Below are 70,257 nucleotides of genomic sequence, written 5' to 3'. Positions count from 1 at the left end.
CGCCGCCGCTGTAATCGCGTCGGACCGACGACGGGCCTCGCCGTCACTCTCTCTCCATCTGATTGGATCATCATCCGCAATGCAATTATTTTTTGCAGATTTGGTTGCGATGTGGATCGCGGGTGATCAGCAGCAGTCGCGGGATGAGATGTTACGTGGCTTACGTCACATGCAATGCAAACAAATCTCACGGCGGCGAACGCGGGTGCGCGCGGAGTTCGGACAATTAGTCTGGCAGTAAATGAATTTTAACGCGCGTGCCAATATTGTCAAGTCACTTTCTATTACTTTGTCAAGCGCTCATGCTAATTGTGTAATAGGCTTGTATATTTCCTTGCTGTCGACTCTCATTTACATATTCGGACCCATTTTAATGAGGAAGCGTCGATGAAAACAGAGGAGCTGGCCGACACGGACCCCTCCCTTGATATCAGCGATTGATTTATTCTCTTCAAATCGGATTGATGCGCATTCCTAGCCAGTGATTGGGAACGCTTTGGATCGAATGGCATATTTGAGTTAAACGGACGCGGAGGAGTTCTTCTGCTGAGACATTTTCATTTATTCTGTGGAAGGGAGCAAGACGCGTTTTTGAGGCGAGTGAGGCCGCGAGGTTATTTCTTCTGTGGGCTCTCTGCAACGATGCAGAATAATGAAAATAAGTGTGTCCATTCGACACGCTAATTTGATTTGCTCGATGTTTTCATCCCACACTGAGGATCCCTTGTTCTTTTGCTCTTTTTATAAGTATTCCGGAGGGTCTCCCACCCGCACACATGCACACACAATCACGTTTTCATTGCTTCAAGGGGACATTTCAGTGATTCACATCAATTTCCTCGGGACTTACCCAAACCGTAATCGTTGAAAGCGTACTGATTGTTCGCAAACAACAGCGTATGTGCCGCATCCACCAAGCGCGTGAACGAGAGCGCCCCCGCTCCATTCACGGCGACACTTTATCTGAAAATAAAAGCCGCTGTATTTTTACTTTATTTTTTACAAACTGGAATTACCCGTTATGTTAGACACATGTACACAAACAAGAAAACGTGCACAATTTGAGTTTTCTTGGAGGCACAGCGCTTTCTCTCTCTCTCGCTCTCTCTCTCTCTCATTCTCTCTCTCTCACACACACACACACACACACACACACCCGCAGAGAGATGCATCCCCACTGTTCTCTTGCTCCATTCACCCCTCCCTCTTTTCACAAACTCCTCACACACAGGACTCCTCTCAAAAAGAGCAAAATTTACAAGAGGAGCACAGTGGATGAGTAGCACTGTTGTGTGCCGCTGAACAGCACCCTTTTGACTGCAAAACCAAAGGTCAGGGCACAGCTCCCAAAGCCTGCAGGCCTCTTTGGTGCTTGTGTGTGTATATCCCAGAGTGTTTGTGCATGTATTTGCGTTCCTTCGCAGTGTATGTTTGGGGGAGCGCATAAAGCTGCGCCTTGTTAAAATTGCGGCTAATTCGCTGCCATATTGTGTTTGATTTGGACTCAACTGTTTTTGTGGCACATGACAGTCTCATGACAAAACAGCATGTGGCCAAGTCTGTTCATAACCATTGCAAACAATCACATTTGGCTCGACGGCGTCAACCATGCTTGCACCAGGGTGAACACTCGACCGGTGTATGGCGATTGAGATGTTCCTATGGTGGTGCGTTGTCATTACACGCTATCCCATGAGCCTCTTTGTCCAGTTCCATTAGCAAAAGATGGGTTCAGGGTGAGGCTGGAGGGGCGGACTCGGTAAAATTAGACCAGTCATTTCGAGCATTCATTATTTTCTCAAATCAGAAGAAGCGCTCTTCATCGAGAGTGTCAACTTCTCTCAGCTCATCGGTACGCCATCGCTCGTGTTAAGCTATCGGAGGTATGCTAATCTATGTGGTCCTTTTAAATACACGAGGTGTAAATTTCCTTTTAATTCAGATGCCATATTAAACCACTGGCCTCAGTAATAAATAATTGCTCAGCGAAAATGGTTTCTTCGAGACATTCGGGAGTCTTTCCGAGACTCTTAATCCAATAGAGAGAGCACATTTTTCAAGTTAACGTCTCCAGTTAAGACTCATCGGCATCTATCAATCCCAGTTAAATGTGTCTTACCTTGACGCTTAAAAGAAGAGGGAAAAGGGAGCAACGCGGTACCCGTATCTGCCGTTTTCAAAACACAAATATATTTCTTGGAACCGTAGCGATGCAATTTAAGAGAAATGAGCCGAAAGAGGTGGTGACCAGGATGTGAAGGGTCAGATGAGATTTTGCCCGCCCTTGTTTTTGGTTCACGTGTTTAGTTTCAACACCTGTATTTGATCTCATTAGATCGCGTTGGTGGCAAGTAGGTGTTGACGCACGACAGACATGCAAGATGCCGCCCACCGTGAAGACTCTGGAGGGCCTCATAATAACCTTTCAGCATCCGCATGGCCTCCTGAGTGATAGATCCATACAAGGCGGGACATAACATTTAGGATGCGCTTCTATAAAAAGTCAATTGGATGAAAGGGCATTAAAGAGGCTCCGATGGCTTCCACGATACAGAAAGTGACAATTGATGCTGCGCTGTGAAGTACTGAGGGAAGAAATGAGCATCTAGGTCACGGGAGACTGTGAAAGCACATCGTCGCACTGTTCACTACCAAATAAATCCAGACACATTTTGGTGAGTGACAACGCACTTTCGGGCTCGGGGCGGAACATCAAAACGTCATTTGCGGCCCTGGCGAGGAGGAGGAGTTGAGGGCGGCGAGAAGGGAGTGCGCAAGTGTTTCATCGTCAGTCTCCAAAAGGTGCAAGTCGGTAATGGGTGCTATACGCCTTCAAACGTTTCCATCATCACGACACATGGCAACCCCCCCCCCCCCCCCCTCCGCCTCCCACCCCACTAGCTCGCGGTAGCAAGGTAATAACATTTTCATGACCAGGCCGGCCAGTGCTAAAGGCAGAGAAGCCTGGGAGGTCAAAGTTCAGCCTCTAAGGGACCTGAAATCATGTCAGGATGCACTTATACTCCCCGTTCCAAACAGATGTGCGTGCATCTCCTTTATTTATTGATTGATGTGTTTATTGTTGCGCTTGATACCTTTTTGAATGTGGTGTTCAGGAACATTTCCGTGATGTATACGGCCAGTGGCAAGGTGAGAGTCCTTGTGCCTTCTTAATTCAGTCCGCCCGGCCTGAGTGCACTGGCACGAGAGCGGTGATGGATGACGCAAGGCTCATTAGGAAAAGACAACAAAATCAATAGAGTAGCCATAGAGGTGTCAGCGCTTCACACACACACACCCACACACACATATACCAGTCAGGGGGAAAAAACACACCACTGATTGTCTTTTCACTGACAGAAGCTTGTGTGAAATTTGGGCATTCGAGTGTGTGGCCGTTTCGGTGCGAGTGACTGCTGCTGATGGACGCCTCATGGATAATGGATAGAATGTCATATGCGACGGGGGCGCCTCTCCTTGTTTGTGCCAGACACAGAAAGGATAACCGACGACATTCAAAGGAACTGGGGCAGACGCCGGGTTTTGCTTCAAGTGTGACCGCTTTCTCAAAAGCGTGATATTGGCGGGGGGGCGGGCATATAGAAAAGTCATTGTTGCAAGATTGCTGATGTGCCGATACATCAACTTTATTGTTTTTGTGAACACAGACTTCCTTTTTGCACCGAGATACTGGTTGGGAATGCCCAAGTGCAATTTAATGCCAAAATCAGATTTGGGGCTTTTTTTTGTTTTGTTTTGTTTTGTTTTTTGTAACTGTTTGCATGTCCATTCCGAGTAAGAAGAGGTTTGTCCGAAAAGTTTCAGGACTCTTCTCAACAAAGATATAACGTTGTCGGTGTAATTCGATCATGTCGACCTTGCGTTGGCGTCTCTCCGATCTCTGCGATGATGCTGTAGTCTCATTGGCGGATACGCATCAGATTCCGATCGGCGGATATCCGGTTTTTCTTTTCTTCTCTTTAAGCTGTCATGATGTAGAGTATATCAGAATGATATCATTTACGTTTATATATACACATACTACATTTGTTTGGTCTTTTTTTTAATGAGTTACTTTGTTGTGACTAGTTACTTCCTGTTTGTAACCAATCAGCATTTTCTTCAATTAGTGTACACAATATAAGCTTGCTAGTCACACACTATCCAGTAAGGCCCCGAAACGAGTTATTGTGACGATTTGACCGTCTTTTTGCCGCGTTGTGTTTTATGCATGACAGCAAAGGCTCCCAGTTGCTCCAACTTTGATTGTGGAGAACTGCAAAATCATTCCAAACTTTTGGACGCGTCACATTTTGGAAATATTCATCTTCGACACAGTTTAAAAATACATCGATTTTTTTTCAGTGGATTTGAGGCGATAAAGTGCACATGCTTATCTGCAGGATGGAGGTGGCAATTTTATGAGGCTGCGAGCTGCGGTAGGCGACGGGGGTAAAGATATTGCTTCGCAGTTTGCTGTTTGCGGGCTGCTACGCCGCGCATATCTTCCCGTGCGAGCCTCTGCACTTTGCTGTTGATTTCCCAGTTTGACTACAAGCGCCTCAGCAGCGGCCAGCAGACTGTTACACTTCCCCACTTCATTCCCGGCAAAAAAACTATATCTATATTTCATATGGTCCCCGCTCTTTCTGCTCCCATATTCTCATCCAGAATATGGGAGCGGGCCTAATGGAATTCCAGCGTCAAGTTCATTCAAGTGATCTCCACTCCGCTCCACTAACAGTGCAGTAATTGAATTGAAATCAAACCTAATTGGATTGCCGAAGGAATGCCAGTGAACACTTTGCGTCTTCCTGGGAAGGAGATGTACAGCGCAGGTCATCGCGTCTTTTGTGAGCCGCGCTGGAAATGGAGATGAGGTGACACTGGGTGGCCGTGAATTAGATTACGCTAATCATTTTCACCATGAGGGCCGCACGAGGAGCGAACTTTGGATTCAACAGATGTGAGTGCAGCGCACGGGACCCAATAAAGTTTGTCGGACTTTCAAATATCTTGAGACGGCAAGAAACTCATTGCAATCAAACTGAATGGAATCGTTCCACTTTAAAAAGGATGTTTTTGAATCTAGCCTGGCCACCGTATTGGAGATGTGCGTCGAATCGTCTTTTATTGGAGAGATGCGCACCCCTGAGTGGTTTTGCGTGTTGTTTGAGTATGCGAAAGACACAACGTTCTAATGCATTTTCATGGACGGCTTCGGTCCAACGCTTTTCCCAATCAGAAAGTTTGACTTGCAATCTCATTATTTCCACTGGCCAATTTTCATCCGACTGAAGAGGTTGCGGCTCTCCCGCGGGTCCACGCTGCACACGTGTGTACTTCATTTTGGAGGAGATAAGTAACTTCTTTTCTCCCTGAAGCCTTTTTTTTTTACTTTCAGAAGTTGTTTCGGACTTCGTTTTAGCTGTAGGCTCCGACAGGACTCCAATTAGATGGACGATAGAATTAATGAAATCTGTCTGTCTTCTCCTCCTTCTCTTGCTCTATTTATCCCAGTGCTCAGGGGGACACTCGGTCTGGATTCAGTCAGCGCGGTGGCTTATCTTCTTCTTACTAAATTAAATATGTGTAATTGGTGCTTTCACAAACACGGCTAACCTTGCCGGCGGCAATCGGGAGCTGCCACAGAGGACTTCCCGGCGAATATGTGCTGTATATTGTTACAAAAGGCTCCATATACACCTGAAAGCTTCTTCTCCACTTGGTGTTAGGCGGAGGGGGGGAAAAAACGAAAAGTACGGCTGCAACTGCTTTTTTTTTCCCTCCCTACATCAATTCTCCTGCCAGTAGGCGGTGTTGTTTGTTATAAGTTGGCACTGACAAGAAGTTCTCTTCCTCTCCTGTGCCTTTGTTGTCTTTTCGTGCAACGCTCTCTGCGAAGACGCTTCGGCAATTGGAACGCAATGCATCACATTTGAGGCGGTCGCCCGAAAAGCAGAGTTCCGCAATCATCGAATAATCATAAACGCGGAGAAAGACTCCCCTTTAAATACCGGCGGCGGTGAATCATTCTGCCATTTTGAACTCGACTGCCGTTCGAACGCGTGCGCAGCAGCAGCAACACGTACGCAATACGACAATACTCGCAGGCGTGTACTTTTTACAACTGGAAATTCAAACCCATAAAAATGACGCGGGGATAGCTGTCAATCATTTGTGTTTTTGGTGGGGCCGCCTTGTCGGAACCATCGGAGTTTCTTCCCGTAGTGGGGTTTTCACCAGGTTCTCCAGCCCCCCCACCCCCACCCAATTTCCATCAAAAATGTAACGCCAAGCTTATTTATTTCTCATTTATGTGAGTAGGACGGCTTGTTTGTCGTCTGGACGCGTCCCTTAAACTGGCTGTGGCAACTCTTGCTCCAAGTCAGCTGAAATCGACTCTGGCTCACCTGTGACCTTAACGAGGACAAAGGCAAGAGAAAGTCGATCGCCGGTCATACTTCATGGCCGTTTAACCCAAAATTAAATAAATAAATCAAGCGGTCAACAGGCTCTCTTTTGTGCCAGACTGCGTGAGACAAGGGCATCACTTCGGATGGGCCTCAATAGAATGAATGTGTAAATTATAAAAATAACAATAAAAAAATAAAAGCTGATCCCCGTTTTCTCCTGCAGTGCTGCGATCGATAACACACACATACAGTATCCATTTGTGTGAAAGAGTCTAGTATGGGTTAAACACACCCCCTCGCGTTGAAACAAACCACCACCGGGGACTGGTTATCCCAGACTCCCCCGGGGTGGGAACACACACCGCTTGCTAGTCCACATACTGCACTGCCGGGACTCAATTCTTTGAGCTTAGAGATGAGGGACGAGATGCAACACACGCTTCAAGAGGCCTGACTCGCTTCCGCCTCTGCTGATGCGGGTTGGGCGATTGAAAGGAATGAATCAGATGGAGCGATGCAAAAAAAAATGGACCGGCACAGGCTCCGACTTTGAGTAATGCGAGTAATTGGAGGGAAAAGCGATTGGAATGCAGTGCGGTGAAAACACAAACGCACACACACACATACACGCTCGTCGGTGCATTACTTCCAGTGTCGTCATGCAAACCCCCCGAATTTCTGATGCGTCGGGTTTAGCCTAAAAGGGCGCCGCTTTGTTGACCTCCTCCTGGTGCGCTGTCAATTTATCAAGCGAGAGTGAAGCCGATTCCTTCTGTTAGCGTCTTACGATCCTTATAGCCCCGGCCCTGATTTATCGGCTGTCTGGCCGCAGCATTCTCCCCCGTGTGTTTAGGTGCTAATTAGAGAACAACACACAAACGCGCATAAACACACGCACATGCGGTGTGACCACGGGCTCACAGGTGATAGGGGGTGGAGGGGGGGTCGGGTGCTTTATCACAAGAGAAAAGTGGGTGCGGCGCCAAAAGAGGGCATTAAATTACTCGCGGCACCTCAAAGCTCACACACTCATAACCACACACACACATCCATGCATACTGTGTGTACGCTTCCCTGTCAAAATATTAGAATGGATTGGCATTCAGAGACGTTTGATTTTTCCAAAAATGTGAAGAAGCCGTTGGTGTCCCGCATCATTTCTGTCATGTCAAAACAATAATGGAGGAAATGACTGCTTTTTTTCCCCCTCTTCAACCTCTCAACCATCCAACTCTTTCTATTTGACTGACCGATTTCCTACATCTTACACCCCCCCCCCCCACACCTTCCACCCCTGCCCGCCCCCCCCCCCCCTGTAATCTGGAATGCCTAAGAGGGAGAAGTGCAGCGCATCACTCCATAAATGTATGAGTGTCCAAAATGCAGAGGCACTGAGAAATGTGTGGGCAGCGGACTGGGAAGCATAGCCAAGCTTACTAACAGGATTGGAGGGGGGGTGCGGAGAGGGGGGGGTGAGACGGGGAGTGAGGGAGGTGGCTTGAGAGGCTCCAGTTTAGAGGAGGAATTGTTGAGGTGCCGTGGAGAGGTTCATGTCGAATTTCAGAAAAAGTTACACATTTGCTGGTTTTATCTCTTTTGTGATGATAGATGCTGAATTTCATACTTTGCTGGTCTGAATTTTACCCCCCCCCCCCCCCAAAAAAAAAAAATCTATTAAATATTCCCTTGACATTTGGCTTTTTTCTTATCTTAGTTTGTGCTTTGTGCAAAGAAGACTTGTTGAGTCCCAGAAGGGCAGCGGAGAGAGCCATGAGGGTTTAGAATATTTAATGAAAGGCTTTTCTCTCTCTCTCTCTTTCTCTATTCTCCATCTCTCTATTCATCCATCCTTTCTGGAATGACGTACACCCCCCTCCCCATCTCCCCCAATCCTTCAATGACTTGAAATGACGGCGGAGAAAGTTATGCGGAGTTCAGGTGGAGTTCAGACGCAGACCTGCTCGCCCCTTCTTCTCAGTCCGCCTCTCCGTAAACCGACACGTGAGAATCTCCCTCGGGTTCCTCTTGACATGAGATCACCAGCCCCCCCCCCCCAACCCCCAATAAATGGCAATCGCCGTTCAGTCCCCGCGGAAACTCGTAGACTCCGTTTATTAGCTTGCAGAAATGAGCAGAAGCCAATTTGCATTTATTTATTCAATCAGTTAATCGGCTCCATCTCGTTCCTCAGAGGGCCGTGTTAGCTGTGGAGTTAGCGCGGCAGGCTAACTAGTCAAATTGTCAGCGTCTCAGGTATGAACGACTATGAATCCATGAAATGGAACAAATGAAGCTTGTTTTATTGTTCCGCTTTCACGGAGGGGGGGGGGGGGGGGGGGGTGGCGAATGAATCCATTTTACATGAAGTTGGCTCAGCGTCCACTTTTGCTTGCGCGTTTAATAACGTGAAGACAGATGTCTCGGAGCTTTCCTTCTTGCCTTTGTCCTCATTTGACGTCCCTTCACACTTTAAATTGAACGTTGCTTCTGGAATTCTATCTTTACAACACTAACTTTTGAACAACCCACAATAAGGTTCGTTAAAGATTAAGCGTTTGATGCAGGCCACATTAACCGCGTCGTGATACGCGGTTAAAAGCAGCTAGTCCCACCGCCGTACCGTATTATGATCAGATCAGGGTTTTTAAAACTACCACAAAATGTGCACAATCTGATTAGTTGCAACAACATAAGCATCAGAGCTGAAGCCATGTGTGGAATTGCACAGCTTGATGTTTTTCAGGGACATCTTTCATGTGGCTCGCCCTTGCCCCCTAGTGGACACGAGCTTAGTTGCACTGCTATAAAGCGCATCTGTGTGGGTCAACGTTGGGTGTGACGCTGCCACAGACCTGTCTGACATATCCAAGACCCCCCCCCCCAACACCCTCTCCCCGCACCCCCGCCCATCACACCCCACCGCCTGCCCAACTGTAACGTCCTTATTAGGCGGCCTGTGATGAGTGAGTTTTTGATCAAATCTCACGCCATCGTGGTGATATTTGACAGCTGAGCGAGATGTCGTTTCAGCACGTTCTGCAGACACGCCCTCGGTGATTGAGTGTGAACAGATTGATTGATTGATTGATTTTTGTCCCAAAGCCATTTTGAAGCCTCGTTTGATCTCCTTGGCCATTTTTGGGTCATTGTTCAACACTCTTATCCGTGGTGTGTCAAATTTACAAGGCTTATGTATTATTGACGTAAATCCAATGAATCGGTATGTCAACTATTACCATAGCTGCCCCCCCCCCCGAACCCTACATCAACTACAAGAACTTCTGCTTCAGTACACAGCGTGCGCATTTTTTCCACATCTGGTTGATGTCGGGATGTCACAACCATCAACTGTCAATTTTATCTCTGAGACTCTCCCCAAGTTCCACATCACAACTTTGATCATTTTATTTCGAGTCAGGCTTTTAATTTGACAACATTCCCCCTCATCCACATCTTCCCCATTCCGTGCTCGTTTGTCGGCCCTCTCCATCATATCACACGGCGTTCCCCAACCAATAAGCGGAGGCGCTCTGCTGGAGAAATGTATTTATCTTTCACATAAACTGCATCCCGGCGCCACTGGTCTCTCTCCAGTAGTTCTCCCTGGCACTTAATTTCTATTAATGGTTCTGCGAGTGGCGCTCAAATCCAATACACCCCCGTTGAGGGAGCGCACATCGGGGAAATATGCATAGACAATTATCCCCAGTAATGCGCGCAGTCCAAAACCGTGCATCCGGGAAACACTGTTGGCCACGTGCATGCATGTGTGAAAGGAGGGAAACACGATGGGGGGGTGCGGAGGAGGGAAAGCCGACGTTCCTGCAACAGATCACATGAGTCCACATGGCTTTTTTTTTTTTAAATGAGGAAAAATGGTGGATCTGCCAACAACTTAGAAGGTTACATAGGTGCTTAACCCTTATATTATGTTAAGGGTCAATTTGACCCGTTTCAGTTTTTGTGGTGACCAAAGCAGTGGATATCCTTTCTTTTACTTCATGAAATGTAGTGACTTTTCCTCATCTAGGGTCATGAACTGGTGTGTAAAAATCTGGACACTCTGATGTGTAGTGGGATGTCTGTGCACAGTTTGCATACAAATATGATGTTGGGGTCATTTTGACCCAGACACTTTAAAAAAAACGTGTTGAAATGACTCATCGATAATAAATTACACAAGCCAGTGGTGATTTCATGCTTGACTTCTTAACTTCTCCCTTTTCTGCCCTGCTCCGCTCCTTCTCTGTCTCATTTACCTCCGCTTTTAACCCAACGTGGATCTTATCTGATTAAACCCGCCCCCCCCACCCCAAAAAAAAAAAAAAAAGAGAAGTGAACCACGCATCCGTGTGGCATGAATATTTCATCCGTGTTTGCATGAGCGTTTTCTCCCCAGATTCATTGTTTTTATGTATAATACATGCAGCGTGGCACCCCTGCGCCGGGGGTCGCGGCCCTTGCGCCCCCTAATCGCGGGCAGAGCGGGCCTTCACCTATGCTAGTGTGTGTGTGCGCGTCGCTCCGCGTAGGTGGATGCCAGCCATGTGAGTATATGTTGATCGACCTGTGTTTTACGTGTGTGTGTGTGTGAGTGTGTGTGTGTGTGTGTGTGGAGCCAGGGGTTAGAGCGAGGCTAACACCGGCTCATCCTTCCTCACTCGCTTGCGCACACACACGCCTCTGCCCTCGGGCTGGATTAGAAGATGAGGTGGGAAGACGGAGTGAGATTGGAAAGGAGAGAGAAAAATGTGTTGCTAGGAAAGACGCGATTAGGAGTCAATCTATATGAAAGTCTGTTCCCTTTTGGAGACGTGGGGTTGGGGGCCGGGGGGGGGGGGGGATAGAATAGAATAGTCTTCTTATTTTGATGAGCCGCAGCGTTCCCCGGTCTGACGGCTCACTTTCGCCTCCCATTTTATCACTGAAACGAGCGGTGAATATCGAAGCGGGCCCCGGCCGACTGGCCGACTATCAATAGGCCACTCAGCAGGTGTGTGTGTGTGTGTGTGTGATGGTGGCGCAAAATGGCCGCGTGAGTTATTCCGACCCAAACTCCCTATATCACTTCTGAAGCCTCGGAAAATGGGCTCTTTTAAATGTATAGTTTCTCCAAAATTTCCATAAGAGTCATTTAAACCGGTGAGGCGCAGACAGGCGGATCAAATATGAACGGGCTTGAGACCCCAGTGGCTCTGAAAATGCTCATTTAACCTCAACACTGCGCGCTTGTGTGTGTGTGTGTGTGTGTGTGTGCCAGAGCAGTTAAGCGACGGTCAAACGCACGGCGTGCCGATTAAAATGATTTTTCAAAATGATTCGGTCCAGAATAAAAAATAAAATGCTCTCGCTCAACGTGGAGGGCATTTTAAGTTGTCGGTGCGATTGATCGTTTTCGCAAGTTTGCACTCACATTCACAAGTTGAAGGGAAATTCCATCTTCCGTGATTGATTGACAGCCACTCCGGTCAATGTTTCGGTAAAGGCGCTTTTTTTTTCGCAATATTGCATAGGGAAGGGGGTGTCAAAATCTGCCTAGCTGAAAAGACCTTGGTGGTAGAGTCTGCAGTGGTTTTCATTTATTTTAGTCTTAATAGGCAGCAGTGGCGGGCGGCCCGGTAGTCCAGTGGTTAGCACGTCGGCTTCACAGTGCAGTGGTACCGGGTTCAATTCCAGCTCTGGCCTCCCTGTGTGGAGTTTGCACGTTCTCCCCGGGCCTGCGTGGGTTTTCTCCGGGTGCTCCGGTTTCCTCCCACATTCCAAAAACATGCATGGTAGGCTGATTGAACACTCTAAATTGTCCCTAGGTGTGAGTGTGAGCGCGAATGGTTGTTCGTCTCTGTGTGCCCTGCGATTGGCTGGCAACCGATTCAGGGTATCCCCCGCCTACTGCCCGGAGACAGCTGGGATAGGCTCCAGCACCCCCCGCGACCCTAGTGAGGATCAAGCGGTTCGGAAGATGAATGAATGAATGAATGCAGCGGTGGCCTTCTTTACATTTGTATGGAAATGATGGATGTTATCGTCTCACTCCGTATATGTTGTATATTTCTTATATTTTATTGCATTGTCAACTAGAGGATTAATGGTCCATTTGGAAAAAAAAAAAAAAAAAGAAAGGGGCCGTGGCTCTAAAAGGTTGAAGTGTTCCATCAGTCAAGTGAGAATTAGGAAGGAAAAAAAAAAGAAATAAAAAAAGCAGTTTACCCGCTTGAAAGCTGTTTCTCTCTCACACTTTGGCTGCGATCTCACATCGAGCCCCCCGCCGGTTCTCTCACATTGCATGGGAATCGAGTATTCGGCGCACCTGATTGCATATTAATTGTCCCGTGGATTGAAACGCGTCTTCCTTTTTTGCATTCGCATCCCGTTTTTTAATTTGGCAAAGATGACAAAACGCCGATTGGAGCTGTCACGCCGCCGTTGAACAAACAGCAATTTCCTGCCCGCACTTTTCTGTTTGACCAATTTCTTTGCCGCAAAAGTGATTTCGCCACGTGACATTTAGACGCTCTCGCTACCAAAGCAGGTGCCCCCCCCGCCCCCCGCACCGCTTCCCCACCCCCTGCCTCTCTCAGACATAATTATATATATGTATATATATATATACATATATGTATATATATATACATATATGTATATATATATATATATATATATATATATATATATATATATATATGTATGTATGTATATATATGTATGTATGTGCTCAAATATTTATGAGAAAGCTCCACTATAGTCTAAAAGCGTGACATGGGTGTAGACTGAATATGACACGCACGCACTGTTCATCTATGGCCTTATTGATTGGCAGCGGCAGGGCTAGAGTGAGGGAGAGCGATGGGGCCAAGTGGAAGATTATTCCGAATATAACGTATATGTCTCGGTGGGAGTCCCGCGCAAAGTGAGTGACGGCATCTGAGCTAAATTGTGATGAAATGATTGCTTGACTCGATGGCGAAGGCGCCTCCGTACTCGGCCTTCTTCTCCTCGCACATGTATGATTCATACATGAGATGCGCGGAGAATTCCTTCAAAGCTCTATCATGTTTATGAGTCCAGAACATCTGACGTGTTGGTGTTGGTGTTGATGCTCCCGAGCCACATTTGACATTTTCTAGATGGGATAAATCATTAATGATGACCTCAATAGGGGCTCACATCTTTGGCCCGCAGATCAATAAAGTGGTTTCGGAGAGTAGGTCAGAGGGTCCCCCGGTGGTTGCCTGTCACCATGCTCCATGTGTGCGTCTTTCTCGTCTTTCTCTGCGGCCTCCAAACAGTCCCGAGCAGCGCGCGACTGTCAAACATCGCCGCTAATTGGCGGTCAAACGCGACAGCGGCAGAATTTCAGCCTCTTTACCAAAAATTCCCCCCCCCCCCCCCTCCTGCTCCAAGCCATCCCCGGGCGCAAAGCGGTGGGAGTTCCATCCATTATTGATTCGATCCAAAAATGAAAGCAGAAACGCTCAGTGTCCCCACTGAGCGTTTTTTTGCCCCGTGCAGCGAAAAAAACAAAAAACACCAACTGGATGTGAAAAAAGACCTTTTGCACTCCTTTGACACTTCATTAGGTCCACCTGTATACTAACTGGAAGAACACGAGCCTATGATTTACTATAGTGACGTGACATCACACAGTCCCCCTCAATCCTGTTTTGAGAATTGGTCTATCTCATGCGCACATGATGACACGGTGCCGTGTCGTCGCTTGCCAGGCTTGGCAGCATCTCATCTCAGCGCTGCTCAATGATTCAGCTGTGCAACATTGACCTCCACCTCACCTTGGCAAAAACTCCCCAACCAAATGGACACTTGGCAGCCAGCACACACTCTGGATATAGAAGCGTGTGTGCCCGCCAGTGATAACACACTTGCGGACTTGCAGATGCACACACACACACACACGCACACACACAGATGCACGCAGTCTCTGGCAGCGGTTGCAATGCCGTGTGAAACAAAGGGGCAGATGGTTGTCAAGCGAGCGCGCCAACGCTTGCAAGGTGGTTAAAATATGCATCGGTGTTTGCGTGTAAGCAAGGCAAACGTATTTGTGTAGCACATTTGGAAAACAAGGTGATTGAAAGTACTTGACATGAAACATCAATGAGCCAATACTGTAGGTCCTGGTGGATGTCTCTGAGGTGGTTTTAACCAGGATAATGCACACGCACAAGCAGCAAGCGTGGACTCTCCCAAGGCTCGTCGGTATTTGTTTTGGCTTGTCGGTGCGGCGCTTTGCCACAAGTGAGAATAAGAAACCGAACCCGTCTTGAACAGCGCTCTCGGTACACTTCCTGGACGCTTTATTAGGTACAACTGCACATTCTGATGAGATCCAATAGGAGGGCTCGAGCTAACACGCTGCTATTAGAATGCTAATACAGGTTCATTCATTCATTCATTCATCTTCCCAACCGCTTGATCCTCACTAGGGTCGCGGGGGGTGCTGGAGCCTATCCCAGCTGTCTCCGGGCAGTAGGCGGGGGACACCCTGAATCGGTCGCCAGCCAATCGCAGGGCACACAGAGGCGAACAACCATTCGCACTCACACTCGCACCTAGGGACAATTTAGAGTGTTCAATCAGCCCGCCACGCATGTTTTTGGAATGTGGGAGGAAACCGGAGCACCCGGAGAAAACCCACGCAGGCCCGGGGAGAACATGCAAACTCCACACAGGGAGGCCGGAGCTGGAATCGAACCCGGTACCTCTGCACTGTGAAGCCGACGTGCTAACCACTGGGCTACCGGGCCGCGCTAATACAGGTTGATTTTTTTTTTTTATCCACCTCATCTGGCTCCTCTCGATGCAGAGGAGAAGCGGCTCTACTCCGAGCCCCTCCCGGATGACCGAGCTTCTCGCCTTATCTCTAAGGGAGAGCCCGGACACCCTGCGGAGAAAACTCATTTCGGCCGCTTCTCGTTCACGAGCCGCAGCTCGTGACCATAGTTGAGGGTTGGGACGTAGATCGACAAAAATAAAAAAGAAATCAAAACTATCTGTAATGAAAATTCTCCAGCCAGATGGCAACATATTTTCTTTGTTTGTTCCCGTGAATCTGTTAAGTCGATGGAGGTCGTGGAATGGGAGGGGGGCTATTGTGTTCACATGTGATGAATAGCTCAATGAGGCGGCGTTAAGCCAATAACTGTCGTCACGCAAGTCATTCGGAAACTTCTGGAGAGAACAGGCGCGCTGGTCTTCGATCCAAGCTTGCACGCATGAAGTAAAACAATTTGACTCGCAACGTCTCCTACGTTTTTGGCGCCTCCACCAAACGTGGAGTCAAAACGCTTTACCTCATAAATCTGGAGGGTGTTGATATGGCGCTGCGGTAAAAGCTTGAGAATGGTATGCCAGTGTCGTGTCTGCTGATGGTTTTCACAAGTGGCAAAAAATGCAAGTTAAAAGTACAGTCCGTCCTCCCCCCACCCCCCCACCCCCACACACACACACACACACACACGATTAAAGAAGTAATAGGTAATCATTTGACCGTCATGTTGATTCTCGATCTGTTCTCGTCTAGAAACTAAAGCGTCTTAAGAGTCACATGTCTCGAGTGCCCCCCTCGAATTTGATTGGCCGGCTCACCCCTGCCCTCCATCCGCCGCACGTTACATGAATGAGAACTGCCCATCCATGTCGTCGAGCCATCCACTGCAATCGATCTCAAGTCGTTAGCCTCTTCCGCCAGGCTCATCATCATCTGCTAGCCAAAGAGCGAGAATGAGACGGTGAAATATTCATGTCTCACCGCAGCGTAATATCCTCCTCGATAATGTTTGAACCTTTTGACCCGAGCTAGTCGGCGCTAATCGCGCGGTCACGCTTTCAAGTGATCAAGCCGAGGCGTCGCTGGGCCGAAGAGCTTGATGAGATTTTGACGAGCGGGCCGCGCGGGCCTCAGACAAAAACACAAACCCGAGGTTGTTTCCGTTCATCCGGAAGGTACCGTGACACGGGAAGCCAACATTCCTGGAAACCGACATCATTCATTTCCCCGGAGGCACTTCGCTCTGACATCACTCGATTAATAGGGGAACAATTAATTATGACCTATTTGGGCGGGCGAATTAGATTAGGTGGAGCGAAAGAATATATCCGCGTGATAATATTACACCGGGATACGTTAATGTATTCTGGGATGAGACACAGTCAGCTATCTAATTACAGCCATGATGAATGCCGTTTCTCATATGATAATGCGTCTGTACCTCAACAAGGCCGTTCTCTACATTGCGGTAATTTGATGACATGGAAAGACTGTTCCAAGCGCAGCGTGTGAGAATCTGACATAAGGCAATGTGACAGAATGTGGCGCCTTTCAATGAAAGTTTCACATCGACGGGACACTTAGCCGCATGCAGTCTTTGATAGCGCTTTATGGGGGACGGCTAATACATAAACACGCTCTATGATATTGTTTTGAAGTATGGATGCGGTTGTTGCTTCAAAGCAAAGACGCCTGGAACGATAAATATGACAACGGAACGTTAAGATGTAGTAGTATCCATAAGAAGAGTGCATTTCAAATGAACTGACGAATGTTTAAATGAAAGTGTAGAATGTACAGATGTCCATTGTCAGGAAAATAGAGACACAAGCACCTGAAAAATGAGGTGCCGTAACAAAGTGCTATATTTGTACTTTACGTCGCACCACTGCTGCATGTGGTGTTACTTGCTTATTTATAGTTTCGATTCCGCCGTGTTGCATTCGCTTCGAGGAGAATCATCAACATTTCTGACGTTTTCACATCAGAAAAAGCACCGCAAACGTTGCTTTCCCACTGTGAGGACCGGCTTTGCCGCAAACAAAGGCGCTCGGACTGATGACGCACTCGCTCACCCCTCGCTGCATTTTACTGACATCTAGCGTCAGAAAAAAGAAGTGCACTTACAGTAACCATGCGTGTGTGAGTGTGCAAGTGGCAAGTGGGGAGCTTGTGTGTGTGTGTGTGTGTGTGCGTGAGTGTGCGCGCGCGTGCGTGCGTGCGTGTGTGACCCTGGGCAGGTCAGCGCGTGCGCACACACACACACACACACACACACACACAAAAGCTCCCCACTTGCCAATACATCAGTGTATCGATCCGCTCACTACGACCTTGAACGATCAGACAAGTGGAAGCGCCTCGTCGGCCCTGTAGCCACCCATTGCCCCCCCCCCCAACTACTCGTAGCCTCCGTAATGACTCGAGGGGGAGACGGTTGGGGGAAAAAGAGCCCGCTGAGAAGGACCTCTGAACCAGTGGGCTCTGCAGCAGCCTTATGTTGCGGCTTGCCTCCCCTCTAGGCAACAGTCTGTTGCCGGTAAAGGAACAGAACTGGGTCAGCCTGTCTGAGATGCGAGTGACGAGTCGTGTGCGGCAGCCATGCTGGAAAATGGAAGTATCCATCCAGAAAAATGGAGCCTCGTGCTTAGCAGGATTACGTCAGGCATGTGTACAGTATGCCGTTCCCAGGATAGGCAGATACAGTACATCTGAATAGCAAATTCAGGAAGTTGAAATGCTAATCAGCAGGTGAATGATGAAATGTGTCCTCTTGCAGGCTGGGGGGGGGGTGGAATGGAGTCATGCCTGGGGGGGTCTTCATGAAAGCAGGTTTTAGCGAGCGTGTTTGAGTATCTAACACGTGGAACGGGATGTGCTTCCCTGCGGCAGAAACTCTGTTTAAACAGAATATCATGAGGATATGATCTTAATGTGATGGCAGAGTGACGTGCGCAGCTGGGAATCAGATTTGTGTTCAAATGTTTTTTGTTTTGTTTTTTTTTAATAGTGAAAATTATTATTGTTCCCGAAAAGTGGGAAGTCTCTTGGACCAATGTTAATAGCCCAAAATGACAGGTCACAACTGTACCAATTTGAAGATGGCACAGTAATATTGATCAAAACCACAAAATAAAATCTTTTTTTTTGCTGTTGGAGTTTCACTCAAATGTATTGATGAGATTGTCGCACGAGGCCTTTCAGTGAACCTTCATGGCGGCTTTACTTTGGGGACTTTTTCAATGCAATGCCTTGCAGGGTACTTCTCTATGGTAATGATCAATAGGAGTGACAGTGAAACACTTTTCACTGCTATTAATACTTTAACCGTCCACAACTTGAAAAGTCGTCTGATGACAGCTTCCTTTTTTTTATATATAAATATAAAACCCCTGCAGACAAACACCCATCTGGAAATCTAATTATAGTGACCATTACAATGTTCTCCAAAATAGACCCTCCTGACAGGTAAAGAGGCACATGGACATTAATTTAATTGAATTTTTATTTTATTTTTTTAAGAAAAGCCTTCCCAGCCCATCATGCGCAATAACGAAGCGCCCAGCACATCAGTCGGTTTCAACGTATGCGCGCTCTTCATCATAAGATGTGACACCCGACGGCCCATTAGTTCCCAAAGTGCTATTTTATTCGACGAATTCCTCTCCTTATAGAATATTCCGACTCTGTGCGTTTCGCTGAGCTTGTCAACACGCCATGCATTATTCACGCCAGCGCCCCATTATCTGACGCTCGGCGTGACGCCGCGCACCCGGCGACGGCTCCGGCGACCCCCGTGAACCCCAGACGCCGCCTTTGGCGTTGCCTGCGGCGGCCGCATTCGAAGCAGACGTTTTAAGTGTTAAAATGCAACGGCGGAGCGCGGGCCAGCGCCTGCCTTTAAGAAGGACCAAAGCCAGCTTTGAATTGGGACGTTTAAAAAAAGTGTTTGTGAGCCATTTAAGAGCATTAAAGATAAACTGGGAACACGATGGGCTGTTTGCTGATATTCGCGCATCCGCATTTGTGCGGAGAAGGAATTTATGTTGGAGTGAAAAACTGAATCACGTTTTTAAAAAATCTTTTTAATATAAACAACCTCGATTCAAGTGCCAGCTTGTCAAAAGTGCATGCTGGGATCGCCGCCAGTCTTTCTTCCTGTCCTGAAAAGGATTAGACTGGAAGGGAGGGGTGGGGGGGTGATGTGGGGAGAGAAACATTTCGTCTCCTCAGTCATCAAACCTATTGTGGCCGTGGTGGACGCTTGACGAGCCAATAAATAAAAGGCTTTTCACAGCTAATTAAAATGATGCTCGCAAGTTATTGACGGCGGCTTTATGGGCGGCTGTGACTTGATGCACAGGTTATTTTTGAAGATACCAGATGAGCACAATGCATAATTTATCACCGCGTGCAATAAGTCTCCCGAGCTGCCGAATAAAGGAAGTAATAGGCGGCTGAAATGATTGGGCTTCGCAATGGGGGGGAGATGGAGGGGTAGGGGGGATCCAGTTTGCACGTTCTCTTAAAAGGCAAGTGCAATTATCTGACAGCCAATCAAAGTTCCTGTATCTGACCTTGCTGGACTTGTAACCATGGAAATGCTTTTTTTTTTTTTCAATTTTATTCGATTAGAGCACAGCTGGTGATTCAAAGACGTGTGGATGTGTGAGGTTTTGTTTTGCCCTCCTCTCACCGGGGGCATCTTGGAAACAGCCTCCTGCCGCCTTTTGTGGCTTACAAGTAATACGTCGCGTGCCACTGACAAATATGCAGTGAACAACTGTAGCTACAACACATGCGCAGCAATTAGAATATTATAATTCTGCCCGTCCGTGTTTCGATTTGCACTTGGTGTTGTCTTTTCATTTGGCGTCGATGACAGTCTGCATATTTCATGCCTTTTTCGGTGAGCGCTCAAATATTTACAAAGCGTTTGTTGACACGATGTGACGCTGAAGCGTGTGCGGAGCTACGTGAGCGAATCGGGCTATCAGAAAACGCCGTCAGTGCAGTTCGACAACGACTCTAAACTGAGCGTGAGCGTCTTTTCGCCACCTTTATTTTCGATGATGCGAAACTCGAGTCAATATTGAGGAAAATGCGAGTTCAGCAGATCTGCTGACACACACACACATATCAATTTGAGCTTAGATGTATATTGTAACGGCGTATTTGTGTTTTGATTGCAAGTACGAGGCGTATGGTGGCGCTCATATCCGGGCACCTCCGAGTCTGACGTAGAAGACCTTAAGAATAACTACAACTTACCAAATGTCTTGTCGCCAAGCTGGCGAATATTTCGGCTGACATCATGTAGAATCTGCAGTGGGCTCGCATTCATGCCATGGTGTACCCCACTGCTCATCTAACGAGGACAAATGGTTTGAAAAATGGCCGTGATGGCAGGAGCTCGCTTTTGGGATGATTTTTGGTGGGAGGCGGAGCCTCGTTTTATGAGCGCGGCCATTTTGGAAATGGGAGTTGGTCTGGCTGTTGCATGAATGAACTACGAAGAGCGCTGAGTGCAACAATGTGTTTGTGGTTGCTGTGGCCAGGTATTGGGCACTCTTTCTCCAATTTTACGAGAGAGCTACAAAGAAAAACAAAACTTCAAATATATATATATATATATTCTGGTGTATTGCAGCACAATAGTGCACTGCAAGCGACCCTATCCGCATGCTACCTGCGTCCACATGTCATCGCCAAGGCAATTTTTGCTTCTCAGCATGCTCCTTTTTGCACTCTCCGCGCATATTTTCATGCCTGATTTGAGCAGGCTGGCTTTATTACCAAGTGTATGCAAGTGCGTAATGCGCTCGGAACGTGGAAGGGGGGGACGCCTTTCCTGTGAGGATGGAGGCTGATACGCTCCGTCGACTTGCAAAGCACCGCGAGGCGCACGCTGTTGTGGGAGGAGAAGTCTGAGATTGGCTACTTGGTGGATTGGCAGGCGTGTCCGGCTCGGAGGAGACTTTGGGTAGCACACAAAAAATAAAAATAAAAATGAAATCAGCGATGTTTTATAAGTACCTGCTGGCGGTGTAAACTAACTTGACGTGTGTGCGGCCAGCGTGGCATGACGACGTTTCTTGATCACTCCTTCGTTCTATGACCAATACGTCTTTGATTGAGTCCGTGTGTGATGAAGCTTTGAAGATGAATGGCGATGCAGTCGGGTTGACAACACACCCAGTTTGATCAGCCCCATTAGGAAAGCGACATCGCCGATATTTATAGCTTAGAACGCTTCATTTTCACTTTGCGCTTGAACACGTCGAATGAAATGTCGACCGGCAGCCTCCCGCCAGCTGATTTTTGGGCTAGATGACTTCATGGCACTTCATGATGCCCGTTGGTCTCCCTGATATATTTGTATGTAGCGTCAAAGTGATACATTCGCTCTTAAATGTGTGTGAAGTCATGCTGGACGCAAATAAAATAAAAGCAAATCCAAAGATGAAGGTTTTTTTTTAAATAGATACATCCCGTTTAAAACCACGATTAGTATCCATTAAATTGATTTCGCCATGACAAGGACATGAAACTATGAGGTAATTACCATTAAGTATTTACATTTTCAAGTTGCATATGAGTGAGCCTAGCCTCATTTGCATATTAGCTCATTATCATGCCCTAGGAGGCTGATGAGACTCCACGGGGCAACTTGTTGTTCCCGATAAGAATGATGAGTGTGGAAGCAGTTCAACATTTTTCTTTTTTTTTTTTCCTTCAAACCGTCGATGGATGATCTCCCTTTGCCAATCGGATGTCAAACCAAGCGTGACGCTTACCAAATCCAAAGTTGGCACGAAGCAAAAAGTTTCTCTCTTTGTCTGAAACCAACAAGAGCTTTGACAACAGTCCAACACGTTTGCGGCGGCGGCCATCTCTTTGTCGAGCATCAATGTTAATTGGGATTTTTTTTTTTTTTAAAGGAAAAGAAAATACGGCATAACCATTCCCCCTCCTCTAGTCACAGGCTGTCAGAATGCAATATTCCAAATTAGATTGTATTTGGATAATCTTTGGAACTGTAATGGGTTTCCAGCCGGCGGCCATATTACTATTGGCACATCATTATTAAACAAAAGTGACACCGAACCATCACTTTGCAGGCGGCGCCTGATAAACGTTCGACACCGTGCAAATAATATTAGTTCTGCTTCCAGAGTCAGCGGCTTATCTCTATCTGCTATATTGGGCTCACATCCCCGTCTGCCGGCGAGGGCCTTCTGACAGAAGTGTCTAAATTTATGAGTAGCCCGTATGTGCCGCTACAAATAGGCTGCCGGGTGTGTGCGCGCGATGTCACTTGCGTGTCGCACATTAACGCTTTTATATGTAAATGCCGTGTTTGCGTGCGCACGTGGGCGGCTCGGATAGACGGGGCGCGCGCATGGAAGAACTCCCCATTCAAATGTAAATGAGCGTGTGTATTTGCCGCCCGTCTATGCAGACGCGACCCATATCATGGCATAATGAGATCCGCCACTGTTGGTTACCCTCAGACAGAGGTAATTACGGCCGCACCGAAGGCGGGCACGGACGCGCACGTATTCACCCGGGCCTCAATCCCGCTGACAGGGCCTGTCCATTTGGCAACGGGATGGCGGGATGGGAGGCGGCAAATGGGATGTGATGAATCGGAGCGGCGTCCGCTTTCTAATCAGCAACACCAAACCCGCCGTACGATTCAACAGCGGGCAGAACGTGCGGAATGTTGTCACTGAAAACAACAACAAAAAAAGTGACGAATGACGTTGACCAAAACTGATCCGGGAAAAAAAAGAAAAGTGGGGGGGAGGGGGGTGCTTGGGGTATATTGATGACTTTTTCATATAGCCAATCTTTCATTCATTCATTCATCTTCCTAACCGCTTGATCCTCACTAGGGTCGCGGGGGGTGCTGGAGCCTATCCCGGCTGTCTTCGGGCAGTAGGCGGGGGACACCCTGAATCGGTTGCCAGCCAATCGCAGGGCACACAGAGACGAACAACCATTCGCACTCACACTCGCACCTCGGGACAATTTAGAGTGTTCAATCAGCCTGCCACGCATGTTTTTGGAATGTGGGAGGAAACCGGAGCACCCGGAGAAAACCCACGCAGGCCCGGGGAGAACATGCAAACTCCACACAGGGAGGCCGGAGCTGGAATCGAACCCGGTACCTCTGCACTGTGAAGCCGACGTGCTAACCACTGGACTACCGGGCCGCCTATATATATATAGCCAATCTATTTCACTATATTATCCTTTCTATTCAAGCGGCAGTTAAAAATAAGGAAAGAGTGGCTCTGCCGGTCAGCGTAGGCAAGTGAGGCGGTGCCGACTTTCTTCTTCTAACACCAAAATTTCCCAACAAACTGCATATGAAATGTTATCATTGAGTCGAGACACTTGAGGCGCTTTCAGCTATGCTGTGACATCATCGGGTTGTTTTTTTTCTTCTTTTATGCCACTTGAGAGCATAACAGAGCTTATATGATATGAACATACTGAGGGCATCAAGATGACGGATGTGAATGAAAACAAAAGCCCCCCAAAAAGCTGGATGCATGATGATTATATGTCAAAAAGTGACTCTCCCAACATTGCTCGATTTTTTTGCTATTCAGCTGGCAGCTTACACAACCCGTGGCAGGATAGCTTGGAATCGTGTCTGTGGTGTGAGGCCAAAAGGCCAAAGAAGAGTGCAAAAGCTCCACGGGCGATGCAGAGATTCTATTCGGAACTGGGATGATGGAGTCGCTACCGAAACAACAGAAAGTAGAAATTGACTTTTGACTTTGGCTAAGGGCGCAAATACCACGCCGTTGTAAAAGTTGTCCGAAAACGCCTTGCGGGTTTCATCAAGTCCCGAGAAATTGCAATCTGGCTTGCCCATCGGCTCAGCGCTACTTGCGCTCTGTCGGGACCTTGAGGTGCTGCGGGGAATGAATGAGCGCAAGTCTAAAACTAACACAGTGGGGGCCCCGAGATACAAGTTTTATTTGTGTTGTATATCTGCGAAAAAAAAAAAAGTTGTGAATTTTGGCTCGCCGATCGAAGCATTTCAAAGAACTTGCACGTCGAGTCACTTCGTCTCAAGGCATCGCCTCCAAAGAGGCTGACAAAAAAAATGAAATGCTCTTCCACTAGATGGCAGAATTAACCCGTGTGCCATTCGTACACCCGAATAGCTTTGTCGTTCAAGTGCCAAATGTCAAAGTCTCATTTGAGTTCATTGAGACGATTATTAGTGGAGTAATTAAGCACATACTGCATTTTACGTACAGTATGTAGCGTCAAACCAGAGTTTGGCTTGCAAAACTGACACTTGACGACAAAAGAGTCAGCCTCGTTGTCATGGTAGCCACATCACCCACCAAACTGTAATGGCAACACGCTCCCTCCCCAGCCACTGCATAAACATGCGGAATATAGACTCCCTTTTACTATGGAGCCCCATGACGGATGATTTCATGAAACAATTCGTGCGAGTCAACTCATTAAGAAAGAGCGAATATGTGACCTTTGACCTTGCAATTACCGCACGGGCTCATCAGTGGCGTTGCAATCCGATTCCTGTTAACCAATTCGGCCAAGGCGGCGTTTGTCAAAATGGCTCCCCAAATATTGTCAACACAATCCCGCCTTGCAGTGTGTTGGGCTGCAGGCGGCCGCCATCTTTTATTGGATTCCTTTGAGGCGGGAGTATCTGAGGGAGACTCCGGAGAGGCGCCGCTCGCCGAGCAATTTATACGTTCTCATCAAAGCGTCTTCTTTGGACCCTCAAGGCAGGTCTTAATTGTTCGAAGTGATATCTGCACCCCCCCCATCCCTCACCCCACCCCCCGCTCCCACTCGCATTTGCCTTTGACTGTTTTCGTCCCCCTCCTGCCTCCCACCCGCCCTCCCTGCAGCTATTAGGAATTGGATTTGGAGCAGAACGATCCATTTAGTCTCCCCCCCACCCCCTCGACTGCCCCCCCTCCCCCGTTTCTATCCCCCTCTCGCGCTCTCACTTGCTTCCACACCTCCTCTGTAGGCTTCTCTCATCAAAGCCGAGGCTTAATCTGTCTATTTTTACCTGGAGGAATGAAAGGAAGGGGATGAGGTCATGCTTTTCCTGTCCATCAGGTGGCCAGTCGTGCGCGTCTCGTGTGAAGAGGATTTGGTGAGCCAGCGCCCCCGTGTGGACTCAAATCAAACCAAAACAATTCAGCGTGTGCGTGCCCACTATTGAGCGGATGTAAATGGTGAACCCCACCCCCCAGCAGCGACACACATTCAGAAGCATTTTGTTCTTTTTAGTAAAAACAAATATATTGAATTTTTCTGTCAGACAGTGAGACTCTTGTTGAACATTGTGCCTTGTCATGATATAAAACGCAAAAATGACGCAAGGTGCTTCCGATACTTCCGCAAAGCCTTCCGGGCCAACTTGTTTGTAATCCCGCTCAGTGTTTATTCATCATCCCACCCTCGCTTGCTGCGAGGGTAACTTAATGCGGCAGAGGCGCCGCATCCCAGAGCGAGGAAGAGAAGAGAAATATTTGTCTTGAATTGTTGTTTTCAGTTGTCTTTGTCGTGGCTCTGACCATTGCAGGCGTTGGATCGGCGGATGCAGGATCTGCGTGGGTGGTCTTTGAAGTCCACGTAGTCGTGGACGAAGCGTGGATGCTGCTCGATGAAACGACAAAGTTTGTCTGGACGAAAAAATAAAATAAAATTTAAAAAAGGCAAAGAGCATTTGTACCATAACGATAATCAATCAAAAGTGTTCTTACCGTAGGTGATTTTCCCACTGTCTGCTCCGTCGAGCTCCATAAAAAACACGGATAATTCGACTTCTTTCACTCCTAACATGATTTCCAGAGTGGAGGCCAGCTCGTCTTCATGGACCTCGCCGCTGTCCTCGTTCTCGTACATCTGCGCATGAAACCGGGGGCTAGTAGTACATCAGAAATGCGGATATGGTCAACGGGGGTTTTACCTCGAAGGCCAGTTTGAGGGTCTCCATTGACCTGGATGGTCGGTAAATAGTGGACATGGCAATAACAAAGTGTCTGATGTCTATGTGTCCCTCTTCATCCTGGACAAAATACACAGGATTGAGCACTCGCTGATTGGGGGGGTTGTAAAATGTTGCATTTCTTGACCAGTGATGTTTTTTGGCTAAAGTATTCCATCACTCAACTTGTGGAATTCTTGCCATCTACAGACTCTCCACTAGAGGGAGCAAAACAACGGCAAGTAAAACCACAATAAAAACTAAGTCGCATTCCCTTTGTAAAGGGCACACTATTTGATACAGTCTTGTATTCAAAGTACTCGATTGGATAATATGCAGTTGAGCCCGTTTTTTAATTTTTTTTTAAAGATACACCAGTTACATTTTGAGCCTCATGCGTGCTAATGAATACTTTACGATGAAGTGATCCTCTACCTGGATAAAGAGGCTGGTAACTTCTCGGAGTGTATTTGTAACGGGCAGGTGGAGGAAGCATGCCAGGTCTTCTAAATTCAGCTGATGTCTGAGCAGCTTCCTGGCTCTGCTGGCCTGCTCCTTTAGCAGGCCGTTTGTGATCTTCAGCCTGGTGGTGCAAGGAGAGCAAGGCAAATGGAACACCAAATGGATACCAGTGGTCGGTTAGCTGGTGATTTGCCGTGTTTCTCTTGTAGCACCAGATGTCAGCGTCTCCCCCCGACTCCCATCGATTGCGCACCCAAACAAAGTGCCCTCCACTCACCCCAAGCGGCGCACCAGCCGATTGAACTCGAGCAGGCCGCTGGGGTCGCGGATGCGCAGGGGCCCCTCGGAAAACGTGATGTCTCGGTCCTCAAAGGAAAGATCGGCGAGCGGCACCCCCAGTGCTCTGTCGGGCAAAGGCGGTGGAAGGTAAGTCATTTAAAAAAAGGGCGTGGCGACGCCCGTAGATGTACGCTCACTTGGCCATGAGTTTCCGAACATTGCTGGCGAACAGCGTTGGGTTTTCTTTCTCCTCGTCAGACGGCGTATAAACTGGCAGGTACTGAGGAAAGAGAACGTCAGCCGAGTCAACACGTCACCGTCCGCTGCGTTGCAATCAAAACTCCTCACCTCGATCTCCATGGCGTTGTGAGGCTGGCACAGAGTGAGCCACAGGATCTTGAAGCTGGGAGACGGTAAACAGCATGAGAAGAAAAACAAAAAACTACACGCGAGTAGATGAACAGGCTGGTTGGTTAGTGACACGGTGTCGCGTTCCTTTTGGGCTCGGCTCTTGACAAAAGAAGTCGAAGATGTGTGCACTGCGGTTTGTGGTTGTTTGTGTTGGTGTGTTCCACTCACGCTCCGGGCCCTTGCCACGTCCACGAAATTGTATCCTGCGGAAGGGAAGTGGAGAAACGAAATGACAAACATTGACACCTTTTTTTTTTTAAATGAAGGCAAGAGTAGAAAACTGTGCTGCTTTTGCTTTTGCTTTCTCTGCAATAAGGTGACCGCACTAACGTCAGGAATACACGTCACAGCGATGGTTTATTAAAAATGACTACAGTGCGAGTTACAGTGTAAAGGATGAAACAGTTTGTGCGTCGTAAAATATCCGTTGGCACAAACATGCCCGTCTATGGCCTTTCCCGTGAGCATGTGTTAGCGTGTTAGCATTATGTCCGAGGTGGTCGAGGCAAAGTTAGCGGATTTGGTTTTAAGTGCACAACAGTTAATTCTCTTTGTTTTGCGTTAAGTTTGACAGTACACTTTAACCGAGGGAGGGTGGCATTACTGCGCTTGGTGCTTCCTTTTGAAGGATTGTTCATTTTTGTGACGGCCCGGTAGTCCAGTGGTTAGCGCGTTGGTTTCACAGTGCGGAGGTACCGGGTTCGATTCCGGCTCCGGCCTCCCTGTGTGGAGTTTGCATGCTCTCCCTGGGCCTGCGTGGGTTTTCTCCGGGTGCTCCGGTTTCCTCCCACATTCCAAAAATATGCGTGGCAGGCTGATTGAACACTCTAAATTATCCCTTGGTGTGATTGTGAGTGTGAGCGTGGATGGTTGTTCGTCTCTGTGATTGGCTGGCAACCGATTCAGGATGTCCCCCGCCTACTGCCCGAAGACAGCTGGGATAGGCTCCAGCACCCCCCCGCGACCCTAGTGAGGATCAAGCGGCTCGGGAGATGAATGAATGAATGTTCATTTTTGTTCATTTTTGTCAAAGCGCTGCTTCATGTGAAGTGAGTTGAGTTGACTGCCACCAGAGAGCACTGCTCTGCCATTGTTGTTTTTTGCTTCACAAATCAAAAGCAAACAATTGCCCGAACGATGAGCAAAAATAAAACTCAACAAGCCACAGTACTAAATATAAAAATGTGTGTTTAGCATCTAACAATAGTCATTGAGATCAGAAAAGTCAAAATTTCGAGGGAATCTGCTGGCTAGTGAGTCATTTCTATTTTATGAGGAGAGGGGAATTTAGAGACGTGACACCTGTGTGTGCGTGTGTGTTTGTGTGTGTGTGTGTATTCATCATAGAGATGGCTACAAGACGAAAGGGCCGGATGAAATATCATCCGACCAGTACATTGAAGTCATTCAACAAAAGACGGGAAAACCATTGCACCACGTACAAATGTATACGTGTGCACGAAGCGTCTTCACCCTGATCCAAAAAGTTCCCGTTAAAGATGTTTACCAGTTTGTTTTGGTATCGCAAGACCACCGGTTGCACTGGGAGTCCTGGAATGAAGGCCCCTGGCGAAAAGAAGCACAGAGGAGGCAACAAATCAGCCACCGTTCGACGAGCGCGCAGACAAAAAAAAACACGCCGGCAAACCGTCTACACAATAGAATCGACCAATGGAATTACAGAGTGGAATAAATGAGGATTAAGGGGGGTTGGGGGGGGGGGGGACAGTAGCCGACAGCAAAAACACGGTTGGACACAGGAAGCGAAGGGATTACAATCTGCTCGTGACTAAACGGCGCGCCGCGCTGTTTTGCTCGAAGCGACCTCCTAATGTGACACACACGGCGGCGAGTAAAAAATGAATTTGGATCCGAAGTCGAAGCTTACAAAGAATTAAAAGATCAACACCCGAAATTTGTATTGAATGAATTGGGGGGTTGGGGGGGGGGCTGTGAGACCTAAACAAATATGCGGCTTATAGAACCTGTAGAGTAAAAAAGGTTATCATACCCGCCTTGAACAAGATGAGGCTTGACCTGTTGGTGCACGTCCCCTCTGGAAATATCATCATCTAGATTTCCACAAAAAAAAAAAACCAAATGCGTCGTTTTCACATCAAAAATAGGCCAAGTGGGAGTGGAATGCGTTACCTGAGGCCACTCCCCTCCAGAGCGCGCTCTCCTCTTGATCTCCTCAACAGTTCGCTTCCGGGAGTCTTGGTCCGAGCGGAATACAAAGACCGGTCTGATGTACTTGATCAAGGCTGGGGAGACCAAAAAAAAAATATGTCAACAAATCAATAAAATGGAAGTATTTGTCAAATCGGAAGTTAGGTGGAGCGTGCAACTCACTGCCCCAGACGGGAATACTGCCGCTCTCCAGTTTGGTGACGATGGAGCACATGGTGCAGGTGACCGGGATGGCGTCAAAGTAGGAGGAGTGCGGGGCCACGGTGATGACGGGGGCCTCGGAGGGCGCCGCCCGTTGACCTTTGACCTTAATCCAATGGAAGCCTCCGCAAAACCACATGGCCCGCATGATGACGCGCAGGGACAGGTCGATGAAACTGTTGAAGACACAACAAGCAAGTACATCATCATCCTGGATCCAGTCATATTCAACAAAAATAATAATAATTAAAAAAAAAATATCCGGATGAACCGTTGATAATTGTTGAAAAGCTTTAACCGCCATCGGGTAGCGCGCAAAGTGTTGCACGTCCCATAAAGCGACATTTCGGTTGTTTTTATTGCTGTCCAAACCGCTCAATTGAGACCCAAACAATATGTGAGGAATATTCTGCCCCCCCTCCCGTGAAGGCGCGCACCTTCTCCACCATGACTGTGGCTCCACGACGTATTCCGAGCGCCCCAGCGAGGCTGCGAAGGCGAAGGGCCAGGCCAGCAGCATGAGGAAGGACACCGCGAGGAGTCGAACTGGAAACACCGTCACAGACATAAATCCAATCTACAGAACCGGGAAAAGAGATCATGTGAGCGCAAATGCTACAAATCCCGCTCGGGCGGTCACACGGGACATCCTTTGAGGATGAAAAGGCGCACTTGGACATTCCTCCGTATTCTGGGAAGGATGCACAAATGCCATTAGTTCAGTGGAAAGGGAAAACGGCCCAATTGAATCCGTACGGGCAGTCGGGCTTTGTTTTTTCATGGCTTCATGCGGACGCTAATTAACACTCGAAGCGCGGCAACATTACACACGCGGAAATAAATCAAATTGATTTGCTCAGATGTACCAATTCATTAAACACGGCACATTAATAAGGCTCGGTTGCCCCGGAGTCCGTAACAGTGTTTTGTTTTGTTTTTAAATAGCAATTAGATGTATTTGCATAACGGGAGTTTGACATTGACGCAATGAATCTCGGCTGAAGCTCTCCTGCGTGCGCTTTGAAATCTGCTTGCTGCGCGATACCCCGAGTCATACTTTTGCAACAGCGACACTCAAAATGTCCAATTCATGTCAACAGAATTCTTCTGTCCCCAGGGGGCTGTTTGTGGAGATACGCAGAGTAACAGCGGATGGAAAGGCGAGAAAAAGAGTGAACGCAGAAATCAGTAAGTAAGTGAGATTTATATTACAATATTATATTGTAATAATATATAATATTATTATATTATATTAAATAATGGTGAGATTTAAAATGTGAAAATATACTAAGAAAAAATGTTGTCTTTCCAAATTGTGTTTTATAATGCATGCGCACGTTTCAAATTAAGGCATAAGTTGCGTTCACTTAGGTCCCGTTGAAAAAGATGGTCGCAAATCTGTGTAGCATTCAGTCATTCCTTGTTCAAACCAAATGGGAAGTAAAAAGAAAAAAAAAACACCGACTTATTTTTGCCGCTATTTGTGTTCAAAAAACAAAATTGACTCATTTTCCAGTTTCCGATTTTGTGCACAAATGGAAAATGGAAAAAAATCGGATATTTTTTTAAAAAACAATAGAAGGGGCAACAGCTCTGTCTGCTGTTATGTCTACTGTCATTTAAAATGTTATAGAATATTTTGGTTGAACTTTTCCAACAATAACTGCCGTTAAACTTTTTTTTTTTTTTACATTGATCATTTTCAACTGGGCGGCCCAGTATCCAGTGGTTACCACGTCGGCTTCACAGTGCAGAGGTACCGGGTTCGATTCCAGCTCCGGGCTCCCTGTGTGGAGTTTGCATGTTCTCCCCGGGCCTGCGTGGGTTTTCTCCGGGTGCTCCGGTTTCCTCCCACATTCCAAAAACATGCATGGCAGGCTGATTGAACACTCCAAATTGTCCCTAGGTGTGCGTGTGGATGGTTGTTCGTTTCTGTGTGCCCTGCGATTGGCTGGCAACCGATTCAGGGTGTCCCCCGCCTACTGCCCGAAGACAGCTGGGATAGGCTCCAGCACCCCCCGCGACCCTAGTGAGGATCAAGCGGCTCGGAAGATGAATGAATGAATTTTCAACTGTCCCAAAAAAAGCAGTTTGTGGGGCCGAAAAAAAAGATTGTGACTTTTAAAACTAGAATTAGTACTCGCCATCGGTGCATGTGTACAGATATATTCCATATCATACGACATTGATCCCATCTGACAGTCTCATCTGACGACCTCATAGAATACCAATAATTCAGACATCCCAAATATGAATAATTCAGACAAACAGTTTGAATAATTGAGGTGAAAGTGTTGCAAATGGAGATGAAAGCCCTTAGCAAACATTATGCAAGGGGAAAACCACCCACTGGTCACGTGAGGGTCAACCAGGGCAGAAATGAGGATGACAAGTCAGCTTTTCTTTCGGCGTATTCCGACACGTAGCCATGGTGCGCATTTAAGCAGGCTGACGGCGGTCGTCAATGGCGCTCTCCTTGTGCATTTTGTCGCCTAATTTTGTCGTCGAATGAGCGCTTACCCGCCCCTATCCCAGCATCCTCTCTCCATCTCTGGAAGAACCCAGGTGCACACTGCAGGGCCCGTATTAATAAATCAACGCTTGTGAGGTTGATTTAGGACGCTCTATCACTCTTCTTCCCGCCTCCCTGCCCCCACTCGGGCCTGATCTGATGCATCAGAGCTGAACAAAAAGCAATCTGGGAGCATCCTCTTGACATTTTCATGGGAGGGGGGTAGAACATCCATCCATTATTCTAATCTCTTTAGCCTTACGAGGGTGGCGGGCAGCCTATCCCAGTTTGGGGCAGTCGGCGGGTACACCCTGAACGCGGCGCACACATGGTGCACGCATGGTGTTGACCAACAACCGTCCGCGCTCATATTCACACCTAAGGACAATTTGGAGTAATCCATTAACCTGCCGTGCAGGTTTTTGGAATGCGGGAGGAAACCGGAGTACCCGGAGAAAACCCGCACATGCACACCTTACACAGGAAGACCGGAGATTCGAACTCTGCAATGTGTATTTGACCTATATATAAATTTAGAGAGACACACACACACACACACACACACCTTTTGGAAAACACATTCATTCATTCATTCATTCATTCATTCATTCATTCATCTTCCGTACCGCTTGATCCTCACTAGGGTTGCGGGGGGTGCTGGAGCCCATCCCAGCTGTCTCCGGGCAGTAGGCGGGGGACACCCTGAATCGGTTGTCAGCCAATCGCAGGGCACACAGAAACGAACAACCATCCATGCTCACACTCGCACCTAGGGACAATTTAGAGTGTTCAATCAGCCTGCCAGGCATATTTTTGGAATGTGGGAGGAAACCGGAGCACCCGGAGAAAACCCACGCAGGCCCGGGGAGAACATGCAAACTCCACACAGGGAGGCCGGAGCTGGAATCGAACCCGGTACCTCTGCACCGTGAAGCCGACGTGCTAACCACTGGACTACCGGGCCAAAACACATTCAATAAAGTGCCAATTTTTTTTTTTTAATACATGAGGAATTATAGATTCACCCACACAATTCATGCACAACAGAAGTATAGTCTGTAAAATATTTGTTGAGAAAGTAACTTTCTAAACCATTTCAAGCCTTGAAGATTCCAGACAGCAAAGTAACTGTCGTGGCATTTTTCAGCCTGCTCGACAACTCCACATTCCTGCTCTCTTCAACATATATTAAAAAAAAAAAAAAAAAAAGCGGTTTAGCCAGCTTGGGCGATTTATGGAGTTTGGAATTCCCGTCTGACGTCTCCCTGTGTAGCACAGGAGAGGCGGTGGGGTTGGTTTCCCCTCGCCAATTGTTGTGAGAAACAGGTTGCGACGTGCTTCGAAGTTACGGTCCACCTAAATTCTTCTTATGACATCAGCTATTCATCTCAGGAGGACCCGAGAGTGCTTAACGGGGGGGGCGCTTTTGCTTCTGCTGTTGTTTGATAAAAGGCTGCCTTGCTTGGAGGCGGCATGTGCACTGCTAAAAAAAATGTGTGACTCAGCTCGAATGAGTTCTACAGTCTGTCTGCTGTCAAGTTTCCTGACCCGCTTGTTCAAAATTTCTGCTTACAACAAAGTACCAGAGGAAAAATGTGCACGTGCATTCGGCAGGATCTGTTTTCCTGTCATAGTTCGCTTCAAGTCGCGCCGCCCGAGAAAGTCATGTATGGCGTTTGTATGATGCCATGTGACATCTCTGCATAGCTCATGAGAGCCGAGTGTAGCAAAGCCTCCACATTTTGCTTTTTGTTTGGCTTTTTTTGGATCGGCGTCTGTGCGCATTGTCACATTAAGAGTCAATCACGAGTGCCTTCGCTTGCAAATGTGCGCACGCCCTTGTTGTTCACTCAAGTTATTTCAACAAGCCAGAACTTGAGTGTTATATTGTTTACTCTCGATTGTGAGGCGTGCTGGCATCGGTTTGACCCTGAAACTGATTATTTATATTTCCAGGATTTCCTCGTAGCGATACGAGTGGTACTCGGGCTCCTTTTAGTCGTATCAGAATAGATCACTGCCCGTGTACTTTCAGTTGTGTTTAACTTTAAGTTCATTTCAGTGCTACTTGTAAAATTTATCTTTCCTGCCCAAGGCAAGTATAAAGGCATGTTTGCTTATGTAAAACACTCTTGTCTAAGGTGGAAAAACACACCTCACCGCCACACATGAGTCAGCGTCAGTAGGAAGTGGGAAGCAGAACATCTTTAGTTTATATTTATGGGTATCCTGCTGTCGTCTGGTTCCAAACAAACTTGTTTACAAGCTCCTTCAAACGCCTGGTAGATAAATGGCAGCGATAAGCGCCCACTAACGACCTTCCATTAGCGAGATTGGCAGAATTCGGGAAGACTACGGGTAAATGAAGCTAACGCACGAACGAGAACGTTGCTTATTGCCACCAAAGCAGGGAAAATTCAATTGTCTCAGTGGAAACTTCATGTGGGTAAATAACAGCGGCGGCAATCAGGCTGTTTTCACCGAGCCTCTTTACTTGGCATGTTTTGGGCGCAATGAAAGCGGGCAGGAACCTCCCTGAGGCTAGCATAACATTTTTTGTTTAACCTGCTGCAACTGACAAAATTGTTTGAGTATTGAGTGTGTTTCTAAACATCTGCGAAGGAACCCCAGTCTTAAAAAATAAGATAAATTCAAGACAGATTATAAAGGATCATATTGAAGTATCGATTGACTGATTCCAGCTTTTCTACTGGTCTGTCAGATGAGCTTCTGCTTCTACTCTCAACGGCGCTTTCTACCGTCTTTGTGACCGATTTGCTGCTTTACTGTTGTATATGTTTTGTGTGTATGTTAATGATGTATAAAAAATAACAATCATAATAATAATAATTAAATGATGTGAAGGAAAATTGTAAATAGTACTGCGATTTATCCATTTTGTGTTCATATTGCATTTAATTGAAAGATGTTTGTTGTTTTTTTTCTCTTTCTTCTTTCTACATACATTCTTGCTGCTGGAGGCTGTAAATTTCCCCAGTGTGGGACGAATAAAGGATATCTTATCTTATCTCATCTTATCTTATGTTCCTTGCTCCATGTACAGCGCGTTGTATGCAGCGATGGCTGTTTGAAAGTGCTCTAGAAACACAGTTGAGTCGAGTTAAGAAGCCATCCATCATCACCGAGAGCGTGTCCATCGGTCCGTAGGTTGATTGATGACAAGGCATTTTAGTGTCTGCTCGCCCAAAGCTATGCTAGATTCAGGATGGAAGCGCAGCTGCTCGGCAAGTGGAATCCTGCAAGGCTTCGGTTTCATGTTTGGTTCGCCAGTACCAGTCATGTCTTGTTACGCCATAAACATGAGCGCGACCTTTTAGCCTACAGTATTATAGTTAGACCTTTTGTCATTTCTTCATCACCTACATTGTTTTTTTTTTTTGTTACTTTTAATCCGTACAACTCACGTTGTTTCTTGGCAGCAAGAGGCCGCGATAAGGTGACATAGCACTACTTTTGTCTAAGTGAAGCTCCACTTCAACATAGTTCTCAAATCAAGATGGCACGAGATGATGGCAAAACATCACTTTTGTCGAAATGAAGTACCTCAACGCACTACAACATAGTTCCTTTGCACCGAGCTAAATCAAGGGGCTTTGCAAAAATTAATTTATCATGTACGGGTTAGCTGCACATCTCATCACAATGACTATGTTCTGCATTGTAATAAACACACAATGCAGGCGAAATGACCGGTGGCAGTTATGCACTGACACACTGGGTCGCAGTAAACTTCTTGTGCACTGATGAAACAAGTAAACGTTCCAGAAACAGGCAGGGACTTACCTTTATTTTGTCTGCCATGCTGAATTTTAATGTATGAACGAAAGGGTTCCTGCACCACTTGGAGGGTCGAATGCCCGACGAGTTCATTGCTGCCCGCGCAAGCCAAAAAGTGATCAAATAACGGTGGAAAACTCGTGTATGTCACTCTAAAGTCGTTCCTTGGTGTTGTGCGTGAGGCGTCTCAACGTCTCGTTTTGTTTCGTCGGCCGAGAAAGGACTCTGCGAGTGAGCGCAGAATTGCGCGTGTGAGGCGGTGCGACGCTCGGGGAGGAAACCAAGAGGTCCTATTACAGCAAGCTAGCGAGATTGCACACGTGAAGTTCCGGTTCTAAAACAAAAGCTTTCGTTGATAACGTCAACTTTGATACCCCTGACAGCCCATACGTTGCTTTTTTGACACGTTCGTGTGACGTTAGCAATGATTTTAAAACACTTTAATATACTTTAGTGGAATTCTGAGTCCCCTGTTGAAATCGTGAATTTCCCCGTTTTCACTCGCATTTACAGTTTCCAATGTTTGTTATTATTTACTGATCACAGTAATAACAAAGATGCCTATTATTATTACCATTACAAATAATACGCATATTGTTGACATAGATAGAATATTGTGCAATTTATTTAGGGACAGACTTGGAATGCCGTATGTAAATGTTGTAAATAAGCAAACTTACAAATTCAGCAGGGAGATCAAATAATTATTTCCCCCCACTTAGCTCAAACATGTTCCTCCATTTGGATACCGTCCTGTATATGAACCTTCTTGGAAAACCATCCGAGCAGGTTTGCTGTTTGTTGCCAAATACATTTTACACCAATTGTACCATACGCCTCCAGGGTTTTGCACTACAAATATGACTGCTCTCAACTGTTTTGTGTATGTGTATGTGTGTGTGTGTGTGTGTTTCAAAGGGCGAAACGAAAAAAATGCTTTTAGCTTTCAAAAAACAACATTAGGGAAGTGGAAAATCAGATAAAAGTGTGGCTGCCAGATACTGGCCACAGTGCTCCCTAGGGTGAATCAATTTATCTTCAACAACAAGAAGTAACGATCAAAGGGCCGTGGTCACCAAACTATTTTATTGTCGTAGCAAAGTCTCAATCTTCAAAACTTTACATTTCAACCTTGTCTCTGCTTGTGTCTCGGATGCGTCTTGCAAAACACAAACAAGCGGCCTCTTCGACGCACAAAGAAACAATCTTTGCAGCGTCTTTTCAAGGCAGACTTTGTTTTCATTCCATTAGTGGGTTGGATGCAGGGAAGATGCTGACATTGTCCCAGCAAGGACGGTCCGCACGCCGCAGGCTGTATGTGGCTGATTCTGGCTGATGACTTCGGTACCGTGCTAAGACTGTACAAACATCGGTAGGAAGCAACTGCAGGTAAATAGTTCCAGGTTAACCGATTAATCTGGGTCATCTGTCGAGTCAAGGAGACTGCCAGTTGCTTCAAGAAGTGAGATGCCATTTGGTCCAGGTCTAAAACAATGTTAAGAAATTAGAAAAAAATTAAATGTATTCATGTTAAAATTTGACATTTAATAAATGTACAAATAATACACGCAGTCCTCGTTTCACCACCCTAAAAATCTGCCATAAATATGCACAAATGAAAAACCGTCAATACGGCGGCAAGTGAACGTAGCTTTTTGTGCCGTTTTCTTACGATGCCGCGTAAACTAATTTAATAAGAAGCGGTTCATAATTTATCTTGAGGTATCTTGATGCAACTCCTGGGTTGAATCCGAATGTTTTGTGGACGTGTACCTAATAAAATGGCCGGAAAGTGTCCGACCTTGCCTGAAACGATCATTCGCGGACCAGAACTCTTGCCAATTATCTGCGGGGTGGTATCAAACAAAATAACATGGAAATACCTTAAAGTCGCTCCTCGACAAATTAACCAGGGACAGAAGCCCGAGAATTTGGGTTTCGATCGCCACAACAACCGCGTTGCAGGGTAAACTCTGGAGTGTGTAGCTATTTCCGGGGTTTCAAACAATGTTTACCCTGAGTTTTGTCTTATAGACATTTTCTTTGGCATTTCCTCGGTTAAACAGAAATATCATGTGATTTTGTTAGTAATATGCAACAAATGAAGCAGAAGATATTACGTAGTGAATCAGATGTTTATGAAACATACAGACGTTTTGTGTCGAGTTGGACCTGTAAGACAAACTTTAGGGCCATTCTTTTCATTTAACGCAGAGCATCTTGGGAAGAAAATTTTGTTACAATCATGGCAGCCGCTGTGATGATTCGAGTGTTGTCCTTGAGTAAAACGACTAAGGCTTTAGTTTCTCCTTCGAGGCTTTCTACAGCGACTGTACAACGTTACAGCGTGGATGTTTCCAGCGCTGGTGAGGCCATTACACATACTGGACAGGTACGATTACTGGACATTTGTAGTGTACAATTCTTGTTATCGGTGTGTTGTTTGTGATACTGGCTATCAAACGACATCGACGTTTCCGGTCAAAATTTGGCACACAATTTCTGTCGTGACAAACGTCTTGAGGAAAATAAGTTGTTGTCGGTATTTACATTTCAATTGTTTTGTACGCAGGTGTTTGATGCAAAAGACCCAAGGAGGGTCAGATTCGTTGGGAAACAGAAAGAGGTAAGCATACCACTCGGCGTATAAGAGATTACTCTATCATACTATGTATGCAGTGCAATGTTTTTACTGTCACTGGATTTTCGGAAATGCATAGTGCACTTATTTTTGGTCGTTCGTTGTTGTTGCTGTTTTGTTTTTTAATTCGGCAGCAGGCGTCAATTTTAGATTTACAAAGTAAAAACTAATACACGGGTACGTCTAATCAAGCTCTGAAGTTGAAACAGCTGTGGCCAGAGCAGAACTGTAGCAGCGGTTTTTACTTTCTGGACTTGGATTTGCAGCTTCACTTTTTAGGAGGCATGTTTAAATTTCGAAATCTATGTTGAAATGTAACAGTGCACTTGTGTGTTTCGATTTTTTTTCCCCCATATCTTTCTCAACACCCTGTAAACGTATAGCCCGTCATTCTGTCAACCATTGTGAATGTGGGAAAATGTCACATATTAAAAATAAAACAAATTTGCAATAAAAAAATTACAATGGAAAGTTGGATTCAATCGGAGAAATGTCTTTATTAGGTCAATAAGAACTGGGCCATCAAGTTGGTGGCTGAGGAAAGTGTGACTGACGTCGAGGCCCGCGTCGTATCCTGTGATGGCGGCGGTGGAGCACTCGGTCACCCCAAAGTCTATATTAACCTGGTAAGAATTTGAGAAAGCAAATAAAGAGGATGTGTTGAGCGACCTTTTTCATTGTTACTCAAATGTACAATCAGGAAGTAACCCGTGTTGATGCTCTTTTCCATTGTTGAAATGTTTCAAAACATAGACATTTACTGACTGGGCAAATATAGTCCTCACAATTGTGTATTTCCAAGAAACAAGCGTTGAAATGTCTCTAAATTCAATCAAGCATATGTTGAACACAAGGTACTTGTTGGCAAGTGTGGATGTGCACTCGCACAGTTTTCTAAATAAATTCCGCAGCTTTTATGAACGGCCCGGGGAAGACATTTCATTTTGAAAATAGCCACAGAGGAACTCTTTTTCTAATGACTGGTGAGTATTCATGCCAGAGATTCTGGTTCTGTATTGTTTCACTCTGGTCGGTGGCGTTGACATACACCTCTGCAATTAAAGTATACACTCATTTCCTTTTTATCTATTTAATTGGGTAGAGAACCATTACTAGTTTTCTTATAAGGATTTACATCCGGTATTTATGAAGTATAATCGTTTTCAAACGCGCAGCTCCTTAATAAATGCGAATGTGCGAGGGGTAACCATACTAATTATTGTTTTGGTGTCTCTTTTCAGGATAAAGACACAAAAGTGGGCACATGTGGCTACTGTGGATTACAATTCAAGCAGAAGCACCATCACTGAATTAGCTCTTGCCTCTTTGCTTCACTGTGTAACTTGCAGTTATAGTTAATAAATTATAATCTACATTCATGAAAGTGTTTTTTTTTTCCTCCCCTCTCCACGCTTGGTGGTATGGAAAGCCGTTTAAGCATTTATTCGGTGTGCACTTGATATCCAATTTAAAGTCCATGTATTAATTCTCCCTGTCCTCACTTGAATGATAATGTTGTGCTCTCGTTTAATGGGTGAACTATTGGTAACATGGACATTTATTCCCCACTTTGGCATTTTCTTGGCGGGGGGAAAAATTCCATGTTAAAGGTAAGTCAATGTTGTTACTTTTCACCACAATTTTTCTGAGTAATGCAGTTGCCATAACCGGCCACCAGGTGTCAGCATTGCTCGTTAAATTGGGCCGTGCTGTCCGCCAGTGTTTCCCAACCTTGGTCGAGTCAAGGCAGACCTTGTTTTACGTTGGAGAAATTTCACGGTACAGTAACCGCCAACCAGGAGAGAAAATGTAACACAGCAAGTATTAGTACTGAAATGATGAGATTGTGTTTCACTTACAAATGTACTCCGGGTGAAATATGAGCCGGTTTAATCAACCGCAAAGCCGATTTACTCGCGGGAAGCCGTGACCTTTTCTGTTACATGTATGGCAACAGGTGGATGGAGGATCATATCATTGTTTTGTCTCTCATTATACGTTTATAGATGTAGAAAGATGAAAAATCACGTGTTTGTAATGTGTAAAAAAAATAATCATTTTTAGATGAATGCAACTGGGTAGTTTTCCCGCGGTAACCCGGTTGGGAATCACCACTGTGCAGTCTATCAAACGAAAGGTAATTTGATGGTTAGCCATTTATTGCTGGCACATTTTCTTCATTTCCAAATGACTTGGTATGTGGTATAAGCGTGTTTTCCGCTGGTTAACGGGCTCTGAAAAACTTTTAGTTCTTGCCACCGCTGCGTTCAAACTGCAGGACATCAGGGGGCGAGAGACGAGACACAGCAGTGCGGAACAATGCGTGTTTGAAGAAGATCAAATCTATATTTCATCAAGCTTATTCTCCACAGACCTCTGCATGCCAAATTGGCCCACACTTGCACTCCAGACAGCACTAGTCTGCTCTGTCCCCAGCGATGCAGCCGGCGGAACTGCATTTTCCACCCCATAGAGCTCAGGTTGGGGGGGGGTGGGGGGGGGCTAGTCAGGCTGATATAATTGGCCCCGGTGATTTGTGGAAGTGAGGCTTCTGCTTGTAGTTCGCCTCATCTATAGTCAAGACTGCTGTGGATGAGTGAAGAAGTGCGGGGGGGGGGGGGGGGGTGAGGTGCGTTGTTCAAAATGAGGCAGGGAAGGTCCGGTTCATGTCAGAGTTGACTGGTTGGAGTAGTCGGGAGGTGGCGCTTGGTTGACTTGTAGGCAACGCCAGGGGCAATGAAACTGAGCATATGAATGGCGCCGAATGAAACGACGCTCGCTTACTTTCGAGCGGGAGGGATTTTAACTTTTTAATTATTTAATCTTCCTAAACGAAGCCCGCAGCATCGCTGGCGTCTGTCAAGCGTCCTCTCCAAACAAAGGCGAAGTCGGTCCTCGGTCACCTCCGCCATCTTGACTCCCCGGGATGATCATTTCAACTCGATGCCTGTCATGAGAGCGTCGGCGATGAGAGCAGAGCGTTCAAAGATCCAATCAGTAGACTGCCGTTATATTTAAAAAGTCCTCAATAGATGATGAAGTAAAATGCCGGCGAGTTCCTGAACAAAAACAATCGCTCACTCTGTGCAAAACATTCCCCTCGTCGCTGTAATTGCCCCATTAAAATATTTCCCTTCGAAGATGTGTCATTTTACAAAGCCCCTCGGCTCATTATGAAGCTGCCTGCAGCCAATTATCTGAACCTCCCTGTCTGGTGACCCAAAAAAAAAAAAAATGGAACTGGGGTCTCCTTAGGCAGATCTCGGAGCAGCCTGTCCTTATATCCACGCTCATTGTACAAGGCGGCAAAACAAAAAAAAAAACGACCTCTGGTCTTTGTCTTGGGGCGACTCGTCTGAGCTGCGCTTTGGAGTCAGGTGACGGAGCATCTGACCTTTTGAGCGTGGAAATAATGACTTGTTCGACTGCCAGCAGCCGAGAGGGTTACTGCGGCGCGCGAGACACTTCGGGGCGACATGTGACAGGTTTTCCAGGAGAGACTTTGCACTCGGCACTTTGATGGTCTCGGGGAAACCAAAGTGTGCGCGCGACGAGGCACGAGAGATTCGGAGCTGCGTCGATGTGCGCTAGCGGCTGCGCGTGTGTAAGGGAAATGACATAAGGTGTGGACAGGAGTCATTTTTGACTCGCCGATATTTCGCAGTGTTGAAATGATGTGCTTATGAAAACTGGGTCGCTCTCGTTGATCAGGTAAGCTTTCTTCAGCCGCAGCTGCGAGAGAGCGCTCGATGTGACGTCGACATGTAAAAGAAACGGTGCACTCGAGTATGACGGCATTATTTCATTTTATACGACACGTATTTTAGAATGCAATGTTGCAATTCACATTTAAAAACATTAGCCAAAAAGAAGTCGTTTTTTTTGGGGGGGGGGGGGGGGGTGAGGCTAGCATAAATTAGCAACCTTTCCATTCATTTCAATGGGAAAGGTAAGTCCAAGTAAATCAAAGCAACAACGCAATTCAAAACAAGCATCCCTAAGATTGTGCGAGCAAAAAAACCCCCCCCCAAAACTGTCATTTTTCTCCGTGTCACTCACAACCTAATCCACAGGGGGAGAGGTGGTGTGAGACAGAAAAATAAACAGTGGCTGGAACATCTCCCAAGCTGTGTACAGCAACTCACAGTGGCTTAATCACATTTTATGGCCCAGGGAGCAACGCTTCATGTCAGGCTGACTGCTGAGCGTCTCTCTTGTGTTTCCGCAGCAGACAGTCAGTGGCGAGGTGACGGATGCCAGGATGATGGAGGTGGCGGGCGATGGGGGGCGGGGGTGACCGAAGGTAAAGCGCAAGAGGCCAAGATCCACCGACGACACCTGGAGGTCAAAGGTCAGTGCAGCGAATCGCAATGCGAGAAGTTTCACAAGGAAAGAAAACACAACTTTGAATCTGCGGGTAAAAAAAAAAATGCAACGTTGATTTTTACGGCCGGCCCCCCCTTTTCAAAACGCAATTCTAAGTCACCCTAAGCAAGGTAAGTGCAGCGGTTGCAATTGTTCACTGACTTAGCTCAGACCCGTCACGAATTTCTCAACGTTGATCCGAGTCGACTGAAAGTGGGACTCTCCCCTTTGTTTTAAGTCGCCGTCTTCGGATTGCTTTTCGGCGCCGTTAAGTAAATGGCGAAAAACACTCAAGAGGAAAGTTGCGCTTCCCGCGGGGGGGAGAGGGAGAGCGAAGGCGAGGGTGCACTCAGAGCTCTTAACCCCACTCAGGAGAGGGTCAGCCTCTTTATCGGGCTGCCATGTGATAGCCGTCACAAGTCCACTTCTTCTTTTCAAGTCTTCTTTTTAAATTCATCATCATTGTGTCGGCCCTAGTGCGAGCTGGCGGGGGGGGGGGGGGGGGGCGCGAATGATCTCCATTTGCGTCGCGCTTGAACGAGGCTTTCTGTCAACCGGCCGAGGGGAGGAGAACTTTTACCAAAATAAGAAGTCAGATGTCATTATTTATCATCTGGAGTCTGATTTATTTATGAAGCGGAAAGAGAAGAGGAAATTCTCGGATGAATTCATCCTGAATTATTGAATCTAAAATGGTTAATTCCATACAAAGCCTGGGAAGATCCCTCCTCTGTTCTGATGAATACTTTATCACCGCTCCTAAATCGAAAACGGGAGAACAATGGTGGGGGTGGGAGGGGGGGTGGGCTGTTTCTTGTTGTGCTGTGTTTAAAAAAAATACAAAAAAAATTGTGCTAAATTTGTGCTAAAGTGCAAGTTTAGCACTTTGTGCTAAAGTGCTAAACTTGACACCCCCCCCCCCACCCCCGGACCAAATTTTAAGCCGATGCGACAACATTGCGACACTCCGTCTAATGTCGACGACACCATCTGTTGTTTATTCCTATCACGTGCGATTGTGGCACAAACTCACCGAAGTGGCGACGCCACCGACCGCCGCCTAGCGCGCGGCACGCGGCACTCGCTTTAAAAACGACTTAAGTTGTCCGAGGCCTTTTAGTGGCAAAGCCTTGTCTGGAATTCCCAGGATGCCAAAAGTCAAAAGACGCCTAATGAAAGGGGACGCCTGGGCGATTGCAGCTATATCTGGAGCGCGAAGCTGCAAGTGGCATCGATTTAACAATTTAGCAGCACCCTCCTCTGTGTGTTTCCATTAGTCACGGCTGAATACGATCCACTTCCCCCCCCCCCCCCCCATTTCGCTCCCTTCAACGACGCGCACGCACATGCGCACTTACTCGGCCAGCCAGCATTGTTTTTAGAGGATTTACTAAACTGAGCAATACGATACTGGACTTGGCGAAGATGGCGCCCGAGGAGGCAGCCTTCGGGAAGTGCTCTTCAGGAGCCTTGCTTTTTTTGGGGTATTTTTTTGGGTGTTTTTGTCTTTTGTTTTGGTCACATGTAGTTTGTTTGTTGTGAAAGCGCGATATCAATCGGCATGTATTGTATTGTGTGTGTGCGTCGAGCAGAAGGCGCAAGAGGTACAACATGGCGCGCTTTGTGCACGTGAGGGCAGGGAGATGTTCTCGATCCGAGAACCGTTCGGATCGTGTCCCGTTGAGTGTCGACGAAGACCTTTTTGGGGTTCTGCAGTGTGACTCAACTGGGAAATATTCAGTCGTAGTGTTTTTTTTAATCATCTCAGAGCATGTCTGTTATTTGTGATAGGAAGGTGCGGCAAACTTTTAAGTCATGAACAAGATCAACAAATGAGAAGACTCTTTTGCCCCCCCCCCCCTCGGGCATCTTTGCAGTGATACACGACGACAACAATGTGGATTCTTGTGAAGACCCCAATGGGTCACGACACCAAAAGTATAAACTCAACACGACGAGTCCAGCGGCCTTTGAAAATGTCCGCTTGACTACGACAACGAAGACGTTGATCTCACGAGTGCAAACGGTTGTCCTCGCGCTCTGCCGCTCGCCGCCGCGTCATTCAAAGCGCTCCACGCCGCCGAAGAAGAAGCCTTTGCGGGATGAAACGGCGCGGCGTGGAAAACGCCGTCCACCCACTCCCTCAGCGTGTCCACCGGTGATTCCTGCTTCCTGTCCGTGTTGGCCAGCGCCATGTTGGATGAGCCGCTCGCCAGCATGCAGGGTGGATATTCCCGCTCCAAGCCGGGATCCAGAGACGCCGCCGTGGTAGCGACGGACCAGATTTGGGCTTTGTCGTCCGTCCCGTGCGCATCCGGCATGGAAAAGAAGGCGTTCTGCTCTCCAAGCGCCGTGACTTTGGAGAAGTCCGGAGACGACGGGTCGTACGCCAGGTGAGCCGGTGGAATGCTCGAATCCACTTTGTTGTCCTCCGGTGGAAACGCTGGCTTGGGTTCACAGTCGGACGCGTCGGACTCCAGGAGGTCAAAGTCTTCCAGATCGCTCTGCAGCTCGGCAGACTGTTGATCTGGCAAAGCAAAATCATATCATTCTTTCTTTTCAATTCGAGCGGAATCCGTTTCGGAGCCGTTACCTGGATGCTCTTTATCTCCTTCCTGCGACTTGTCACTGTCTTCATCGCGGCCTCTGTCGTCTGAGCTTTTACAAGCTCGCGGTGACCACGTCACCTTGTTCTCCTTCTTCAGCCTCCTGCGGGCGTTGGCGAACCACGTCGACACCTGAACAAGTCGTGGGAGAAACTGCGGTTTTTTTCGGGGTCCAAAGCAAGTTTGTCACGGAGCGCCGCGGTCGTTTGTGCTCACTTGGGTGAGGGTCATCCTGGTGATGATGGCCAGCATGATCTTCTCTCCTTTGGTTGGGTAAGGGTTCTTCTGGTGCTCCTGCAGCCAGGCCTTCAGGGTGCCCGTGGTTTCCCGGGTAGCGTTTTTACGCCGCGAAGCTCCTTCTGCGGAGGAGTAACTGAACAATTGAAGAATCAATCGAGTGTGGCAAACACTTTTTTTTCTCAACGGGTAATATTGTGGCATGCAACGCGTTGTGCTTTTCTTTTGGTACAATTGCACAAGATGGACGTCGATATTTGCGTTATGATCGTCTTCGTTTTGAACTGCGGCACGGATGTGCACTGAATCATACTGGCAAGTTTTTCTGTTATTGGATACCTTTTTTTTTTTAGCCGTGTGAGAGGAAGAAAAGAAAATAATAAATCAACGACTCTCGTTGCGATAAAAACAGCTTTACGCTGACATCCCACCAACAAAACTGCCCTGACAGTGAAACTTAAATACAATCCAATCCAACGTGATGCATTTTTTATTTCCATATCACAGCTTTGACTTAACCAAAGAAGACAATTTTCTTTAAAATACAAATCATCCTTACCCATATCTGTCGTAAGAATAAGGGCCGAACGTGTATTCATAAGGATAGCAGGTCGCTGTCTGAGAGGTCCCCATGTTGTGCACTGATGCTGCCACCCCTTTAGGCTGTAGTGGTCCCTGCAATTACAGTCGATCCATATTCAGCATCAAACGCAGTTAAACTCCGAAAGCTATTCAGATGCCAGTAGCACACTTCTTCAGACACTTTCCCCATTCCCAGAGCCGCGTCCCTCCTCCCGCTTCATCGGTGGCTGCTAATGTTCAATTTTCACTCGGTTAAATACGTCACTCACTCTCGAATAGAGAGATGCGGCGTCGCCGGCGCAGGTGTTATTATAGTAAGCTTGGCGCTTTGCGTAAGGGCTGCAAACGCCGATGCTGTGGCCGGAGGTGAGCTGGTGGCCCGCGGAGCGCAGCGCCGGGTGGGACGGCGGAGATCCGGGCTCCAGGCAGCCGGCTAGGGGGGTCGCGGTCATCAGAAACTTCCGGAAACAAGTGCAAAAAAAAAAAAATATATATATATATATATATTTGCATCATCGTTAAGTTTATCCTCTGGCAAAATGGTAACACATCAAAAGTTGTAAATGAAAACGCTGTACCTGTGGTGGAGTGGAGTAGGAGTATCCCAGCTGAGAGTAAGCCATGACTGAATTGAGATCCGAAAAAGCTTTTGTCCCCCCCCCAAAAAAAAAGTCTACTCTTGACGTTTGTCCAAACTTAAAGAGACATACTGACAAATGTAGTCATAAAATGGAGAATTTGAGTCGCTGAACTTGGCTGTTACGCACAGCAAAAAGTCGTTTACGCACCACTTTCATTTTCGAAACGGTGATAGAGTTGGGGGGGGGGGGCGAGGGGAGGGGAGTAATTTCCCCAGGACCGACCCCCGCAGATACTCCGCGCTCTCTGAAGTGTCACAGCCTCGAGTGCGTCCCCGCGAGCGCACGAGGGGGAGATCCAACCAAGAAGCCCCCCCCTCCCGTAGCGCTCCTGCAATTTAAGGCGCGCCTCTGTGACGTCACGCCGTACCCGCAGACGCGTCGCTCACGCGAACGGGAAGACACTCGCGTAACCGATGCTCTTTACTTTCAGCTCTTACTCCAGAACGCGGAACAGCTCTGGGCGTAATTAGAATGTCATCAATTCTCTTTTCCAAAATCAACACACACATTGATTTGACGGGGGGTGGGGGGCGGGGGGGGCGTGACGCCTTGACACGACATTGACACAATATGATTGATGACTACAACCTGGTATTAGCATAATCGCTTTGCCCCTGTAGTTGAGATAACTTGTCACCACGGAGAAATCTCCCTGTCATCAACACATTCATGACTTGGGGGGGGGGGGGGGGGCTTCTAGTCCCCTCGCTAAGCAAATTAATCAAAGAATAAACAGCCGGCATTCCCTTGAGTAAGCACATTTACCAAGTGAATGACTTGTCATGTTTTTAATAATAAAGCCTTAAACGTTTTGAGCAGTTTTAGATCAACTTCACACTCGGCCGCGTTTTACTCAATGGTGTAATATTCACAATGTCACAATTTCAGATCAAGATTAACCCCCCCACCCCCCACCACCACCACCACCGCCACCACCACTCCAATGTAATATAAATTGCCCTAAGAAGCTATTTATTTGATTGCGTTAGTTGTGGCTCACGCAGCATCTCGCATACACATGGAGAACATCAAACGCAAACTTGGAAAGTATCGAATTTTTTAAAAGAGTGCAGGAAAAACGGTTACAGAACCGAGCAAGGGGATGCGAAGGGGTAAAAAGGCCAAAATATTCCCAGTGCAACCAGAGTAATGCAAAAACAACAGAGCCGCATCACCAGAACGCGTCTTCGGCCCCACCGGAGGAAGGGGGAGGGGGCGAGACTGCATCTGGGTACCTTCCCTTGATTGACGTTCCATTTGTCCCCTGAAAGGCGCTCATATCGTGAACACGGACAAAGTGTCTCGGCGCTCATCTGTGCTCAAAGCTCGGAAATTGAAGTTCTCTCCATACGCCGCCGTCGCCCGTCTTTGCACAAAACGGATGCCACTCCAAGACAATGGCTTATTTGTTTAGCTCGTGACAATGAACACAAAGTGGCTCCTCGGTCAGATCCATTGGGAAAAGTTGCGAGAGGCCATTCAAAGCAGACGTCTTATTTCTCTTTTTGAATATTCACTGGGCTACTTGTATATTAATATACGGTGTCGTTATAAATTGATGGCATTTTCTCCAGTAAGTATAAATATATATATTTCTTACGCCCCTGCGTTCGTTAGACCGTGATTCTATCTTTCCGATCGCGCTCCCCTCACATCAATCTTTCATTCCAGAATGCGCCATGTGGGAGGAGGACGGGGGGAAAACGGCATTCTTATTTTACCCGCAGCGCATCCCGCGCCAGCTATTATGCAGGAGGTGGGACAATGGGCTTAATGATAGAAGCATGTTAATGTGAGAGGAGGGCGGCGGCGGCGGCAAGGCACCGTGCATGTCGCTCGCCGGAGAGGCCCAAACAACTCCGATCACAAGTTCCTTCAATCACAGAGTCCCGCATTTGAATACTTTCTACCTGAAAGTATGGCACCTATGCAACTTTAATCGCGGTTTAACAACTAGATGCTTTTTTCAGCCTTTGTCTCATTCCTTGGAAATCAAGCTCAAGTGGCTGGGCCAGCCAACCAAAGAAGTGCGAACGATTTTCTCATCATAGGTAGGACGAGATTTTGATTTGCGTTGCGCGCAAGCTAGCACCAAAATTCTGCAGCGGTTTTGTGTTTTTCCAAACAAGAACCGGTTCTCCTTGCAAATCTGTAAAACGGGGCCAATAGCGGTTCTTGTTTTAATCATTATAAATGTCCAACATGTACACCATTTGTCCCCAACCCAGGCCCGCGGGCCAAAAATGGCCCACCTCCACGTTTTGCACGGTCCTCTGAACAACACCAGAAATACTTGAGATGATTGAGACTTGTATATACATAGGGCGTAACATTCTATTCCACCCTTCTCCAATCTGTGCCCTATCTGAACCCCCCCTCTCTTCCCCCACCAAAAAAAAAACAATCCTGGACACACCCCTGTCAAATAAAATAATCGTGAAAAGCTTATGTCAGAGAAAAAAAAATTGGTTGGTTATTATTTCGTAAATAGTGTTCAGAATGTTTTTTTCCCCATCAAGATCCCAGAAAGTGTGTATGGGACTTCCTGTCGTAGGTCTTCACTGTTAGTGATATGCATGACATTCAGTTTGCTTCAAAGGAGCAAGTCTGGGAAAACATTGTGTTTTCCTTTCACTCTCCTTTTGACCAATCCATCCAGGGCAGACTTTCTACGACAGTCACCCATTTTGCCCTTGAAATCAAATCAGACTTGCAATGGCGTCTGCTTGAGGCCTTTGTCACTTGACCGAGCACATGACGTTGTTCCTATGTTTGGAAAAAAAATAACTTTTAGTTCCTGAGTTTTTATGTCTTGGAAGCACTGAGTCACATTTGTTGGGCCCTTGGTGTCTGTGAGGGTTTTAGCGATAGCCTCGCTTTGATGACGGCACTCCACAAATTAGAGAGCTCGACAGTTTCTGGAAAGTGGGATTCATACACGTCAGTCGCCAAGCAGTGCTCCAAAAAAAAAAATTAAATGCGCTCCTTGCTTCGGACCAGCATGCTACGTTAAATCAGGTGATTGTAAACATGAATCATTCTTCCCTAGCTTCCTCTGGTACTTGGTGTCAAACGTACGTGCTGCGGTTTGTGCTCAGTCTCGAAAAAAGTTGTATCGCCGCATCCCTAATAACGGAAAAAATACTCCTTAGTCCTGTTTTGTTCGCATTGGACTGAGGATTTTGGATTGCCACAAGCTAGTGGTATTTAGCCAGCCATGAGACGCAAGGCTTTGGCCACAAATCATTGCACATGACAACAGCAAACAATTCTCTGCAATTAGTCGCTTGATAGGAAACATCTTCCTTCTCCGAATCCGCTGCCGTCATGTTTTATGCCTGCGGCTTTACATTCTTTCGTGTCCCGACTGTCATTGTTTTTGCTTCCTTCAAAGACCCCCCTCCCCCAAATCACAATCAATCCAGATATGAGCACGGCTGACTTGACTTGGCTTTACATCGTGTGACCGTAAGGAGTGCAAAGTACAGAGAGATGTTTTGTAATGGAAGGAGTAAATCTACAAAGTCCACAAAATGTCCCCCCCCCACCCCCCAATCCCCCAAACAACAACAAAAAACAAAACTTGGGGGCACCTTTCACAGCTATTCAGTTGGGTATGCAAGCATACCCAATCTGAACTGCTTGTTCAAAAGTCCTTGATTTTAATAGATGTCACACATCCTTTGGGATGTTCACAAGTCAGGGGAGATTGTGACTTTTTTTGGTGGGGGGCGGTCTGGAGGGAAAAGCAAATAGGGAACAGGTAGAGGTATAGACGAACCATTGGTCACTAAGTAAGGCTTCCTGGTGTTCCACAGCAAAGCTGACTTAATGTGGTCCACAAAAACAAGGCCGCCAACACAGTGTGACCGCCGATATCTACTGCTTCCTGCCATCCTCGTCTCAGGGGATCTTGGTGGAAGCGGTGCGCGCCGCTGAACTCTTGAGCGAGCGGGATACTATAAATGCCCCGTCTTCCCTCATCAATGATGTAGCATATGGGAACAGAGACAAGCTAACCCTCTTAGCCGCCGCGCAGTACGTTGGTGTGTGTATGTGTGAGAAGGACGAGAAGTGAGACAGACAGAGGCGGAGAGGGAGGTTTAGGCTACAGGCAGCTCTTAAGAGTGCGTACAGTTTGCGTTGAGCCCTGGGAGGACAGTCGTATTCTTCCCGATCGCTTCCACTTCATTACTTCTGCAGCGCGCATGCATTATTCAGACCTTTAAGCCTCAGTCCGCAGGGACCGATACAGCCATTAACGCACGCTTAAATCCACATTCCCAAATCTTCTGATGATCCGCCGGTGATCTATTTTCAGTCTTGTTGATATTCGGTCAAGATTCAAACATTTAATTTCTAAATTTCACCTTGAATGGGTCTGGCGAGGCGGCGCGGTGAGCGACTGGTTCGCACGTCGGCCTCACAGTGCACAAGTCCAGGGTCCGATTCCGGGCCCTGGCCTTTGCTGTGTGGCGTTTGCATGTTCTCCTCGTTTTTTTGCGCGCGTGGGTAAAACAGGTCAGTGACATAATTGGGTGTCCTGCATGAGTCGCCCCTCCCCTGTCATAGAAGAATTTCAGAGCGTTCATTCGCATCATCAATTGTGACATGCAGTTTGCTAGCTAGCCCTACCTACAACCTAAGGATAGAAGGTAGCGCCGGTAAATCTTTTTTTGATTAACTGTTGACACACCTTTCTATTTTAGTTGTGCAACACATCTCATGCGGCCATGCAAGAAGAGATGGCGTGCTCAAATTGACTGCACTGCAGCTCTGAGCTGATTTTTTTTCTGAAATTGAAATGGAAAATGGCCGTCTGGGGAAGTCTATATTTTACAGATATACTGGAAACGTTAATTGTTACTGTACTGCACCCTACCGACAGCTCTTTCTAGTTGTATGCAGCATGAGTGTTGCGTGGCGGGCATGCCTGACAATGCATGACTTTCTACTTTCGATTAGTAGTTGTACTTGGAGCTCAGGTGCCACCTTGTGGTAGGTTGAGATAGTACAACAATACTCTGTGTGGGTCCGTTTCCCTCAGGCAGCAGGGGGCTCAACTTGCGGCTGTCATTGAGCAGGGGTGAAAAGGTCACGCTTAATTTTGTGACCACGAAAGCGCGAAACAGCGACTCCACTTGTCTCCACGCAAGGACGACGTGGTTTCAGATTTCGTGTCACACGTCTGAGAGGACCTCCCACGGCTCCAGGCCACCAGCAGCGTTGGGTTTTCAAAGGGGACTAAATCTCCTCGGCGATTCCAGCATGTCCGTCTTCTCCACTCATCACCTCTTTGTCACATTTCCCTCTTTAGTCCGCCGACTGTCGCATCTCGTGTTGCGTGCCAGGCCTGACCGTGCGCCATCAAACGCAACTCGGCAAAGTATTAATCCACAGCAAATGCTGTGAAACGCTGGCGGCTGACAGGGTTGAATGTGATCGCAGTCGATTAAGTGCCTCTTCCTGCGGAGCTGGCACTCTCCCACGAGACGAGCGGGGGGGGGGGGGGGGGCAATCATTGCCTACGATTGGCCCGGTGGGAACAAGACCGCTAGTTTTCTGTGTCCACTCCAATCACATCAGTAATGGAGAGGCGGGTAAGCATCTGTGACAGTGGGAAACCAGATCTCCACCCCCCCCCCACCCCCCACCACCCCCCTCTGTCTATGTGAGCGTGTGTGCCTCGCAGATAAACAGTTGGCAGGTTGTCCCTTACTCCTTGGCGTGTGCGTGAAAAACGCTCACACACATCCAGAGTCATCTGAGTCCTCATTCATCTGCCCAAGTCACTTAGGCTAATAGAGCTTAATGGAGTATATTAACCCCTGTCTATCTACACACACACACACACACACACACGCTGATGTGTGTCTATGTGCATGTCTGTAACCGAGAGGGCGAGATTGACGGTGTGTGCCTTTCAAGTGTAATTACGCCATGGATTTATGTGCCCTTTAGTTGTGGCTCGTGATGACCGTCGACATTTCATGTCCCTCTGAACAACACATAAAGTATATTGACCAAAAAAAAAAGTATCATGTCATTTACACGCGATGGCCCGCGTGTCTTTGTCATTTGAAAATGGAAAATTGCCCCAAAAGCAACTCGTGTGTATTCCTATTTTTCCCTTCACCTGTAGCAGTCTTTCATGTTCAACAAAATGTGGCAGACGACTTTGTCGAGTTCCTAGTTTGCGTTCAGCGGCAAGCACCTAAGATGACTTTCACAGTCGTGCTTTTTTGATGTTGTTGGTCTCCCAAAGATCATTCCTTCGGCTAACCTGTGTTACTTTTCAGCAAAGTTCCAGATATTTGATTCCCCCCCCCCCCCTAAACACCGCAGATAAATATTCACACGGCGTACCTCTGAATTCATCGCTATCTCTCAAGTATGCTGGAGAGAAAAAAAAAATGCTAACCCCCAGAAGTACTGCGCAAAGCTATGTCGCTTCATACATGCGGTCAAAGTACATTGTTCCCGGTTGGCTGAAAGGAGCCAACGGTCCGAAAACTAAAGCACACCCCCCCCAACCCCCCACCCCCATTCGCCCAATGTGCTTCTTGCCTCAGATTATGTCCTTGAATGGGATAGACATCCACAGAAAAGATTTATCACTCCGTCCCTTTCATAGTATTTGCCGTGTGTATTTCCCGTGTATATGAGGCCACATTGGCGATTTGTCTTGCGAGGTAGTCGCAGCTGCAAGCTAACAAAAAAGCACAAAGCTAAGAAGCATCAGCCTGTAAACTTGGCGCATTGTGCCGCTTGTTGAATTACCCATGAGTTGCCATAATTTGCCTTTGTGCTAAACGCTTAATGCCGCTAATCCCTGCGGAAGAACAGTGAATGGTGCAAATTCCCTATGATAGCCGCTGCGGGCTAAACATTTCCCCGCTTATGTATACACATGAATACACTGGGTACAGAAATGAGTCTTTTGACGGCATTTCCACAGATTGAACCCGGCCGCCCCGCTTATCCCGCAATGACATGTTGGGATTCATTGCGTCGGGGGGAGGCGCGTTGACGTTTGAAAATCGCAGCTCCGCTCAACGGCGTTCTTTTGTCGGCAGTTTCGTCTCTCGCTGGAGCGCAAATGTTGAATAAGGTGCCCGCGATATTAACTGCCATGTTTATTATCTCTTCTCCAGAACCTTTTGACATTGCGTTAGCCTTTTCTTCTCCTGGGCCCTGAAGGTCAACCTCTGTTGGGCAATCAAACACACCAGCCCCCCCCCATCCCCCCCCACGTACAGGGCGACCCCCCCTTAGCCTTCTTTCTCTTCGCGGCTCCTCCTTTTGTGGCGTTTCCGCGGTTCTCCACCCCTGCCCGTGCCTTTCTGTGGGGCTGGCCCTCTCAGCGGGACTACAGAGCCCTAACTTGTCTACATTTACCCCCCGGGTTGAGTCCATTGCGCCGAGAGTCCCTCCTTTTAGCCCCGCGCCATTCTCCCAGAGTCGGCTCACGCTCTGTGTTTTCACGACCTCCGACCTCAGGCCATGGCAACAGTGGCAGGAATGTCAGGAGTGATTGGCAGGATAAAGACGGCAGCCCCCTCTCTCCTGCACAAGCAGATTTGGAGACACTTTGAGGGGCCAACAATGGCGGATTTGGGCTCGATTGGATCACAGATGAGCCGACGACTGTCAAAAGAGCGCGTCGTCTTTACATAAGCCTGATTATCTCCTCAGCTGAGACGAGAGGAAAGGTGGCGGGGGCATAGGGGGGGGGGCGCAGCATCACACGAGGGCTCGTCTACGGGGCCCGGACCTCTCTGGTCCGCCCGGATCCTTTTTACAAATCTATTCAGGCGACGATGGGGTGGGGGGGGGGGCTGGATTTGGCCCAGGTTGGGAGTGCGGGGCCGCCGACACATGGAAGCCATCATTGTTCAGTCCGTGACCATCCCATCAGCGCGGAGAGAAAGGAAACGAGGGAAAGGATACGGGCCGAGAGGGAGACGCTGACAGAAAAAGAGCAGCGGGACGGGAGAATCAAAGACAAATCCCCTCGATAATCTGCCTCTTTAATAGGGATTAGAATTCACCAAAGAGCCCATATACGAATACTAAAGCGCCAATGAAGACTTGATTCACACTGAGAGTTTGAGGGGCTCGCAACAACCCCCGAAAACTCCGCAGAGAACGCTCGCAATCCCAATGCGCGGCGGTGTCCCTTTTTTTTTTCTTCCCCCCTCACTGCTCGTTCTTTCCCAGCATGCACCACTTTTGAAAAGTTTCCGCGCAGGTTGGATGACGAACAACTGTCACGTAGTGTGAACTTGAAGAAGTTTCTCGCAGCTCCAGCCAGGAAACGCTAATCAAATATTGGATCTGCTCACTTTGTTTTTTTTGTTTTTAATTGTTCCTCCTTTCATAGCGCAACTTGTTTTTGGACATGCGGTGTAAGCGATGAAAGGGCCTATTTGATGTCATTTTCAACGCCATCGCGCAAACGCTCACTGATATCCAAGTTTGAAAGAATGACATATTGTTTGGGTTCTTGGAAGGGGACAGTCGCTCGATCTGGCTGGTATGAAGCGCGGGGAAAATAAAAAGGGAGCTGCGTATGTGAGAGACTGAGAGTGGCTAATATTCTCCTCAGCCGTGCCGATAGCAGTCTGTCAGATTTGGCAGAGGAAGTGAAAATGGCCTCAAGTGTCTGGCTCCCTTCCATGTTGTTCTCACATCAATGACAACTCTCCCTGCGCCATCTCTCTGTTGCTCTCGACAGCTAGGGTGCGCTGTTTATTCTCGCTTGTGTTCTGATCCAGTCGCTCCTTGTCCGTGGACCGATTGGATCTACCAGACCGGCATAAATGTCTGCTCGAGTCTTGTTCTGTGTTTGCTTTTAGAGAAGCAAGCATTTGTTGTTGTTTTTTTTACAAAGGAGCTCTCATCATAACATTTAATTATTATTCTTATTTTAGTTGTTTTTTTTTTTTTTTAGCCTCTACAGGTTTGTCACAATTATCGGAAATGTGGTTGCCAAATAGTAAATCAATATAACAATCGGAGCCAATTTTAAATGTAGATACAATGACAAAATATTTTGTTTGTAACATATTTCAAGCCACTATCTCGTCATTGTTAGCAGTAAACACGCCATCTCTCAAATAAACGGTAAGCTAAAAATGAAAAAAAAAAAAGAAGCATGTGCTGTACAGTATTCAAATGTCAACTTTGTATGATAGCATGGTGAAGTCAATCACGTCAAGGTGGCCAAGCAAGTGCAGCAGTATGACTCACTAAATTGAATATAAATACCACTAACAAGATTAAAACATGAAATACAAAACATTAGAATGATGAAGCTTTTGACCATGCACACAGTCTATTTATTTTATTGTATATTTTTAACTTTTGGTCAGTCAGTTTTAAGTACAATTCAGTTGTATTTAACTTGGCACAGTACAATACAGTTTCCTTTATTCTTTGACAGCTCTTTGTTTCCAAAATGTATCCACGCCTAGTTTTTTTTTATGTGTAATAGATTTTAATTAAATCATCGTCCAACATACTTGATTTCAGTGTTGTTAATGTTCGAACTGTGCAAATGGCTATCATGGCTCACAATAATTGCCTAGACTGGAATGCCTTTTAGCCATAAAACCTCTGTCTTGTTTTCGATGAACAATTAGACATGTTGGTGATTGATGGTGGTACTTGGAGAGTGATTTGTTTATTTATTTCTGTGGTGGGGGGGGAACAAAAATTGAATCACTTTTAAAGACCATACGCTAAACACTCTTGAGATACGTTGTAGTCACTCTTATCCTTATAAGTGTCCCTTGACTAAGATTAGTATTTTAAAAGGGAACTTTAGGCAGTGCACGTTTTTTGCCGTTTGTTTGATGGATGACATTTTTTTGCTCTTGACAAGAATGTACTCATATCAGTTTGATCTACCATAAAGCTATGAAATTACTTCCTGGCATCCGTCACAAACGCGTACATGATTTGAAGTTGATGCACGCTAAAGACGGCGTGGAGCCCAACGTAAAGTGTTGTTGGCACAAGTTTTCGGCATGGATCTTTTGGATACATTTGTCCACAGATAGAATGATTTAGTTCCAAAGGTGGACCAAAGCAGTCTGAAGCCCTCAAGCCCAATTGTGTTCTCGCTTGGGTCAGAGTTGAGGGTGCATGAAAGTCCACATGAAATTCGTATCGTGCCCGTTAGCATCCTTGAAGATCCTTCTGTAGTGACTGATTTTCATTGAGCCTTTTATTCCGCAATGTATCATTTTCAACCCTTATCGTTGTGCGTTTTGTTGTCATCTTATCTGCCACTTTTGCGCGTAAATACAGCCATGTGTGCATCCAAACTCGTTTTCTTTCACTCAATCAAGATCGGGTCGCGGGGGCAGCAGCCTAAGCTATGATGCCCAAACTATCCTGTTCCCATCCACTTTGTCCACTTGTGTATCCGTACACGTTATACCCGTCAGAAATAACCGAATTAGTATGATTTCTCCTTTCAAAAAGTTTTCTCCTCTGAAAAAAACCATCAGTAATGTCACATTCGGCTCTACACTCCACGCAATTTTGTGGTCATGTAGAAGTGGCTTTACAGTCCCGCCCCACCACTCCCCGGGGCAGGGGAGGGACGCTAGCGGGTCCCTCAATCATAAGCCATGCTTACATCCAAGTTGGAGCCGCAGCTTTCATGCTAGACAGCTCTAAGACCCCCTACCTTTTTCTATCTTTCTCTCCACCCCCGCTATTCGAGGCCCTTGAACGTCAAAGATGAGTTGGAGTGACACACAACCCACCAGGCCTGCGCCCCCCTCAAACCCCCCACCCCCTGGCCAATGGCCTTTCCTGCTTTCTGATCCATATTTCAGAAGTAAAGCAGCGGTGCCACCGAGGGGGCCGTAATCCAACATTAAAGCTTAAAAAGGGGCCGAGCTGAAAGCACAGGCGCGGGTCCGCCAGGTCCTGGAAATCTTCATTTTCAATTTCCAGAGTGCTTGCTGGGACTTCCGAGTGGCTGGCTTCGGCATGTGAATTTTGGAGAAAGGACAGCTTTTCAGGACCCTTCTTGCAAGAAGGGGGTTACCGCCAGATGGCTTTGTTGGCAAACGGCATGCGACGCTAACAACGAAGCTGTGATTAATAATCAGGCAAATGCTGCCAATATGTCAAGCAGATATTGTAAAACGTATCAGAGGATCTAAATTACCATTCTTGAATAAATCGTCATAAATGTCAATTTTCAAAACAATGATGAAACTTTTCAATAAATAGCATTGTTTTGTGAATTTTGGACCACACTTTGATACACACACACACACACACACACACACACACACACACACACACACACACACACACACACTCGTAGGCATTTACTCCCCACTTCAAATTAGTCCAAGCCATTTTTCCCCCCAATAATAAATGACTATAATGACATTTATTTAGTTTCCAAAAAATATATTCTTTCAAGACAAATTCATATCCTGTATTTACAATTTTCCAAAAAAAAATACGGAATAAAAGAACATCCATAAATGAGAGGTACAAGCGAATCTGTGACAAGAAAACATCTTTTACAAGTATAGCCTAAACGGTAACACTCTAGCAGGTTGCCCTGACAAAAATAGTCTTTGTTAAATTGTTCTCAGTTAAATAAATGTTTTTTTTTTTAAAGTTGGTTAGTATTTTCATAATGTTGATGTGAGAGCTCTCTGTGTTGCCGTGCCATGGTGAGATCTGTTGGGGGGGGTGGGAGAGAAAAAAAGGAAATATAAGAATTGCAAGTGACAGTTACTGAATTGCAAATAATGCACAATTTCAGGAAAAAAAACGAAAGCTAATTCTAAAATGTGTGCACATGAATTGTGTGTTCAATTTAATGGGCGGGATCGACTCCCATTCCTGTTAATGAAAAAGGAAAAGACTCCTGAAATGCGCTTCAAAGTCTTTCTACATTCCTGCTATCAGCGTTTTCCTTTGACATGCATTGGCTGCATTCACTCGGGGGAGGCGTGAATAAACGGCTGCAGATTATTTAAATGACCCGCCTCGGAGATAACTCGGGAGGCCCCGCGGGGCTCTGCAGCCTGCTGCTGCCTGACGAGGCGTTAAAGTGGCCTCTCAATCACATGATTTATGTGCTCGGAGCTCAGCCTCCGCGGCCGGTCGGGTGTAACGGTGTTTACCCCCCCCCCCCCCCTGCTTGAGGGTTCATTGAGCAAGAAATCCAAGCGGAGAGCGTCGAATGCGTTTGGCGTTTACCTGTCCGCGATGAGCCGGAATGGAGACCTGAGCGACTCCGGCCTGTGGTCGCTGTCTTCATCTGGAAAAAAAAAAAAACTAAAACATTGATTTGTGAATTGACGCAACGCACTCGTAATCGTGTCCGGTCGTCGTACCGTCTCGTTTCGGACTAAAGCTTCCAGACGAGTCTCCGTCACTGTCGTCTTCCGTCCCCGAAGTCCCGTGTCCGGGCCGCGCGTCATGACGCGCGGGGGGCGCGGGTCCGCGCACGGGCAGATGTCCGCCCTGCGCCCCTCCGAGGAGTGACCTCATGTTCAAGAGCGAGTTGGCGTTGAGAAAAGCCGCGTTGGCCCAGTTGTGCAGTTTTCCGATCTGGCACGTGTATATCCCATGACCCGGGAGCAGCGCCGGGTGTCCGGCGGCGGGCGCCAAAGCCGGGCGGTGCGCGTGTGCGGCGTGGCAGGCTTTGTGCGAGCTGTCCGGTGCCGCGGCGGTCTCGGCCAGGGACCAGATTTTGGGTTTGCTCTGCGGCGGTCTCTGGCACTCCTGTCTGCCGGGGGAGCGATCCGCCGCTTTGACAGCCGGCTCGGCCTTATGGAGCGAAATAGTCGCGTCCGCGGAAAGCGTCCTGGTGCTCTCCGAGCTCCGAGGCTCCGTCGAGGCCTCCGTGCCGGCCGCGTCCGACTCCTTCTCCCCCTTCCTGCAGCCCTGCTCCGCTGCGGCGCGCGGCTCCTCGGCTCTTTCGATCTCGACCGTTTCCAAGTCGATCTCCTCGTCTTCGTCGTCGTCGTCGCTGCCGTTCTTGCCTTGCTCGTCCTCGTTGTCGCTGCTGAAGATGCGTCCGTCGCGGTCCTCGGCGCTGCGCCCCCACGTCACCTTATTCTCCTTCTTCAGACGCCTGCGTGCGTTTGCAAACCACGTGGATACCTGCAATTCCCAAACAACTTTTATTAGGCCCCCGATCAATGAAATTGATTCCTCCGAACGCCGGTGGAATTTGGCCTGCTATTTGGAAAAAAATCATTATAAGCACCTTCAGGAGCATTTGGGAAAAAATGGCATTGCGCTTGTCTACTAAGAGCTACATTTTCTATTTTGAAATACACCTGTGTGAGTGTCATCCTGGTAATGATCGCAAGCATGATCTTCTCCCCTTTGGTGGGGTACGGGTTTTTCTGGTGCTCCTGCAGCCAGGCCTTCAAGGTGCTGGTGGTCTCTCGTGTGGCGGTCTTGGCTCTCGACGGGTCGCCGTACGGGTACTGTCCGTACGGGTAGAAACCTTGAGCGGCGTGCACAGGTAGAGAGCCCGGGTGGGAACCGGGGCTGTCCTTTAACTCGTACTGAGAGCCCTGAAATTGGGAGCACAGAAGGGACAAATTCTTGGCGGTGGGGAGCATTTATATTGTGTGCCAATCATTTTAGTTGAATGGCATTAATAAGAATAATAACGATAATTGTTTGTGAAGGTGTCCGAACATAATTGAGCTAATGTTTCTCGATGCCATTTTGCAATATTAGACATAACTGGGGTTTTTTTTTGGTCTATTGCGTGTAAGAAAATAATTCGTTCAGGTAAAGTTCAGCATAAATGAAAACACTTTCGATGTTTGAAACTGCTTTTGGATCAAATAAAAATCCAAGTGCAATCGTTGCAATCATACTTTTGCTAATTCGTTCGCATTTAATTTGACACCAGTGTCGGAAAATGAATGAAATTCATGAACCTTGTCACTTGAGTTATGTAACAAGTCTTACCATTTGAGAGATGAGGGCGAGGTCCGGTGCTCCGCTGTACGGCAGAAAGGCACTGTAGTTGGGGGCCGCCCATGGGCTCCCGTACATCCCCAGCATGGAGCCCACGGCAGCGGCCGTCGCGGACGAGCTCACGCCGCTTTCGCCGCTTCCTTCCCGGCTAGAGGCCGAGCGTTCGCTCGAGTACACCTCGTGAGCGGCGTTGAGGAACTGGGGGTACCCCAGTTGAGGGAAAGCCATGTCCAATAAAATCTCTCCCGAATGGCGACGAGAGAAGGCGGTGGGAGGTGTGCGGGGGGGAAAAAGAGAGAAAATTCCCAAATAGATAATGGAAGACGCTCAAAATAATAATTAAAAAAAAAAGGTGTCTCGATCACCAGAGTCGAGCTTCCACTTTGCGCGCTTCTAACACTCCCTAGTCAAAGCCCCACTTTGGCACGCCGAGTGCGGAGTGATGCGCGCGTTTGGCCGCAAGGAGCTTTCTGGATGTGGAGCCGACTGACTGATTGGCAGCCTACTTAAGCTCCAAGCTCCTCCTATGCCCAGGGCAGGCGATTAGTGCATTGGTTAGCCCAGGTCGTGGGTGGCTTGTGGTGGGTGTGTGCGCTCGTGCCTGAGTCCGAGTGTGACTCTGCGCGTGTGTGTGCGCGCGCGCGCCTGCTCTATTTTTTTAACCGTCTACAATATGGTCATCGAGAGGAGGGCCCTGTGAAGTGTGCGTTCCATTTGCCTCTTTATTAGTGGCGTGAGAAATGCGCCACCTGTTATTTGTCACATTGCTGGTGCTCCTCGTGTCCAACTAGAAATCAGAGAGGCCGAAAACGTCTCGGTTAAGTACGGCAATTAAAATGAGCAACGATGAAAAACGTGCATGAAGTGTGGGACAAGGTGCACCTTTTGCTCTCTTGTGCGCGCTCTACGCACGTGCGACAGCTGATCCTCGCTGTATTTGGACACTCGGATTCAGCCTCTGGCAGGCAGATGGGACCGGCAGGTCATTGATATGGTCGGCCAGGTCCAGGAGGAATGTGGGCGATTATCGACGGAAGTCACCGGAGCATATTTTCAGAGGGTGGATACCGGGGGGGACGGATGGGATTGATGGAGATCGGGAGGATAAGATAGCGCGGCGCTCAGAAGTGGAACGTGACAGATGCTGACGGAGAAGAAAGGCCTGTTGTTTTAAGACGTGATGCTGCAGACAAATCACTCAGTGACCACAATGCCACGCGACCACACTCGTATCTCAAATCGACTTTCCCCACTGAAATGTCATTCATCCATGACAGCGCCCCCCCCCCCACATAAAATCTTTTATTTTTTATGATGAAAAACAAGAGTGTAATATTTGGCTCGATATAAAACTCTTTCAGCATGTTTCAAGTAGTCGTGGCGATAAGCATCTTGAAGCCTCTTAATGAATCTGGGCTCTTTTCTACTCGGGCTTCGCGCGTGTTCATCGACAAAGCGACGGATATTTGAACGTGAGCGTACACGATGGTCGGAGAAAGTGCAGTGATGAAGGATACAGGCAGCGAGCTTGCTTGTTGCTTTCTCATGAACAGGTTTGAACCCCACAATTCTTATGCGAGCCCACGTGCGCATTACACACTCCAAGCACTCGGGCGGTGCTAATGAGGTAGCGCCCCGCTCACTGGCCTGTGGCCCTCCTGGCTTCCCTCAGAGGTTAGTCGTGTAATTACTCCATCCCCGTAAATACAGATTCATCATCATCCTGGATCCCCCCCCCCCTCCTCCCCCACCCCCCATGAGCTGAGAAAGTGAGCGAGCGAGATGAGAGGGGAGGAGAGGAGGGAGAGGCGGGGAGGTCTAATGATTTCATTACTGTGCTTAAAGCCCACTCGGGCTAAGTGATGGTCCACTCATGTGCCGTTTCCTTTCTCCGAAGCGCCATAGGGCACTTGTGCAGCTCAAAGCTGTTTTCCGAAATGCATATCGTGATGTGCGTGTGAGAAAGGGAGAGAGAGACAGCGCGAAAGAGAAATCTAAAGAGAGGATGCTTAATCTCCATGGCATTTTAAATGGCATTCATGGAGAGAGTGGCCCTTTCCTCATTGCCAAGGTAAATGGAGCCAGGGGACTCTCCATTTCAGCCCGATAAAAGAGCAACGTTAAACACTCTCAGCATTTCCTTCCTCTCTCTCTCTCTCTCTCTCTCTCTCTCTCTCTCTCTCTCTCTCTGTCTCTCTGGCTTGTTTCTCACTCAAAATTGATGTTGTTTTTTTCATGACAGGGAGGGAAAGGAGACATATCCACCATCTAATAGGATAATATAACCCCATTCAACACGCAGCCTAGCCTCCCGCCCTCTCTCCCTCTGCCTCTCTCTCTCCCTCTCTCTCTCCATCGCTCTCTCTTTCTCTCTCTGCCTTTGTAGCCGCCCGATTTCCATAGTGTCTCTGTGGAGAGGCAGTTAATGAATTCCTCTGAGCTGGAGAAAAGGGGGGAGAATGGTTTTGGCGGTTTAGAGAGAGAGAGAGAGAGAGAGAGAAAAGGGGACCGGGGTGGGGGGGCGGGGGGGGGGGTTCAGGGGGGAGGAAGGCTTTGAGCTATGCCATTCAACTTCACAGCCGAGGCCCGCTTTTGCATTCACAGTGTGTGCGCGTCGGGTGTGAGTGTGCGCGCGCGGGTGCATTTGTGCGTCTTTTTAACATGAACCTGCTAAGACTACCAAATATTTAGACTGGCCTCAGACCTCTCTTTATGGCGACGGTGGATTGAGGGATCTCCGGAGGCAGCTTGACTCCATTTGAAAGCCATTCCCCGCTATTAGCCGCGCGCAGACAAAGGAATAACTTACATTCGGACGCGTTCGAATGAAGTCGCGCAATCCACTCGCGCTGCTCATTTCCTCCTGGGCCCTTTTTCAGTGAGGTAAATAAAAAAATGGCAACCAAGCCTTGTGTTTTGGCTGCAATTTAACCGATGCAAAGTGGAAACAATGAGGATTCAACCACACCGGAATGCGTTTGTTGTGTGGACGGATTTTGCTGATTCACCTCTAATTTGTTTTATTTTGGTCTTTGTGCAAGGAGAGTGGTTGTCGTATGTGTGAGCTTGCCTTCGACCGTGTTATCGAGTGCAAAAATTTGGGAGAATATGGACTAGGGTGCACCTTTTGTATTTCAAGATACTGATATGAAATATATTGAAACAAGATCTGAAATTGGATCTCTGCCAACGCCATTTTCATTAAATGCAAATCATTTTGGGGGAATTGTAAAATAAACACCGTAAGACGTAGACAAGTCATACTAGAGTCATGATGCAAATGACGGGATATCCGGGAGGGGTCACTTTGAATCAGCCCTGCTTGTGAAATGGCGACCGCTTTTCCATCGCCGTTAAATGCCGTTCCATCATTCCCCATTCAGAGAGCGATGAAAACAAGCCATGTTCAACAAGATTGCTGACTTTAAAAAAAAAAAAAATCGGGTAGGGTGAATTCCCTCCTCTCCAAAAAGACTTAGCGGGGGGGCTTTTCTCATGGATAGCAATCTGATTGTTTTCTAAACGGATTATTAACTCTTTTGTTACAGTAGGGGTCACTTGAATGCTTCTTAGGGGCCCATTAGCATTGCTTTAAAGAACTCGCGCACACGCAAACAGGGCACACTCACGCGTGCGCGGGGCTGTGTTCTCGGATTTGCCGTTTCTTGTCTTTGTTGTTCTCAGCGGGAGCGGAATGATACCGTTATAATGCCGTTAAAAACAATAGCTTGACATTAAAGAGAGGTGTGGGAGGCGAGGGACGTGGGTGTGCGTGCGCGGGTTGAAAAGTTAGCCCTTATAAGGCGGACCGGTCGGCTTCATGCAGCAGTGCCGACCTCAATGACTAACCTCAAAGAGCGGCGGCGTTACGCGGGCAAACCCCTCCGAAGTCCTTGACTGAGGGAAGGATGAGCTCGAGAAGTGGCTCGGATCGCCAAGATGGAGGAATTAGAACGCAAAAGGTGTGGCCTGTGAGAGCTCTTTGTGCTCTGTTTATTTCACCTGGCAGGAAAAGGGGCGACGCTTCCCTTGGGAAAATCAAAGATACTTAGCTCAGGTCAAAGCGTCACAGGCCACGGAACACCGAGGCTCGTATTGACCGTATGAATGCGGTGGGGGACCCCAGGGAACTGCCCGAGTCTGGCTGGGTGCCCCGGCTAGCTTTGAGCTCCTGTTCTACGGGACAGATAAAGAGGGTATCCCTTACAGGCTTGACCTCCAGCCACCCCCTGTCATGAGGGGGAGGGGTCAAAGTTCAGACCAATTGGCTACCCACGGCCCCGCTGCCTGCACTGGCGCTTCATCAGCTGCTAAGTGCCAGGAGCAGAAGTGAGCTGGGAGGGGGCGTGGCCTCTCTTTCATCCAGCTCAGTTGAGTCCAGGTTTAGATCAATGAACTCGGTGTTTTGTCGAAACGTGTCATATGAGTTTAGTGATACTTAGAGTTGCTGTCAATAGTTTTCATACGCTCAAGCTTGGACTTTTCATGATTTATTTGAGCCGTTATTTTGCACGGTGGAATCATTGATTAGACAATGTCGAACAAGAATTTTGACTTGATTTGGGATTGTATCTAATCCGTGCGAGTACAGAGCAATATTCTACCACGCCGCCTCAATGTCGTACAGTTGGCATTCCGCATCGATATTTGTTGACATTGAAATGTGCAGAACTTTGTCGGGATGACCAAAAATCCGTATTGCAGAGTGTTTCCGGTGGGTGAATGGCTCTTTCCATATAAGCCTAGAATGCCGCCTTTCAACGACTGTGTCGAAAAGTGTCATCGTGGCCAGACTTGTTCAGTTTTGACCAAACATCTCTGAGCATCCGACCTTCTGTGAACCTCTTTGTGGAAAGTCCCCTTTTTCATTTCCAGCATAACTCAAATCAGGGCCCATAAAGGCATGAGAATGACTTTGGCAAAGACGAACTTGACATCCGACACAGACCCCGCGCAACACCCCGGGATTAAAGAGAATCGAGGCCGATTAGCATGAGCTCGCGCTAGCAACTCGGTTTTAATTAAACAGCCCCTACTTTTTGTTATTTGTTCCACATTTGACCCTTTCGACCAAATATTAGCTCCGCCAATATAAAAAGTATTGGTGGTAATTGAAGTCCGCCCTCAGTCGGGGCTATCATGGTCAGAAATACCCCCCCCCCCCATCCACCCCCTTACCCGCCTTCCCGAATAACCCCAAAGTACAGTAAAGCAAACATATCCATGAAACTGAACTGCGCGCCGTGGTGCTGTGGGGTTTTTCCAAAGTAACTTTGAGACTTTGACCACGAGCCATTTGGGTGTGTGCTCCGCACTCTTAAGCTCTGTCAACTTCCTCCTAAACCCCACACTCGCTCAAAGTCGCTCGACACATCTCCACCCTTGCATCGAGGTTGGTCTGACCTTAAACTTGGGCTGCAAAAATGAGCCGCTGTTTCAATCAAAAGAAAGGAAAAAAATGGAGTTATGTGAGCAAGTTGTACACAGGCCCACATTATGATTTATGAAGTTTCGGCCCAACGCGAGCGCTCTACACGTCGCCCCCCCTGCGTTGGCAGCAAATTTCACAACGAGCCACAGTTTACGATCCTGTGACATTATTACTTTCGTCCGCTTTTTATTGTCAAACTAAACCCCAAACCAAGAGCACCATATTTATTCCTCGGAATCACAATTCTGTTTGATGAAAGTCCGCAATCTAAATGCTAACACACACGCTGTAAAACGCTAAAGACGGGCCGAGGCCACTCGAGTCGATGTTCTGGTAATTGCAAATCTTTTTAACCGCTATTATTTGAACAGAAATCCTGCCCACACATCCAAGCAGGCAATTGAACTGGACTCACAGGTATAGATTGTTTATGCCGTGCAAAAAAATTAAAAACAAAGACTAGCAATTCAGCCGTCTCACTATTTGGCATGCTGGGCTGCTTCCACCTTTTCCTCGCATATCTCTTTGATCCTCTGCATTTAATATTAACCTTATGCTGACCAACGAAAGGGCAGAGCGAGGGAGGGCAATCTGGGTTTTCTCTCTCTCTCTCCCTCATCAAATTGCTTATCAATGTAAACAGGCTACAGTGTAAAGTTACTGACCGATTTATAAAACCTTTGCAATAACTACAAACTGCGACTGAAACACCTGTTGGTAGCAAAGTACACCTTCAACTTTGAGCGCCGAGTGTCGGCAGTCTGTCAAGCCTTTGAGAAGCAACAGCGGAGGTGCTGCAGGTGCTGATGGTGCTGATGATGATGATGGTGGGGGGGGGGGAGTCGGCGCGCATTCCTCACGGCGGCTCCGTGCGGCTCGGCCAATTAGCAGCCGAGTGTTTTGTTTGAGCCCGAGTGATGATGAGATGTTGCGCTGGGAGGCGGCCCACTTCATTAAGCACACGGTTGTCTCCGGTTTACTCAGCTTGCCGGCTTTAACGGCTTGTTTACCGGCCGCAAATATGACAGACTGTATGTCTATTTGACCGTCTGTGTGCGTGCGCCGAGGTGATGCGGGGAGGCGGCGAGTGTGGGCATGTGACCAGGCTATTGTATGTACAGGCGGTGGACAGAGTGTCACATGTAAACCATACACGAGACATTGTGGCAACCTACAAAAGACGAACTGCGAGTGGAACGATACGTCGGTGTTGCATTTTGATCCATTTGAAAACCATAACGGCAGATGCTTGGGTGTCTCAGATGCAGGGATGCCAAGATCGCCAAACCGAGCGCTAACCACGATTCCACCGCGCTGCCTTTGCGTCCGGACGGAATCTGCGGCGCGTTTCATTTTGCGCTTTCCGCCAGCAATATTAGCTTGATTTAGCACGCACAATATGAATAATCCATCATGAGACCACTTGCCAAGGCTAAGTTTGCATTTGAAATCTGTGTTTCAACGGCAGGTGCAAACCAGCACAGGCGGTCGTGCCAGCGTAGCGCGGGCAAAATAATAAAAGCTGTGCAAAAAATGATTCAGAAACGCAATTTTGGGGAGCTTCTGGTTCTTCTAAGGGCTTACTTGAGGCCAGTCACAAGAAGGAGTCATGCCAAATCTCCTCGGACTATGCTCCTATCAACTCTGCAATTCTCCTTTCGTCGTATGGTGACAATCGGGTCATTGTCAAACCCCCTTTTTCAATTTTTTGTGAAATACACATCAGACAACTGGATCAGTAGCTTCAACTTGCCGACTAGTTTACCGCAAGTCAATGCGACTAATGTCTCTTTTCACCACTTGCGCAAATATTAGTCCGGGAGCAGCAGTTTAAGTGCAATTACAGCTTTTTGTTTTCTCATTCAACACGGCGCATGGGCCGAGCCAAAACGCGTTACAATTGTCGACCGTGCCATGTTGACCCAACGAGACCCGAGCCCGGCGCTCTACTCTTACTGATAAAACACATCCAGAGAACAGGCAAAGAGTGATTAGGACTGATGGAGAAGGAGGGGGCAGATTTTCAGCCGCGTCTCGTCGTCCTCGTCTCCGGATTTCTTCCCTCTTGAAATATTGGGTTTATTCAAAACGTCACGGCAGCACGCGTCTCACTTGGAGCATTTGGGAGGGTCACGGCTCTCTGACTGCATATGTGGTGTGTGTGTGTGTGTGTGTGTGAGAGAGTGTGTGCGTGCGCGCGTGCGAGGGCAGTTCTTAAGGCCTTAATGCGGCGGGCGATGACAGATCACTTCATTCACGCAAGACGAGAGCAATTATTTCAAGCATGACAGATTGCCTCAGCAGAACTGAATTTCGGATAACCCCCCCCCCCCCTCACTCTCTCTTTCACTCGCCCCCCCCCTTTATCTTTATACCTCCTTCGCTTCTCTTCCTCCCCCTCGTTCAATAAGGAATCTTGTGGTTTTCCGAGCTAATGACTTCCTCCTCAATCCTCACTGTTACACTATTGTGTGTTTATATAGTCGTGTGTGTGCGTGTGTGTGTGTGTGTGTGTGTGTGTGTGTGTGTGTGTGTGTGTGTGTGAGAGAGCAGGGGGTGACGGTACCATCTGTCTAGCTGCTGTAGCCCTTGCCCCTGCCCAGCTGGTGGGCACTAAGTAATGGGAGAGGACTTCCTCGTTTCAACCCCCTGAGACACACACACACACACACACACACACACACACGCATTAGTATGCAACACCTACTGTCACAGTGAGCGAAAGACGGGGACTTTTTTTTTTTTTAAAGTCTGAGTATTGAAACCTGAGCAACTCAGGGTGTCAACTGATGAGGACTGAATGCTCCATGGAGGGAATGTTTGCGCAAGTGTGTGTGTGTGTGAGTGACAGTTGGGAATGTAAATGAGTTTACGAATGTGCCGCATTGCTTTTTGAATGGAAGGCAGAAGAAACGTGTGCAATAGAGCTTTGTCAGCTTGTTAATTTTCCAAGAGTTTTACGGCAAACACCTTTCAAGGGAAAAAAAATCATATCACAAACTATTGATGTCAACCTTTGTAATTAGAATTTTAATCTACTGTGATTCCAAAGCTCGATCGCACTCACTTGGACATTTCATGACATGGTACACGGGTGCAAAATAATTCCAACACCGCAAACTTCACCAACAATGCCTTTCTCAACACAATCATGCTCAGTCACTCATTGAATCATTGTGTGTTGATTGTTTACCATGCGCCGCATCATACTGTGAGTCATGAGTTGTAATAGTTGTTTAAACTGTCAAAACCTCACACGTGCGCTTATTATGATTAGCGGTAGTTGAAGTCTGACGTCCGAAATGCTTCTTTGTCTTTCCAGCGGCATTTTTATGCAGTGCGGCCGTCTTTGTATGCGTGAAAATTCCCCTCGTTATTTACCCGCTTAAAAACATGCGCGCGCACGTCTCCACCGGCAGTTTAATGAAGAGGCTCCGGTTTGAATTAAATGAGGAGCTTCATGTAATTGGCTGGAAAAGCCATTGAAATTCAGCATGTGCACGCTGGACTGACGCTGGACTGACACACACACACACACACACACACACACACACATTCTTTACTCATCTTGCAAGCCTCATGTTCACCGTGCACTTGAATCTTTAAGGACATGGTGATGACGGAGTCTTCTTGACCTCTCCAGGATGGCCGACACACAGGCACACGCAACTTAAATAACATCCAGTGCGTCTTTTAAATTTCTGGCCGCTTG

At 47.4% G+C, this 70,257-nt stretch overlaps 4 protein-coding genes across 4 annotated transcripts; 1 reads left to right on the top strand and 3 right to left on the bottom strand.

Moving 5' to 3' along the window:
• Window positions 1-25,577: 25,577 nt before the first annotated feature.
• On the bottom strand, window positions 25,578-36,559 carry lpcat1 (lysophosphatidylcholine acyltransferase 1). Its single transcript, XM_052071933.1, has 14 exons — window positions 36,060-36,559; window positions 30,181-30,320; window positions 29,705-29,919; window positions 29,504-29,616; window positions 29,364-29,424; window positions 28,860-28,918; window positions 27,521-27,555; window positions 27,290-27,344; window positions 27,139-27,221; window positions 26,940-27,065; window positions 26,636-26,783; window positions 26,183-26,281; window positions 25,977-26,118; window positions 25,578-25,895 (listed from the first exon to the last, which is right to left on the bottom strand). Exons 1-14 carry the CDS (start codon window positions 36,144-36,146, stop codon window positions 25,762-25,764), a joined length of 1,497 nt encoding a protein of 498 aa, XP_051927893.1. The 5' UTR covers window positions 36,147-36,559; the 3' UTR covers window positions 25,578-25,761.
• Window positions 36,560-38,271: 1,712 nt separating this feature from the next.
• Window positions 38,272-40,074, top strand: ndufs6 (NADH:ubiquinone oxidoreductase subunit S6). The gene is made up of 4 exons (XM_052071943.1): window positions 38,272-38,445; window positions 38,626-38,679; window positions 39,198-39,320; window positions 39,936-40,074. Exons 1-4 carry the CDS (start codon window positions 38,299-38,301, stop codon window positions 40,002-40,004), a joined length of 393 nt encoding a protein of 130 aa, XP_051927903.1. The 5' UTR covers window positions 38,272-38,298; the 3' UTR covers window positions 40,005-40,074.
• Window positions 40,075-44,023: 3,949 nt separating this feature from the next.
• On the bottom strand, window positions 44,024-47,615 carry irx4b (iroquois homeobox 4b). The gene is made up of 6 exons (XM_052071935.1): window positions 47,063-47,615; window positions 46,754-46,942; window positions 46,462-46,577; window positions 45,882-46,038; window positions 45,653-45,797; window positions 44,024-45,586 (listed from the first exon to the last, which is right to left on the bottom strand). Exons 1-6 carry the CDS (start codon window positions 47,105-47,107, stop codon window positions 45,048-45,050), a joined length of 1,191 nt encoding a protein of 396 aa, XP_051927895.1. The 5' UTR covers window positions 47,108-47,615; the 3' UTR covers window positions 44,024-45,047.
• A 10,909-nt stretch (window positions 47,616-58,524) lies between these two features.
• Window positions 58,525-61,704, bottom strand: irx1b (iroquois homeobox 1b). The gene is made up of 5 exons (XM_052071934.1): window positions 61,106-61,704; window positions 60,457-60,699; window positions 59,506-60,277; window positions 59,369-59,429; window positions 58,525-58,843 (listed from the first exon to the last, which is right to left on the bottom strand). The coding sequence occupies exons 1-5, from the start codon at window positions 61,340-61,342 to the stop codon at window positions 58,795-58,797; spliced, it is 1,362 nt and encodes a 453-aa protein (XP_051927894.1). The 5' UTR covers window positions 61,343-61,704; the 3' UTR covers window positions 58,525-58,794.
• Between the last annotated feature and the right edge of the window lie 8,553 nt (window positions 61,705-70,257).

Source organism: Hippocampus zosterae, chromosome 7 (genome assembly GCF_025434085.1).
Source record: "Hippocampus zosterae strain Florida chromosome 7, ASM2543408v3, whole genome shotgun sequence".
Classification (NCBI taxonomy): Eukaryota; Metazoa; Chordata; class Actinopteri; order Syngnathiformes; family Syngnathidae; genus Hippocampus; species Hippocampus zosterae.
The sequence above is the reverse complement of the archived record's forward strand: the minus strand, read 5'-3'. Positions and strand labels throughout refer to the sequence as shown.

Excerpts from the sequence above, each read along its gene's own strand:
- irx1b (XM_052071934.1), bottom strand. The coding sequence starts at position 61,342 with ATGGCTTTCCCTCAACTGGGGTACCCCCAGTTCCTCAACGCCGCTCAC. Across the intron at positions 59,430-59,505 it reads CTTTAGTCCGAAACGAGACG|ATGAAGACAGCGACCACAGG; the intron begins GTACGACGACCG and ends TTTTTTTTCCAG. Across the intron at positions 58,844-59,368 it reads TTCCGGCTCATCGCGGACAG|ATCTCACCATGGCACGGCAA; the intron begins GTAAACGCCAAA and ends CCCCCCCAACAG.
- ndufs6 (XM_052071943.1), top strand. The coding sequence starts at position 38,299 with ATGGCAGCCGCTGTGATGATTCGAGTGTTGTCCTTGAGTAAAACGACT. Across the intron at positions 38,446-38,625 it reads CCATTACACATACTGGACAG|GTGTTTGATGCAAAAGACCC; the intron begins GTACGATTACTG and ends TTTTGTACGCAG. Across the intron at positions 38,680-39,197 it reads TCGTTGGGAAACAGAAAGAG|GTCAATAAGAACTGGGCCAT; the intron begins GTAAGCATACCA and ends TGTCTTTATTAG.
- irx4b (XM_052071935.1), bottom strand. The coding sequence starts at position 47,107 with ATGGCTTACTCTCAGCTGGGATACTCCTACTCCACTCCACCACAG. Across the intron at positions 46,578-46,753 it reads CCGCATCTCTCTATTCGAGA|GGACCACTACAGCCTAAAGG; the intron begins GTGAGTGACGTA and ends CTGTAATTGCAG. Across the intron at positions 45,798-45,881 it reads CCAGGATGACCCTCACCCAA|GTGTCGACGTGGTTCGCCAA; the intron begins GTGAGCACAAAC and ends CGACTTGTTCAG.
- lpcat1 (XM_052071933.1), bottom strand. The coding sequence starts at position 36,146 with ATGAACTCGTCGGGCATTCGACCCTCCAAGTGGTGCAGGAACCCTTTC. Across the intron at positions 29,920-30,180 it reads CCACAGTCATGGTGGAGAAG|TTTCATCGACCTGTCCCTGC; the intron begins GTGCGCGCCTTC and ends TGTCTTCAACAG. Across the intron at positions 28,919-29,363 it reads CCTCATCTTGTTCAAGGCGG|GGGCCTTCATTCCAGGACTC; the intron begins GTATGATAACCT and ends TCTTTTCGCCAG.